Raw genomic sequence first — 72089 nt, forward strand, 5'->3', positions numbered from 1 at the left:
TGGTGGTAGTCTGTTCTCAGTCTTTGATACATTATGATATAAATAGCCCACTAACTCTGTGTTTTCTTACAATATAGGTTCCTGTTATGGATAATACTTTTGATTAATCCTACAGGCGGAGTTCACCTAGGTGGGAGTGGGACCTCCCTTGTGATGTCTTGCCTTTCCTGTTAGCACACTAGCCTGCTGCTACTACCACCACCATTAAGAAAACACCATGGGAAACCCTGCAATAAGGTTATGGAACATTAATACAGGTAGCAGCTATCATTTCATCCATTCAGGGTAGAGAACTAAGAAGTTAAGTGTCCTAGTTTAGTTAGTAACTTTTATTGAAATTTGAGATTTTTTTTAATTTATGTAACTTTTCACAAGGCAATATAAGAATACTCCCTAGTAGTCAATATAGTCACATAGTGTAATAGGTCAAAGGGTATAGCTAACTGGTATATACACTTTGATAAGTAGCTTGGTATTGCAAAAGTGGCAAATGTTAACCCCTTCGCTGCCAGGCCTTTTCCCCCTCCTGTGCCAAGCCTTTTTTTGGTTATTTGGGGTAATGCGCGATGAGGCCCCTGTAACTTTTTGACCACATAAGGTATTGACGCCAAATTTGCGTCCTTTTCTTCCAACATCATGGGGATTCTAAAGGTACTCAGGGTTTGTGGATTCCCCTGGAGGGCTCACAGAAATGAGCCAAAATACAGCAACATTTTGTTTTTTTGGGGGAAAAATGTGCTGCAAATGAAAGCATCTGGGTTTTTCCTGCAAATGTTATCAAAAAAGGGTTTGTGGGGCTGAAATCACAATTTCCCCAGCTTTTAGAGGATACCAGACTTTTGTCAGAAACCCAACATTTTTTACACAGTTTTGGCATTTTTCTGGGACATAGCCTATTTTTGCTATTTGTTGTGCTTTTGACCTCTTTCCAGTTAATGGTAGAAATGGGTACAAAAGCAATAATGGATCCTGGAAAGCTATACATTTTAGAGAAGTAGACAACATTCTGAATTCAGCAAGTGGTCATTTGTGTAGATCCATCAAGGTTTCTTTATAGAAACTAACAGTTAAATATAGGATAAATTGAAAATTAGTTAAAAAAACAGCCTTTTGTGTCAACGTTTTCACCTGTAACTTCTTCTAATTATGACAGCTCTTTGACAGCAATATACCGTTACATCTGCTGTACATTACTGGTTGTGGGGATATATAGGACTTGTAGGTTCACCAAGAACCCGACGAACCCAGAGCCAAAAACTGAGCAGCAACTTGCAATGGTTTTTTATTATGTACCGGGTATATAGTAATTGTTCTGTAAACATTTGTACATGGAAAAATCGGTATGAAAGACACCTATGTATTTCTGAAATGGGAACAAAATATAGAGTTTAGAAACAGTAGATATTTGCACATTTCTGAAATTGGGAATACTCATACTAGCATGAGAATTATCAGTCATTTTTTAAAATGACTTCTTTTTTACACAATGTCTTTCATTCGGAAGGCAGAAATGCATCGAAAGTCAATAGGTAATAACAGTTCCTTTACAAATCTGAATTACCCTAAGTCTCCCGATAAAAATGGTACCTCACTTGTGTGAGTAGGCATAGTGCCCACGACAGGAAATGGCTCAAAACCCAACGTGAACACACCACATTTTCACAATGAAAATGTACCCTTTTTTTGCGAAGTGTCCAGCTGTAGTTTTTGAACACTAGCGCTGCCGGCACATAGTGAAATGTTGCAAACCTATACATTTTTGAAAACTAGACACCCAGGGGAATCCAGGATGGCGTGACTTGACTGCCTCCCACCAGGGTCTGTTACCCAGAATCCCTTGCAAACCTAAAAAAATGTCCAAAAAACCATATTTTCTCCCCATTTCTTTGGTGGAAAGATCCGGAATCTGCGTGGATCTACAAATTTCCACACACCCCGCGTCCCCCAAAGTCTTACGAGAAAAACGGTGTCTCACTTGTGCGGGTCGGCCTAGTGCTTGCGACAGGAAACGGCACAAAACAAAAGTGGTCACACCTCAATTTCGCAGTGAAGAATGGCCCTTTTTTGGCAAAGTGCCTAGCTCTAGTTTCTGAACCCTAGCTCTGCGGGCACCTTGGGAAACCTAGCAAACCTATACATTTTTGAAAAGTAGACACCCAGGGGAATCCAGGATGGGGTGACTTGACTGCCTTCCACCAGGGTCTGTTACCCAGAATCCCTTGAAAACCTAAAAAATTGTCCAAAAAAACACAGTTTCCCCACATTTCTGTGGTGGAAAGTCCTGGAATCTCCGTGGATCCACAAATTTCCACCCACCACGCGTTCCCCAAAGTCTTACGAGAAAAACCATACCTCACTTGTGTGGAACGGCCTAGGGCCCGCGACAGGAAACGGTGCAAAACGCAACATGGTCACACCTCAATTTTGCAGTGAAAAATCACCCTTTTTTGGCAAAGTGCCTAGCTCTAGTTTTTGAACCCTAGCTCTGCAGGCACCTTGGGAAACCTAGCAAACCTATACATTTTTGAAAACTAGACACCCGGTGAGATCCAGGATGGGGTGATTTGACTGCCTCCCACCAGGATCTGTTACCCAGAATCCCTTGCAAACCTAAAAAATTGTAAAACAAAAAACATTTCCCCACATTTCTGTGGTGCAAAGTTCCGGAATCTGAGTGGATCCACAAATTTCCACCCACCGAGCGTTCCCCAAAGTCTTACGAAAAAAACGGTACCTCACTTGTGCGTGTCGGCCTAGTGCCCGCGACAGGAAACGGCGCAAAACGCAACGTGGTCACTCCTCAATTTCGCAGTGAAAAATGACCCTTTTTTGGCAAAATGTCTAGCTGTAGTTATTGAACCCTAGCTCTGCGGGCACCTTGGGAAACCTAGAAAACCTATACATTTTTGAAAACTAGACACCCAGGGGAATCCAGGATGGGGTGACTTGACTGCCTCCTACCAGGGTCTGTTACCCAGAATCTCTTGCAAACCTAAACAATTGTCAAAAAATAACACATTTTCCCCACATTTCTGTGGTGGAAAGTTCCGGAATCTGCGTGGATCCACAAATTTCTACCCACCGCGCCTTCCTCAAAGTCTTAGGAGAAAAACGGTACCTCACTTGTGCGGGTCGGCCTAGTGCCCGCGACAGGAAACGCCGCAAAACGCAACGTGGTCACACCTCAATTTCGCAGTGAAAAATGACCTTTTTTGGCAAAGTGCCTAGCTCCAGTTTTTGAACCCTAGCTCTGCGGGCACCTTGGGAAACCAAGCAAATCTATACATTTTTAAAAAGTAGACACCCAGGTAAATCCAGGATGGGGTGACTTGACTGCCTCCCACCCGGGTCTGTCACCCAGAATACCTTGCAAACCTAAATAATTGTCAAAAAACACATTTTCCCCACATTTCTGTGGTGGAAAGTTCCGGAATCTGCGTGGATCCACCAATTTCCACCAACCCCGCATTCCCCAAAGTCTTACGAGAAAAATGGTACCTCACTTGTGGGGGTCGGACTAGTGCCCGCGACAGGAAACTGCGCAAAACGCAACGTGGTCACACCACAATTTCGCAGTGAAAAATGACCCTTTTTTGGCAAAGTGCCTAGCTCTAGTTTTTTAACCTTAGCTCTGCGGGCACCTTGGGAAACCTAGCTAACCTATACATTTTTGAAAAGTAGACACCCAGGGGAATCCAGGATGGGGTGACTTGACTGCCTCCCACCAGGGTCTGTTACCCAGAATCCCTTGCAAACCTAAAAATTGTCCAAAAAAACACATTTTCCCCACATTTCTGTGGAGGAAAGTCCTGGAATCTGCGTGGACCCACAAATTTCCACCCACCCCGTGTTCCCCAAAGTCTTACAAGAAAAACGGTACCTCACTTGTGCGGGTCGGCCTAGTGCCCGCGACAGGAAATGGCGCAAAACGCAACGTTGTCACACCACAATTTCGCTGTGAAAAATGACCCTTTTTTGGCATAGTGCCTAGCTCTAGTTTCTTAACCTTAGCTCTGCGGGCACCTTGGGAAACCTAGCAAACCTATACATTTTTGAAAAGTAGACACGCAGGGGAATCCAGGATGGGGTGACTTGACTGCCTCCCACCAGGGTCTGTTACCCAGAATCCCTTGCAAACCTAAAGAATTCTAAAAAAACCCCACATTTTCCCCATATTTCTGTGGTGGAATGTTCCGGAATCTGCGTGGATCCACAAATTTCCACCCTCCCCACGTTCCCCAAAGTTGTAAGAGAAAAACGGTACCTCACTTGTGTGGTTCGGCCTAGTGCCCGCGGCAGGAAACGGCGTAAAACGCAACGTGGTCACACCTCAATTTCCCAGTGAAAAATGACCCTTTTTCGGCAAAGTGCCTAGCTCTAGTTTTTTAACCTTAGCTCTGCAGGCACCTTGGGAAACCTAGCTAACCTATACATTTTTGAAAAGTAGACACTCAGGGGAATCCAGGATGGGGTGACTTGACTGCCTCCCACCAGGGTCTGTTACCCAGAATCCCTTGCAAACCTAAAAATTGTCTAAAAAAACACATTTTCCCCTCATTTCTGTGGAGAAAAGTCCTGGAATCTGCGTGGACCCACAAATTTCCAACCACCCGTGTTCCCCAAAGTCTTACGAGAAAAACGGTACCACACTTGTGCGGGTTGGCCTAGTGCCCTCGACAGGAAATGGCGCAAAACGCAACGTGGTCACACCTCAATTTCGCTGTGAAAAATGACCCTTTTTTGGCAAAGTGCCTAGCTCTAGTTTTTTAACCCTAGCTCTGCGGGCACCTTGGGAAACCTAGCAAACTAATACATTTTTGAAAAGTAGAAATGCAGGGGAATCCAGGATGGGGTGACTTGACTGCCTCCCACCAGGGTCTGTTACCCAGAATCCCTTGCAAACCTAAAAATTGTCTAAAAAAACACATTTTCCCCACATTTCTGTGGTGGAATGTACCGGAATCTGCGTGGATCCACAAATTTCCACCCACCCCGCATTCCCCAAAGTCGTAAGAGAAAAACGGTACCTCACTTATGTGGGTCGGCCTAGTGCCGGCGACAGGAAACGGCGCAAAACGCAATGTGGTCACACCTCAATTTCGCAGTGAAAAATGACCCGTTTTTGGCAAAGTGCCTAGCTCTAGTTTTTGAACCCTAGCTCTGCGGGCACCTTGGGAAACCTAGAAAAACCTAAACATTTTTGAAAACTAGACACCCAGGGGAATCCAGGATGGGGTGACTTGACTGCCTCCCACCAGGATCTGTTACCCAGAATCCCTTGCAAACCTAAAAATTTGTCAAAAAAACACATTTTCCCCACATTTCTGTGGTGGAAAGTCCTGGAATCTGCGTGGATCCACAAATTTCCACCCACCCCGCGTTCCCCAAAGTCTTACGAAAAAACTGTACCTCACTTGCGCGGGTCGGCCTAGCGCCCGTGACAGGAAACGGCGCAAAACGCAACATGGTCACATCTCAATTTCGCAGTGAAAAATGACCCTTTTTTGGCAACGTGCCTAGCTCTAGTTTTTGAACCCTAGCTCTGCAGGCACATTGGGAAACCTAGCAAACCTATACACTTTTGAAAACTAGACACCCGGTGAAATCCAGGATGGGGTGACTTGACTGCCTCCCACCAGGATCTGTTACCCAGAATCCCTTGCAAACCTAAAAAATTGTAAAAAAACCCAATTTTCCCCACATTTCTGTGGTGCAAAGTTCCAAAATCTGCGTGGATCCACAAATTTCCACCCACCGCACGTTCCCCAAAGTCTTACTAAAAATACGGTACCTCACTTGTGCGGGTCGGCCTAGTGCCCGCGACAGGAAACGGCACAAAACGCAACGTGGTCACACCTCAATTTCGCAGTGAAAAATGACCCTTTTTCGGCAAAGTGCCTAGCTCTAGTTTTTGAACCCTAGCTCTGCGGGCACCTTGGGAAACCTAGCAAACCTATACATTTTTGAACACGCAGGGGAATCCAGGATGGGGTGACTTGACTGCCTCCCACCAGGGTCTGTTACCCAGAATCCCTTGCAAACCTAAAGAATTGTAAAAAAAAACACATTTTCCCCACATTTCTGTGGTGGAATGTTTCAGAATCTGCGTGGATCAACAAATTTCCACCCACCCGCCGTTCCCCAAAGTCATAAGAGAAAAACAGTACCTCACTTGCTGGGTGCGCGCGCAAACGCTTTACACATTGCCTCCGGGATAAGCCTGTCTGCTCGTGCCAAGCTACCAAGGGGGTGAGCAGGGGTTATCTTTGGCGTGTAACTCCCCAGCCCTGACTAGAGTGGTGGTTTCTGCCTGGCTTTGGCGCAAGCCCTAGCCAACCAGAAATCCCATTTCTAACAGCCTGCGACAGGAAACGGTGCAAAACGCAACGTGGTCACACCTCAATTTCGCAGTGAAAAATGACCCTTTTTTGGCAAAGTGCCTAGCTCTAGTTTTTGAACCCTAGCTCTGCGGGCACCTTGGGAAACCTAGCAAACCTATACATTTTTGAAAACTAGACACCCAGGGGAATCCAGGATGGGGTACCTTGACTGCCTCCCACCAGGGTCTGTTACCCAGAATCCCTTGCAAACCTAAAAAATTCTCAAAAAAAACATATTTTCTCCACATTTCTGTGGTAGAAAGTTCCGGAATCTGCATGGATCCACAAATTTCCACCCACCGCGCATTTCCCAAAGTCTTACGAGAAAAACAGGTACCTCGCTTGTGCGGGTCGGCCTAATGCCCGCGATAGGAAACGGCGCAAAACGCAACGTGGTCGCACCTCAATTTCGCAGTGATAAATGACCCTTTTTCGGCAAAGTGCCTCGCTCTAGTTTTTGAACCCTAGCTCTGCGGGCACCTTGGGAAACCTAGAAAAACCTAAACATTTTTGAAAACTAGACACCCAGGGGGATCCAGGATGGGGTGACTTGACTGCCTCCCACCAGGATCTGTTACCCAGAATCCCTTGCAAACCTAAAAAATTGTCAAAAAAATACATTTTCCCCACATTTCTGTCGTAGAAAGTTCTGGAATCTGCGTGGATCCACAAATTTCCACCCACCCCGCGTTCCCCAAAGTCTTACGAAAAAACTGTACCTCACTTGTACGGGTCGGCCTAGTGCCCGCAACAGGAAACGGCGCAAAACGCAACATGGTCACACCACAATTTCGCAGCGAAAAATGATCCTTTTTCGGCAAAGTGCCTAGCTCTAGTTTTTGAACCCTAGCTCTGCAGGCACCTTGGGAAACCTAGCAAACCTATACATTTTTAAAAACTAGACACCCGGTGAAATCCAGGATGGGGTGACTTGACTGCCTCCCACCAGGATCTGTTACCCAGAATCCCTTGCAAACCTAAAAAATTGTAAAAAAAAAAACCATTTTCTCCACATTTCTGTGGTGCAAAGTTCCGGAATCTGCATGGATCCACAAATTTCCACCCACCCCACATTCCCCAAAGTCTTACAAGAAAAATGGTACCCCACTTCTGGGGGTCGGCCTGGTGCCCGCGGCATGAAACGGCGCAAAACGCAACGTGGTCACTCCTCAATTTCGCAGTGAAAAATGACCCTTTGTTGGCAAAATGTCTAGCTGTAGTTTTTGAACCCTAGCTCTGCGGGCACCTTGGGAAACCTAGCAAACCTATACATTTTTGAAAACTAGACACCCAGGGGAATCCAGGATGGGGTACCTTGACTGCCTCCCACCAGGGTCTGTTACCCAGAATCCCTTGCAAACCTAAAAAATTGTCAAAAAAAACATATTTTCTCCACATTTCTGTGGTAGAAAGTTCCGGAATCTGCATGGATCCACAAATTTCCACCCACCGCGCATTTCCCAAAGTCTTATGAGAAAAACAGGTACCTCGCTTGTGCGGGTCGGCCTAATGCCCGCGATAGGAAACGGCGCAAAACGCAACGTGGTCACACCACAGTTTCGCTGTGAAAAATGACCCTTTTTTGGCAAAGTGCCTAGCTCTAGTTTTTTAACCCTAGCTCTGCGGGCACCTTGGGAAACCTAGGAAACCTATACATTTTTTAAAAGAAGACATGCAGGGGAATCTAGGATGGGGTGACTTGACTGCCTCCCACCAGGGTCTGTTACCCAGAATCCCTTGCAAACCTAAAGAATTGTAAAAAAACCCAAATTTTCCTCACATTTCTGTGGTGGAATGTTCCGGAATCTGCGTGGATCCACAAATTTCCACCCACCCCGCGTTCCCCAAAGTCGTAAGAGAAAAACGGTACCTCACTTGTGTGGTTCGGCCTAGTGCCCGCGAGAGGAAACGGCGCAAAACTCAACGTGGTCACACCTCAATATCGCATTGAAAAATGACCCTTTATTGGCAAAGTGCCTAGCCCTAGTTTTTGAACCCTAGCTCTCCGGGCACCTTGGGAAACCTAGCAAACCTGTACATTTTTGAAAACTAGACATGCAGGGGAATCCAGGATGGGGTGACGTGACTGCCTCCCACCAGGATCTGTTACCCAGAATCCCTTGCAAACCTAAAAAAGTGTCCAAAAAACACATTTTCCCCACATTTCTGTGGTGGAAAGTTCATAAATTTGCGTGGATCCACAAATTTCCACCCACCGCGCGTTTCCCAAAGTCTTGCGAGAAAAACGGTACCTCACTTGTGCGCGTCGGCCTAGTGCCCGAGACAGGAAACGGCGCAAAACACAACGTGGTCACAACACAGTTTTGCTGTGAAAAAGGACCCTTTTTTGGTAAAGTGCCTAGCTCTAGTTTTTGAACCCTAGCTCTGCGGGCACCTTGGGAAACCTAGCAAACCTATACATTTTTGAAAAGTAGACACCCAGGGGAATCCAGGATGGGGTGACTTGACTGCCTCCCACCAGGGTCTGTTACCCAGAATCCCTTGCAAACCTAAAGAATTGTAAAACAAACCAAATTTTCCCCACATTTCTGTGGTGGAATGTGCTGGAATCTGCGTGGATCCACAAATTTCCACCCACCCCGCGTTCCCCAAAGTCGTAAGAGAAAAACGGTACCTCACTTGTGTGGTTCGGCCTAGTGCCCGCGACAGGAAACGGCGCAAAATGCAACGTGGTCACACCACAATTTCGCAGGGAAAATTACCCTTTTTTGGCAAAGTGCCTAGCTCTAGTTTTTTAACCTTAGCTCTGCGGGCACCTTGGGAAACCTAGCAAACCTATACATTTTTTAAAAGTAGACACCCAGGGGAATCCAGGATGGTGAGACTTGACTGCCTCCCACCAGGGTCTGTTACCCAGAATCCCTTGCAAACCTAAAAATTGTCAAAAAAAACACATTTTAACCCATATTTCTGTGGTGGAAAGATCCGGAATCTGCGTGGATCCACAAATTTCCACCCACCGTGCGTTCCCCAATGTCTTACGAGAAAAAAGGTACCTCACTTGTGCGGGTCTGCCTAGTGCCCGCGACAGGAAACGGTGCAAAACTCAACGTGGTCGCACCTCAATTTCGCAGTGATAAATGACCCTTTTTCGGCAAAGTGCCTCGCTCTAGTTTTTGAACCCTAGCTCTGCGGGCACCTTGGGAAACCTAGAAAAACCTAAACATTTTTGAAAACTAGACACCCAGGGGGATCCAGGATGGGGTGACTTGACTGCCTCCCACCAGGATCTGTTACCCAGAATCCCTTGCAAACCTAAAAAATTGTCAAATAAATACATTTTTCCCACATTTCTGTCGTAGAAAGTTCTGGAATCTGCGTGGATCCACAAATTTCCACCCACCCCGCGTTCCCCAAAGTCTTACCAAAAAACTGTACCTCACTTGTACGGGTCGGCCTAGTGCCCGCTACAGGAAACGGCGCAAAACGCAACATGGTCACACCACAATTTTGCAGTGAAAAATGATCCTTTTTTGGCAAAGTGCCTAGCTCTAGTTTTTGAACCCTAGCTCTGCAGGCACCTTGGGAAACCTAGCAAACCTATACATTTTTAAAAACTAGACACCCGGTGAAATCCAGGATGGGGTGACTTGACTGCCTCCCACCAGGATCTGTTACCCAGAATCCCTTGCAAACCTAAAAAATTGTAAAAAAAAAAAACATTTTCTCCACATTTCTGTGGTGCAAAGTTCCGGAATCTGCATGGATCCACAAATTTCCACCCACCCCACATTCCCCAAAGTCTTACAAGAAAAATGGTACCTCACTTCTGGGGGTCGGCCTGGTGCCCGCGGCATGAAACGGCGCAAAACGCAACGTGGTCACTCCTCACTTTCGCAGTGAAAAATGACCCTTTGTTGGCAAAATGTCTAGCTGTAGTTTTTGAACCCTAGCTCTGCGGGCACCTTGGGAAACCTAGCAAACCTATACATTTTTGAAAACTAGACACCCAGGGGAATCCAGGATGGGGTACCTTGACTGTCTCCCACCAGGGTCTGTTACCCAGAATCCCTTGCAAACCTAAAAAATTGTCAAAAAAACATATTTTCTCCACATTTCTGTGGTAGAAAGTTCCGGAATCTGCATGGATCCACAAATTTCCACCCACCGCGCATTTCCCAAAGTCTTACGAGAAAAACAGGTACCTCGCTTGTGCGGGTCGGCCTAATGCCCGCGATAGGAAACGGCGCAAAACGCAACGTGGTCACACCACAGTTTCGCTGTGAAAAATGACCCTTTTTTGGCAAAGTGCCTAGCTCTAGTTTTTTAACCCTAGCTCTGCGGGCACCTTGGGAAACCTAGGAAACCTATACATTTTTTAAAAGAAGACACGCAGGGGAATCTAGGATGGGGTGACTTGACTGCCTCCTACCAGGGTCTGTTACCCAGAATCCCTTGCAAACCTAAAGAATTGTAAAAAAACCCAAATTTTCCTCACATTTCTGTGGTGGAATGTTCCGGAATCTGCGTGGATCCACAAATTTCCACCCACCCCGCGTTCCCCAAAGTCGTAAGAGAAAAACGGTACCTCACTTGTGTGGTTCGGCCTAGTGCCCGCGAGAGGAAACGGCGCAAAACTCAACGTGGTCACACCTCAATATCGCATTGAAAAATGACCCTTTATTGGCAAAGTGCCTAGCCCTAGTTTTTGAACCCTAGCTCTCCGGGCACCTTGGGAAACCTAGCAAACCTGTACATTTTTGAAAACTAGACATGCAGGGGAATCCAGGATGGGGTGACGTGACTGCCTCCCACCAGGATCTGTTACCCAGAATCCCTTGCAAACCTAAAAAAGTGTCCAAAAAACACATTTTCCCCACATTTCTGTGGTGGAAAGTTCATAAATCTGCGTGGATCCACAAATTTCCACCCACCGCGCGTTTCCCAAAGTCTTGCGAGAAAAACGGTACCTCACTTGTGCGCGTCGGCCTAGTGCTCGTGACAGGAAACGGCGCAAAACACAACGTGGTCACAACACAGTTTTGCTGTGAAAAAGGACCCTTTTTTGGTAAAGTGCCTAGCTCTAGTTTTTGAACCCTAGCTCTGCGGGCACCTTGGGAAACCTAGCAAACCTATACATTTTTGAAAAGTAGACACCCAGGGGAATCCAGGATGGGGTGACTTGACTGCCTCCCACCAGGGTCTGTTACCCAGAATCCCTTGCAAACCTAAAGAATTGTAAAACAAACCAAATTTTCCCCACATTTCTGTGGTGGAATGTTCTGCAATCTGCGTGGATCCACAAATTTCCACCCACCCCGCGTTCCCCAAAGTCGTAAGAGAAAAACGGTACCTCACTTGTGTGGTTCGGCCTAGTGCCCGCGACAGGAAACGGCGCAAAATGCAACGTGGTCACACCACAATTTCGCAGGGAAAATTACCCTTTTTTGGCAAAGTGCCTAGCTCTAGTTTTTTAACCTTAGCTCTGCGGGCACCTTGGGAAACCTAGCAAACCTATACATTTTTTAAAAGTAGACACCCAGGGGAATCCAGGATGGTGAGACTTGACTGCCTCCCACCAGGGTCTGTTACCCAGAATCCCTTGCAAACCTAAAAATTGTCAAAAAAAACACATTTTAACCCATATTTCTGTGGTGGAAAGATCCGGAATCTGCGTGGATCCACAAATTTCCACCCACCGTGCGTTCCCCAATGTCTTACGAGAAAAAAGGTACCTCACTTGTGCGGGTCTGCCTAGTGCCCGCGACAGGAAACGGTGCAAAACTCAACGTGGTCGCACCTCAATTTCGCAGTGATAAATGACCCTTTTTCGGCAAAGTGCCTCGCTCTAGTTTTTGAACCCTAGCTCTGCGGGCACCTTGGGAAACCTAGAAAAACCTAAACATTTTTGAAAACTAGACACCCAGGGGGATCCAGGATGGGGTGACTTGACTGCCTCCCACCAGGATCTGTTACCCAGAATCCCTTCCAGACCTAAAAAATTGTCAAAAAAATAAATTTTCCCCACATTTCTGTCGTAGAAAGTTCTGGAATCTGCGTGGATCCACAAATTTCCACCCACCCCGCGTTCCCCAAAGTCTTACGAAAAAACTGTACCTCACTTGTACGGGTCGGCCTAGTGCCCGCTACAGGAAACGGCGCAAAACGCAACATGGTCACACCACAATTTCGCAGTGAAAAATGATCCTTTTTTGGCAAAGTGCCTAGCTCTAGTTTTTGAACCCTAGCTCTGCAGGCACCTTGGGAAATCTAGCAAACCTATACATTTTTAAAAACTAGACACCCGGTGAAATCCAGGATGGGGTGACTTGACTGCCTCCCACCAGGATCTGTTACCCAGAATCCCTTGCAAACCTAAAAAATTGTAAAAAAAAAACCATTTTCTCCACATTTCTGTGGTGCAAAGTTCCGGAATCTGCATGGATCCACAAATTTCCACCCACCCCACATTCCCCAAAGTCTTACAAGAAAAATGGTACCTCACTTCTGGGGGTCGGCCTGGTGCCCGCGGCATGAAACGGCGCAAAACGCAACGTAGTCACTCCTCAATTTCGCAGTGAAAAATGACCCTTTGTTGGCAAAATGTCTAGCTGTAGTTTTTGAACCCTAGCTCTGCGGGCACCTTGGGAAACCTAGCAAACCTATACATTTGTGAAAACTAGACACCCAGGGGAATCCAGGATGGGGTGACTTGACTGCCTCCCACCAGGGTCTGTTACCCAGAATCCCTTGCAAACCTAACAAATTGTCAAAAAAACACATTTTCCCCACATTCCTGTGGTGGAAAGTTCCGGAATCTGCATGGATCCACAAATTTCCACCCACCGCTCGTTTCCCAAAGTCTTACGAGAAAAACGGTACCTCACTTGTGCGGGTCGGCCTAGTGCCCACGACAGAAAATGGCGCAAAACGCAACGTGGTCACACCACAGTTTCGCTGTGAAAAATGACCATTTTTGGCAAAGTGCCTCGCTCTAGTTTTTTAACCCTAGCTCTGCAGGCACCTTGGGAAACCTAGCAAACCTATACATTTTTAAAAACTAGACACCCGGTGAAATCCAGGATGGGGTGACTTGACTGCCTCCCACCAGGATCTGTTACCCAGAATCCCTTGCAAACCTAAAAAATTGTTAAAAAAAACCATTTTCCCCACATTTCTGTGGTGCAAAGTTCCGAAATCTGCATGGATCCACAAATTTCCACCCACCGCACGTTCCGCAACGTCTTACCAAAAATACGGTACCTCACTTGTGCGGGTCGGCCTAGTGCCCGCGACAGGAAACGGCGCAAAACGCAACGTGGTCACACCTCAATTTCGCAGTGAAAAATGACCCTTTTTCGGCAAAGTGCCTCCCTCTAGTTTTTGAACCCTAGCTCTGCGGGCACCTTGGGAAACCTAGAGAAACCTATACATTTTTTAAAACTAGACACCCAGGGGAATCCAGGATGGGGTGACTTGACTGCCTCCCACCAGGATCTGTTACCCAGAATCCCTTGAAAACCTAAAAAATTGTCAAAAAAACATATTTTCTCCACATTTCTGTGGTGGAAAGTTCCGGAATCTGCGTGGATCCACAAATTTCCACCCACCACACATTCCCCAAAGTCTTATAAGAAAAATGGTACCTCACTTGTGGGGGTCGGCCTGATGCCCGCGGCAGGAAACGGCACAAAACACAACTTGGTCACTCCTCAATTTCGCAGTGAATAATGACCCTTTTTCGGCAAAGTGCCTAGCTCTAGTTTTTGAACCCTAGCTCTGCGGGCCCCTTGGGAAACCGAGAAAAACCAATTCCTTTTTTAAAACTAGACACCCAGGGGAATCCAGGATGGGGTGCCTTGACTGCCTCCCACCAGGATCTGTTACGCAGAATCCCTTGAAAACCTTAAAAATTGTAAAAGAAAACACATTTTTCCAACATTTCTGTGGTGGAAAGTTCCGGGGTCTGCATGGATCCACAAATTTCCACCCACCGCGCATTTCCCAAAGTCTTACGAGAAAAACAGGTACCTCGCTTGTGCGGGTCGGCCTAATGCCCGCGATAGGAAACGGCGCAAAACGCAACGTGGTCACACCACAGTTTCGCTGTGAAAAATGACCCCTTTTTTGGCAAAGTGCCTAGCTCTAGTTTTTTAACCCTAGCTCTGCGGGCACCTTGGGAAACCTATACATTTTTTTAAAGAAGACACGCAGGGGAATCTAGGATGGGGTGACTTGACTGCCTCCCACCAGGGTCTGTTACCCAGAATCCCTTGAAAACCTTAAAAATTGTAAAAGAAAACACATTTTCCCCACATTTCTGTGGTGGAATGTTCCGGAATCTGCGTGGATCCACAAATTTCCACCCACCCCGCGTTCCCCAAAGTCGTAAGAGAAAAACGGTACCTCACTTGTGTGGTTCGGCCTAGTGCCCGCGAGAGGAAACGGCGCAAAACGCAACGTGGTCACACCTCAATATCGCATTGAAAAATGACCCTTTATTGGCAAAGTGCCTAGCCCTAGTTTTTGAACCCTAGCTCTCCGGGCACCTTGGGAAACCTAGCAAACCTGTACATTTTTGAAAACTAGACACGCAGGGGAATCCAGGATGGGGTGACGTGACTGCCTCCCACCAGGATCTGTTACCCAGAAACCCTTGCAAACCTAAAAAATTGTAAAAAAAAAAATTTTCCCCACATTTCTGTGGTGGAAAGTTCCGGAATCTGCGTAGATCCACCAATTTCCACCAACCCCGCATTCCCCAAAGTCTTACGAGAAAAATGGTACCTCACTTGTGGGGGTCGGCCTAGTGCCCATGGCAGAAAACGGCGCAAAACGCAACGTGGTCACCCCTCAATTTCGCAGTGAAAAATGACCCTTTTTTGGCAAAGTGCCTAGCTCTAGTTTTTGAACCCTAGCTCTGCAGGCACCTTGGGAAACCTAGCAAACCTATATATTTTTAAAAAGTAGACACGCAGGGGTATCTAGGATGGGGTGACTTGACTGCCTCCCACCAGGGTCTGTTACCCAGAATCCCTTGCAAACCTAAACAATTGTCTATATAAACATATTTTCTCCACATTTCTGTGGTGGAAAGTTCCGGAATCTGCGTGGATCCACAAATTTCCACACACCCCACATTCCCCAAAGTCTTACAAGAAAAACGGCACCTCACTTGTGTGGGTCGGCCTAGTGCCCGCGACAGGAAACGGCGCCAAACGCAACATGGTCACACCTCAATTTCGCAGTGAAAAAGGACCCTTTTTTGGCAAAGTGCCTAGCTCTAATTTTTGAACCCTAGCTCTGCAGGCAGCTTGGGAAACCTAGCAAACCTATACATTTTGAAAACTAGACACCCGGTGAAATCCAGGATGGGGTGACGTGACTGCCTCCCACCAGGATCTGTTACCCAGAATCCCTTGCAAACCTAAAAAATTGTAAAAAAAACCAATTTTCCCCACATTTCTGTGGTGGAAAGTTCCGGAATCTGCATGGATCCACAAATTTCCACCCACCGCACGTTCCCCAAAGTCTTACGAAAAAAACAGTACCTCACTTGTGTGGGTCGGCCTAGTGCCCGCGACAGGAAACGGCGCAAAATGCAACGTGGTCACACCTCAATTTCGCAGTGAAAAATGACCCTTTTTTGGCAAAGTGCTTAGCTCTAGTTTTTGAAACCTAGCTCTGCGGGCACCTTGGGAAACCTAGAAAAACCTATACATTTTTTAAACTAGACACCCAGGGGAATCCAGGATGGGGTGACTTGACTGCCTCCCACCAGGATCTGTTACCCAGACTCCCTTGAAAACCTAAAAAATTGTCCAAAAACACATTTTCCCCACATTTCTGTGGTGGAAAGTTCCGGAATCAGCATGGATCCACAAATTTCCACCCACCACACGTTCCCCAAAGTCTTACGAAAAAAACGGTACCTCACTTGTGTGGGTCGGCCTAGTGCCCGCGACAGGAAACGGCGCAAAACGCAACGTGGTCACACCTCAATTTCGCAGTGAAAAATGACCCTTTTTTGGCAAAGTGCTTAGCTCTAGTTTTTGAAACCTAGCTCTGCGGGCACCTTGGGAAACCAAGCAAATCTATACATTTTTAAAAAGTATACACCCAGGGGAATCCAGGATGGGGTGACTTGACTGCCTCCCACCAGGGTCTGTTACCCAGAATCCCTTGCAAACCTAAAAAATTGTAAAAAAACAAATTTTCCCCACATTTCTGTGGTGGAAAGTTCAGGAATCTGCGTGGATCCACAAATTTCCACCAACCCCGCATTCCCCAAAGTCTTACGAGAAAAATGATACCTCACTTGTGGGGGTCGGCCTAGTGCCCGCGGCAGAAAACGGCGCAAAACGCAACGTGGTCACACCTCAATTTCGCAGTGAAAAATGACCCTTTTTTGGCAAAGTGCCTAGCTCTAGTTTTTGAACCCTAGCTCTGCGGGCACCTTGGGAAATCTAGCAAACCTATACATTTTTAAAAAGTAGACACGCAGGGGAATCCAGGATGGGGTGACTTGACTGCCTCCCACCAGGGTCTGTTACCCAGAATCCCTTGCAAACCTAAAGAATTGTTTAAAAAAAACAAATTTTCCCCATATTTCTGTGGTGGAATGTTCCGGAATCTGCGTAGATCCACCAATTTCCACCAACCCCGCATTCCCCAAAGTCTTACGAGAAAAATGGTACCTCACTTGTGGGGGTCGGCCTAGTGCCCATGGCAGAAAACGGCGCAAAACGCAACGTGGTCACCCCTCAATTTCGCAGTGAAAAATGACCCTTTTTTGGCAAAGTGCCTAGCTCTAGTTTTTGAACCCTAGCTCTGCAGGCACCTTGGGAAACCTAGCAAACCTATATATTTTTAAAAAGTAGACACGCAGGGGTATCTAGGATGGGGTGACTTGACTGCCTCCCACCAGGGTCTGTTACCCAGAATCCCTTGCAAACCTAAACAATTGTCTATATAAACATATTTTCTCCACATTTCTGTGGTGGAAAGTTCCGGAATCTGCGTGGATCCACAAATTTCCACCCACCCCACATTCCCCAAAGTCTTACAAGAAAAACGGCACCTCACTTGTGTGGGTCGGCCTAGTGCCCGCGACAGGAAACGGCGCCAAACGCAACATGGTCACACCTCAATTTGCAGTGAAAAAGGACCCTTTTTTGGCAAAGTGCCTAGCATTAATTTTTTAACCCTAGCTCTGCAGGCAGCTTGGGAAACCTAGCAAACCTATACATTTTGAAAACTAGACACCCGGTGAAATCCAGGATGGGGTGACGTGACTGCCTCCCACCAGGATCTGTTACCCAGAATCCCTTGCAAACCTAAAAAATTGTAAAAAAAACCAATTTTCCCCACATTTCTGTGGTGGAAAGTTCCGGAATCTGCATGGATCCACAAATTTCCACCCACCGCACGTTCCCCAAAGTCTTACGAAAAAAACAGTACCTCACTTGTGTGGGTCGGCCTAGTGCCCGCGACAGGAAACGGCGCAAAATGCAACGTGGTCACACCTCAATTTCGCAGTGAAAAATGACCCTTTTTTGGCAAAGTGCTTAGCTCTAGTTTTTGAAACCTAGCTCTGCGGGCACCTTGGGAAACCTAGAAAAACCTATACATTTTTTAAACTAGACACCCAGGGGAATCCAGGATGGGGTGACTTGACTGCCTCCCACCAGGATCTGTTACCCAGACTCCCTTGAAAACCTAAAAAATTGTCCAAAAACACATTTTCCCCACATTTCTGTGGTGGAAAGTTCCGGAATCAGCATGGATCCACAAATTTCCACCCACCACACGTTCCCCAAAGTCTTACGAAAAAAACGGTACCTCACTTGTGTGGGTCGGCCTAGTGCCCGCGACAGGAAACGGCGCAAAACGCAACGTGGTCACACCTCAATTTCGCAGTGAAAAATGACCCTTTTTTGGCAAAGTGCTTAGCTCTAGTTTTTGAAACCTAGCTCTGCGGGCACCTTGGGAAACCAAGCAAATCTATACATTTTTAAAAAGTATACACCCAGGGGAATCCAGGATGGGGTGACTTGACTGCCTCCCACCAGGGTCTGTTACCCAGAATCCCTTGCAAACCTAAAAAATTGTAAAAAAACAAATTTTCCCCACATTTCTGTGGTGGAAAGTTCCGGAATCTGCGTGGATCCACAAATTTCCACCAACCCCGCATTCCCCAAAGTCTTACGAGAAAAATGATACCTCACTTGTGGGGGTCGGCCTAGTGCCCGCGGCAGAAAACGCTGCAAAACGCAACGTGGTCACACCTCAATTTCGCAGTGAAAAATGACCCTTTTTTGGCAAAGTGCCTAGCTCTAGTTTTTGAACCCTAGCTCTGCGGGCACCTTGGGAAATCTAGCAAACCTATACATTTTTAAAAAGTAGACACGCAGGGGAATCCAGGATGGGGTGACTTGACTGCCTCCCACCAGGGTCTGTTACCCAGAATCCCTTGCAAACCTAAAGAATTGTTTAAAAAAAACAAATTTTCCCCATATTTCTGTGGTGGAATGTTCCGGAATCTGCGTTTATCAACAAATTTCCACCCACCCCGCGTTCCCCAATGTCGGAAGAGAAAAACAGTACCTCACTTGTGTGGGTCGGCCTAGTGCCCGCGACAGGAAATGGTGCAAAACGCAACGTGGTCACACCTCAATATCGCATTGAAAAATGACCCTTTTTTGGCAAAGTACCTAGCTCTAGTTTTTAACCCTAGCTCTGCGGGCACCTGGGGAAACCTAGCAAACCTATACATTTTTGAAAACTTGACACGCAGGGGAATCCAGGATGGGGTGACGTGACTGCCTCCCACCAGGATCTGTTACCCAGAATCCCTTGCAAACCTAAAAAATTGTAAAAAAACCACATTTTCCCCCCATTTCTGAGGTGCAAAGTTCCGGAATCTGCGTGGATCCACACATTTCCACCCACCGCGCGTTTCCCGAAGTCTTATGAGAAAAACAGTACCTCACTTGTGCGGGTCGGCCTAGTGCCCGCTACAGGAAACGGCGCAAAACGCAACATGGTCACACCACAATTTCGCAGTGAAAAATGACCCCTTTTTTTTGCAAAGTGCCTAGCTCTAGTTTTTGAACCCTAGCTCTGCGGGCACCTTGGGAGACCTAGAAAACTTATACATTTCTGAAAACTAGACACTAGACTACGTTTTGGGCCACGCCTGTCGCAGGTACTTGGGCCTCCCACACAAGTGAGGCACCATTTTTACCGGTAGACCCGGCGGAACGCTGGGTGGTGGGAAATTTGAGTGAGCCCGGTGATGCCACAACTTTCCCACACAAAAAAGTGTGAAAAAAGTGATTTTGTCAGCTAAAATTGAGGTTTGCAGGGGATCCTGGGTACGGAAACGTTGGGGGATCCACGCAAACCTAACCACCCTGGAAGCCCTCGGGTGTCCAGTTTTCAGAAATGTGTGGGTTTGGTAGGTTTCCCTAGATGGCCGCCAAGCACGGGCCAAAAAGACAGTTGACCCCCCTTGCAAAACCAGATCATTTTGACATAATTAGTTGTTTGTTTCTACAGCGTGAGAATTTCGGCACAATATTGCAAGGAAAATGTGACAGACATTTTGAGGTTTGCAGGACATTGTGAATAAAATACCTTTTTGAAATTCACAAGCGAGACAGCACTATGAACTCCCATGGGTTTATGACAATATCTACAGTTGGTGGGTTATTCTTACATGGAACATACACCTTGGCAGGGAAACTAAAAAGAAAAAGATTCCTGCACAGCCATCTATTCCTCAAACACACACACATACTGGTTTGATTTGGCACGAGGGCGAGTGATGGTTCAGTATATTAAATTTTATTAACAAGAGATTTCATAAAAATGATTAAATGGACAAAAAACTGAACCAATGACTCGCAGCTCGTGAGCTGTAAAGCCACGGCAAGGCACCAACCACTTTACAGGCCATTCACACCCTTTCATACGTGATACACACAAGACCATTCACACCACCAGGCACAAAACCAACACATCACAACATTCACAAAAAGGGACAAGGTACACCCTGCTTCAGAAAGACAAAAAAGACAAATATTGCTGCCCAGCCATCTAATCCTAAAGCACACACACATACTGGTTGGATTTGGCACGAGGGTGAGTGATGGTTCAGTATATTAAATTGTATTAGCAAGTGATTTCACAAAAATGAAATGCACTATTAATAATTGAAAGGACGAGAAACTGAACCATTGACTCACAGCTCGTGAGCTGTAAAGCCACGACAAGGCACCAACCTCTTTACAGGCCATTCATACACCTTTCATACGTGTGACACATACAAAACATTCACACCGCCAGCCGCGGGCCCATCACATTAAAACACTCACACCAGCAGACAGCGACATTCAAGGGCCCATCACTTCCACACACCCACATTCCGGACACAGCAAATACACAAACTGATGGATTGCGTGGAGTGGCGCTCAGCTAGCAGTGTGTGTAGTGACCAGCAGCAAGTCACTACTCACACACCGCCAGCCGAGCGCCAGTCCACACACACTGCCAGCCAAGTGCCAGTGCACACACACTGCCAACCAAGCGCCAGTCCACGCACACCACCAGTCAAGCGCCAGTCCACGCACACCTCCAGCCAAGCGCCAGTCCACGCACACCTCCAGCCAAGCACCACTCCACGCACACTGCCAGCCAAGCACCAGTCCACGCACACCTCCAGCCAAGTGCCAGTCCACGCACACCGCCAGCCAAGCGCCAGTCCACGCACACCTCCAGCCAAGCGCCAGTCCCCGCACACCGCCAGCCAAGCGCCACTCCACGCACACTGCCAGCCAAGCGCCACTCCATGCACACTGCCAGTCCACGCACACCGCCAACCAAGCGCCAGAACACACACACCGCCAGCCAAGCGCCAGTCCACGCACACCTCCAGCCAAGCGCCAACCTACACACACCGCCATCACATTTAGGATTTTATATACAAAAAAACACAAACAAATTGCAAATAGATACAAATCTTCTAACACAAAATCTGAAACTAAATACATTGCACTAATGCCAGCCTTGAAACAAAATAATTTTTTTAAACAATACAGACCAGGCAGTTCACTTTACCACTCATGGAAGCTCCCAAAATTTATTTTGCGTGTGGTACGCTCTAAAACAAGCAGGCATACACAGCCCAGGGTTAGAAGGACACCCGGGACAGAAATAACGAGACTCCTTCCACGTACCTCTTCGCCAACAGACTCTACATCTCCTAGTGGGAAAATCTTTTGAAGATGTGGGAGGAATGTAATCAGGAAAGTGGCGATCTTTCAAGCGAGCCACATCCTCCACCACTCCAAATCTAGGAACACTTGCCTGTTCCACAACAACAACGCTAGCTATCACAGAGTGCTGAAACTGAAAAAATGTCAACTTTGACACAGGAGAACACTCCTTGAAGACAATAAAAGCATTGAAACTTGCTAATTCGAAGAAATGGATGGCCAACTTCTTATACCAAACTTAAGCCTTTCGAATAGCAGAGTAAGGTTCCAACCTCTGATCTACTCTGTCAACACCACCCATGTGCTTATTGTAGTCTAGAATGCACACAGGTTTGCACACTTCAGCAACCTGACCCCAAACAGCCACAGGTGAAGTACTCTCATCATGGATGGTAGTCAGCATGTACACATCCCTCCTGTCCACAAATGTTACAGCTAGTAGTTCATTACCACGCAAGGAACTGAACTGCCCCCTCTGAAGTTTTTTGCAAACAAGCTCTTTTGGATAACCTTTACGGTTAGAGCGGATTGTGACACATGCAAAAGTGTCCACTTTATACAATTCCTTAAATAATTGCACAGCAGTATAGAAGTTATCAAGGTACAAATGGTGGCCTCTGTTAAACAGTCTTCTAGCAAGATCCCACACAATTTTCTCTGAAACTCCAAAAGTGGACGGACAACCTGGGGGGTCAATAGTAGAATCTCTACCAGTGTACACACGAAAATTAAAAACATATCCTGTCCTACTCTCAGACAACCTATACAGCTTAATTTCATAGCGTGCCCTCTTGCTAGGGATGTACTGCCTAAAAACCAAACGGCCCTTGAACAAGACCAAAGACTCATCAATAGATATTTCTTTCCCTGGAGTATAGATCTCTGAAAATCGATCTACAAAGTGATCAAGAACGGGCCGAATCTTAAAAAGACAGTCACAGTCAGGGTGATCTCGTGGCAACGCCATAGAATTATCAACAAAATGCAGCATACGTAGCAAAAGTAAATACCGATTACGAGTCATAACTGCAGGAAATATGGCAGCTGCCAACAAGGGGCTAGTAGACCAATATGAAGCCAAGTTTGGCTTCCTTGCCACACCCATCAATAAAGTAAAACCCAAAAACTTCTTAATCTCTTCCAGATTTGTGGGAGTCCACCGGGTAACTCTAGACTGGGGCCTAAGTTTGTCACTGTTGTCCCTCAAAAACTGCTCAGCATACAAATTCGTCTGCTCAACAATCTCACCCAAAAATACATCATCCATAAACAACTGAAAAAACTGTATAGGCAAAAAATGTTCACAATCCACTCTACACCCTGCATCACCGCTAACGGCAGGCAACACCAGCTGCACCATGTTTGGATCAACCCAAAGTCCAGCACTTCCAGTAGGAAGCCTAGCAGCCTCAGACTGCAATCCAGATGCCTCTTGCACCATCGGCACAGCAGTTTCCTCCTCTAAAACAGGCACTTCATCTGCACTGAGAGTTGCTTCATCCACACCAAGAGTACCTTCATCTGCACTGAGAGTACCTTCATCATCCGATGATTCCATGTGGAGAGAAAACTCACTGCCAGAATCTTCCCCTCCCTCCTCTCCCTCAGACGCACTGTCAGTCTCATAATCATGCTCAGAGGAAGATTCAAGAAGCATACCAACCACCTGTTGAGCAGTCATTCTACGGCTAGCCATAATGCTTACTAATAAAGGTAACTTGTCAAACAAGTCAACAACAACAAACACTTTGTAAAATAAGTAATAAACAAAAAGCACCTTTATCAAAAACACATATATACTCCAAAACAATACCACTCACTTGCCAGAGGCAGCTAAACTACTCACCACCACCTACTCTGCACAGACACAGTATGGATCAACAATATCCCACTAAAAATAGAAAGAGAAACAAAATTACACAAAAGACCATGCAAAACACATTGCAAAGAATTTCATGCTCAAACCACAAACTAAATATGCTGCCATTATGACATCACTTACACAAAAACTTCATTCAAACATTACAATATTACTCATTTGGAGTAAATACAACAACAAAAAAATTCTTACCAAACAAATGCAACTACACAAAACTGCAGAACAACCACTGTTGAAAACGGAAACAGGAATCAAAACTTTTAGACTAGAATAAAAAGGAGAAAAAGACATTAATGGCACATATGCATATAATGCTCTAGACCATCACGTACTGCGCAAAATTTATTGCTTGAACCTCTCACTTTCAAGAAGGAAAGATCGATGGCCCAATCCTTTACAGGCAACGCGGCGAGAATCTGGAACTCAGCTTCCGCTCCGGACCACCCCCTCTTCCCAGTCCTTCAAAACTGACCTCAAAGTTCTCCTACTGCAAAGACACTTCCAAACTTAATTCACGCCCTCTCTATTATCTGAAGGAAGTATTTACATTATAGGAAATTCTATTCTCCGTGCCTATAGAAGTGCCTTCCCAGTGTGTTCCTGTGTTTTGAGTGTCTGCCATTTATTGCACTTTTATACCTCTACTTGTACTTTGTACTCATTTGTAACTTGCACACGTCACTTTTCCTCTTGTAACGTATTGTTTGCTACCTCTTGTATTTTGTTTGCTTTTGATACATGCACAATTACCACCATTGCCTCATGTAACGTAACGTTTGCTCTTGTTTTCTGAGTGTCTGTCATTTATTGCAGTATTTTACCTCTACTTGCATTTTGTACTCTTTTGTAACATGCACACATCACTTTTTCCTCTTGTAACATATCGTCTGCTACCTCTTTGATTTTGATTGCACTTTAAAATATTTAAAAAATAATGTGGCCATAAGGGGAGCGTCCCTTGCCTAATGGGCCGCTCCCACAAACAACCCCAAACCTAAAAAAAGAAAAAAAACCCTGGCGCTAGTGGCCATTCCTGCTGCACGATCGTGCAGCAGGAATGCATAAAAGAGACATCGGGGGCAGAGGAGTAGCTAGAGCTTGTGGCGCCCGGGGCTATCTCTCAGATTGCCGCCCCTGGGGATGGGGGGTTGCTGGGGAAAAAGGACGGCGACCACTTGAAAGAGGTCCGAGAGACACCTAGTATCATCGCTAATAGTTACCTCAATCATGCAAGTTACATGCACATACATGACACGGTCCAAGGCTACACAGTTGAATAAACCGGTGACTGGCAGTACAAAAGAGAACACACAGACTGCAAGATCTATCTGGGGACTCAGAAAAACCGTATGTAACATCCATCAGAGAGCTGCGTGAATAATTACCTGGTAATCCCCTCAGCGCAATGCAAACATGCACATACATGACACTGTTCAGGGATCCATCATCTACAGCTGACATTAAATGACCATTCATCATGGTCCCCCCATTAAAGCAGTGCACTTTGTGATCTGCATGGTACATGTTCTTTGCAGCAGGCACATTAACCCTCTGTGCTACCTTTCCAGGAGTCAACCCTTCCACTAGACAAAACTCCATCTCTCTCTAGGAAGAACATTAATCACCAGTTATCATGACATTTTTATTGTTTCTGAAAATTGCTGGAGGCCAGGAAGGAGGCAGCAAGTTTTTTTCAAACCATAATATACTTGCAAACACTACGCACCCCCCGAAATAGGTACCCAGTGAGGTGACACCGTTCGCATCGCCCTAACCTACTCAAGGTTCATGTGACCTCAGTGACAGAGTCACAGCGACTGGATCACTGTTGCTCTAGGGTGTGCAGCTTCGTAGGCCTGCCCGCAAGACTGGAGATGAACTTCAGTATGGATTGCGGTGGACAGGCCTTCAAGGTTAACCCACATTTGACACCACTAGGGTACACCTGCTTGTGTTAAGACAGCAAGCCTTCTAAGGTCTAGTGGGGCCTTCTAAGGTCTAGCATGGGAATGTGCTCCCTCAGTAGAGTGGTCTGGTGGACTGGTCATGAAGGCTGATCCCGGTTCCCCAGTTCCAAATTCGACAGCTCTGGCCATAGTGCCACATCCTCTCCCCCACTGAACACCATACTTCCCGACTGAGAGAAACTCGCACTGCCTTCAGCTATAACCTAATTGGGCCTGCTATAAACACTTGGATGTGGCTCAATTCAAAGTATGCACTTGATAAGAGTAATATGCTGCCTAAAAAAAAAGTAAAAGCAACCACTCATAGGGAATGCAAGATTAAGTAAAGCATTTGAAATGTAAGCAGAAACAACATGGTTACCTTAACGATCTCTCACTCACTATTCAGAAATCAGCGAGTGGTTTTACCTGAAAAGTTAAGGACATGACTAGAGGGCCCTGAAGGGAACCGTTTCAATGTCCATTGCTTATATCCTTACAAAACGTAAGCAGTATGGAATAAAAAGACCACATCCATAAACACAGAGCCATGGTACACATTGTGTTTTCCAATCCACCCATCAACCAGGTATTGCAGTACCTCCAGGAATGGTACACTTTCCCACCTGGGAACAACAATGCTGTTCAAAGAAAGACGAGAAAACGAAAGTAGCGCTTAACTGGCAAATTCTGTAAAGTGATGCTGATGTATTTGGATGTAAATAAAACCAATCTGGCCACTTTGCAACCCCTCTGTCTTGCTTTATTTAGTTATGTATTTATTTTTCATATTTAAAACCTTCTATTTCTCTCCATCCTGCTGCACTTTGGAACAGAAAAATGTCAGAAAAAGGGCATTTCTCGGAAGAGTGTTTTTCTTTTTTGGATCCATTTCACAGAAAAGCAACTAAGTGAAAGAAGGAAATAGAGCTTGTGAACCGTTTCTTCAACTCACGGTTTTCATGAAGTGAGGAGCAAGACAGAAAGAGAGGGAATAATAGGAAGAGAGGGGGGACAGCTGCCAGCACAAAAAGAAGAGGACATTACCCAAGTCCTATTTCTTCTCTGCCAGTCCCCAAACGTCCACGAAAGCAAGCCGGCCTTATCTGAATGCTTTTATAAACCCCCAAAATAGTGCCCCCACTGCCCCACCCTAGCTACGCCACTGATCGGGCCCCTTACACTCAAATTCCCCCTCCCGAGCCCCAAAACTCACCTCTTTCTTCTCCGTTGCGCAGGAAGCAAATGGCTTCCTGCGCGACGGAGAAAAAAGGGGAAACCTCCAATGACATCAGCGCGGCTCGCGCGCTGATGTTATTGATGACGCGGGGTGGTGGGCGGGGGAGGCAGGGGAAGGTCCCCTGCCTTCCCAATAAAAAAAAAAGATCGACCACTCACGGGGGGAGCGCCAGCGCTTCCCCCATGGGTGGGTGTCATGACGAGTAGGCCTGGGCGGTAAATTCCGTTCCGTTCGCGGAATTTGCGGAATTTGGGTAATTTTGCGTTCCGCGGAGAACGCGAAATTGCCCAAAAATCTGCGTTCCGCGACTTCGCGAAATTTTTTGCTTGTTCGCGTTCTCAATATGCGTGTTCGCGAGATATTTCACCCCGAGCACGCAAACAGCGATCGCGAACAGGAAAAATGTATCGCGAACAAGCAATTCCGCGTGTTCGCGGAATTTCTGCGTGTTCGCGGAGATTTTTTACCGTTTCGCGGAGATTTGCGTAACGCGATTACGCAAATTCCGCCCACCCCTAATGACGAGCTGGACTCGTCATGGGCACATGGCGACTGTGCTCCATGACGAGTCCAGCTCGTCATAGGCACAGAAAGGGTTAATACCCTCAAACAATAACAAAGTCATAGTCTGTGTTGTTCCCACTCTGTTAGCGGAGTATTGTTTGGGTATTAGTAAATTGATAACCTAGCAAATAAATAATAATATGGCAAGAGACTTCAGAATCAACTTGGGAAAGTCTAGGGGTAAAAGTCAATGCACAGTTATGTAACTGTTTGGAGGGCAGCTTTTTCTCAATAAAAAAAGCAGACTGTGCTAAAAGCAGTGCAAAGACATGAATAACCTCTTCCATGCTCATGACGGCTCCTGGCCGTCATGAGTCACAATGGGCGTGTACGGACGATGGCCGGGAGCCATCATGACCACGCCCGCGATTGGAATGTCCAGCACTGCGGCAGAATTTGCGCCGCAGTGAAGAGGATAAACAGTTCCCAATTATTTTTTAAACAAATAAAACCCGCCATCTCCACCAAAAGCATGCCTGCCCCCTCTCTAAACAAATAAATATATTGCGTCAATCAAAGTCCAAGCAGTCTAAAATACCAACATTTCCCAAACTGACCTTCCTGATTCTCAACCCACAGCAACATTACCTCCCACCAAAGAAAATGTATTTAAAAAAGCGGTCCAGAGGACATCAAGGCAGGTGTGGATGTATGTCACCTAAGGCGAAGCAGCACCAGCTCCTCTAGGATGCGGTGGAAGAGACGGTCACTGGATGGTGGCGAGAAGGGAGTCAGCAGTGGTAGATTCCAACTGCTGATGGCACTGGTGGTGCTGTGGCTGGGATGGAGTCACTGGCGGCTAGCTGGAGGTACTGGGCACAATGGCACACGCCTCCACCTCCTCCGCCTCCTCCTCCAAAGCCACCACCTGGCGATAATTAGCCAGGATGGCCTCCATCTAGTAGTGCCGCAGCTGGGCTTCTATCTCCTGCCACGATGGTGGACCAAGGCAAAACCAAAGGGGATGATGGAGGGAGTGTTGAACAATGCAAGCATTCACCCCCAGTCAACTGATCTGGGTTTAATCCATCATCGTTCTTTAGCTCACTCCACCACCCCAGTTCAGACATGGCCATATGCAAATCATTCTGACCCTGTGCCTCATGGGATCAGTCCAGCCCGAACTGCCAAGCCATGTCTTCCCTTGACCGGAAACAAGCATCCTGGGACCAGTTTCTGGCTAATCAGTTGTCATCAGCCAGGCTAGCTTGAATCCAGAGGCATAGTGAGCAAGGGTCCCATGTCTGGGGCATACCTTGCCAACCTAGGGCGAACAAAGCAAAACCAAAGGGGATGATGGACGGAGTGTTGAACAATGCAAGCACTCACCCCCAGTCAACTGATCTGGGTTTAATCCATCATCATTCTTCAGCTCACTCCACCACCCCAGTTTAGACATGGCCTGATGGCCGATAACGGCTGATTAGTCAGACACCGGTCCCAGGATGCATGTTTACAGACCAGGGAAGACATGGCTTGGCAGTTCGGGCTGGACTGTTCCCATGAGGCACAGGGTCAGACTGATTTGCATATGGCAATTTCTGAACTGGGGTGGCGGAGTGAGCTAAAGAATGATGATGGATTAAACCCAGATCAGTTTAATGGGGGTTAGTGCTTGCATTGTTCAACACTCCGTCCATCATCCCCTTTGGTTTTGCTATGATGGTGGACCAGCAGGAGTAGTGATATTAAGAAAGAAAAAAAGACAAATTGTAAATAATGTTCAGTGCAAACACTTCTTTATATAGGGGCACAGTAGCAGAACATTGCTGCTCGCCTAGGGCCATTCGAATTTTTGATGTGATCAGTCACAGGACCAAGTATTCCCAATACATGCATCACATAAAGCATTGACTGCAAGGAATTAAGCCAGAATACCACCAGAATAAACATGACTTCATAGTAAAATACTAAACAGACACTTTGTGTGCAAAAAGAAGAATTGCCTCAGATTAAAGAGTTAGACATTGCCTCCCATTAATGAGTTAGGCATATATTTTATTCTTGTTGTGCAACATTAATGGGGGCATGCTAGCGTTGGGTCTGAAACTCTCTGCAGACAGTACTTTAATTCCAATGGTCCTGCTCTTCTCCATCTGCCTTTCAATATTACGTTGACTCCAAAGAGGCACACGAATAATAATCTTACTAGGTCACACATGTCCCGTATAAACCCAGATATCCTGTTTTCCATAAGTAGACAGTGGAATAAACAGATTTCCTAGTAAAAAAACTAAACAGACTCTTTGTGTGGAAAATAAAAATAAATTACCTCTCATTAATGGGTAAGGCATTATGGACTATGGAGTACAAGTGTTGCTGTGCTAAATGAATGGAGGCATGCTAGCTAGCTTTCAATTCTACCCTGACTCCAAAGATGCAGCTGATACTATGTCACACATGTTTTAAAAGCGGAGATCCTGTCTGCTGTTAGTAGACAGTGGGAAAAATGATGCACTACAGTACAGGGAAGGGAACTGTTAGGGAACGGGATACATATTTTATTTGACACATTCCTCACAGAGTATCCCTCCTGCACTTGGCTGTAAGTGAAGTTACTCTACTGTGAGATAAGTTATAGGGATTAAGATAGGCAGAGGTTTTGCTATAGAATAGTGGGCTGTCACTGATCATCAGGTGCTAAGCTTTTGAATTGTCAGTCACTGTAGTTGACAAATAATAAAGGGAAAATATTTGAACGGGCAGTAATCCATCTTGGAAGCCATGAAATATATATACATCTATCACTTGGCCAGAAAAATGTCGCACCTGCCAAGAATCAATGTTTCAATTTTTAGGTAGGCTGGGACAGAATTTAATTAAGATTAATGGAGTGAAGTACTAGTAGGAGGTCACTAAGTGGACACTGGGAAACATACCTTGTGTTCAGTTTGTAATGCATTGAAAATGTTGTAATGCAACATTAACTATCAAAGAAGCACATTGAACAACCAAAACTGCAGTGATGAATTACTGTAGTTAGGTAACGGGTGGCGAAATGCCAGAAGCAAGAAGTTGATGAATGATTGATGATGGGTGAGATATCTGCCTCTCTTAACAAATATAGTATACTTAATGTGTCATAGCCCCGTCACTGGTAGTGTATGTAGCTAGAATTTGTTTCACACATTTTAGATACCAGATTTGCCTCCTAAGTCAGTACAATTATTCTTTAACAAAGTAAAACAGCAATACCTCGCTGCAGATCAGTTAGCAGTATCTTCTATCAAAACTATCACTTTGGGAGGTTTCTTGGTTGACATTTGTTAGAAAAGCTAGGTAGTTAAGCAAACAAGAAACATTTGTAATGGAGGAACAGAGGTATGATCACTCTGAGTCAATGAAGCACAATGTAGGGGTGAATTGATCAATGAAAAACATATGGCGTTGGTTGGCAAATTAAATGGTTATCTCATACTTTCCTGTCATGCTACGCTGCCCTGGAAACTGCTGGTATACAGTATAAATGAATGAAAATACAACGAGAAGGAGGTCAATGACAATGGCCACTCACTCATTTTGACTGTTTGAGCATGAGCAAGTAAGCCTTCTAAACAAACATGTGTGGTGATTAATAGCTCACTTGGGCCTGCAATCTTCACAATACCAAAAATCTGTTCTGTTAGTCTTACAGTGCCACGAGACATATAAGAGGAAAGTGGAATCTTACTAAAAAAGAAGAAAAAAGCTACTGACAGGAGCAAATCAGCTACAGAAACATAAACTATAGAAAAAAAGAATAATGCAGGGATAACCCAAATTTAACAAACATTAGATACAGCAGTTGAATAAAGGAGATAATATAAAAACATAACAAGGCAAAATTATTCTACTAGTGGGGAGAGGTAAAGGTTAGGGAAATAATACCACTAGGACATCCTCGGCCAGCAGAAGCATCTGCTGCCGCCGTGGATTCAACGCAGTTCTGTGACTGGGGTGAGTATCTGAAAGGTTTCAGCGCTCCGTCCATCATCTCCTTGTGTTTGCTTTGTTCATTCTAAGGTGGCAGGGTATGCAAAGATGTGGGTTCTTTGCTCGCTTTGCTACTAGATTCAAGCTAGCCTGACTGATGACGGTGTTACCCTGAAAACCGGTCCTAGGATGCTTGTTTCAAGTACAGTGAAGACATGGCTTGGCAGTTCAGGCTGGACTGTTCCCATGAGGCACAGGGACAGGACTGATTTGCATGTTGCTGTCTCTGAACTGGGGTGGTGAAGGGAGCTAAAGAATGATGATGGATTTAACCCAGATCTGTGACGGGGGTAAGTGTTTGAAACGTTTCAGCACTCCGTACATCGTCTCCTTGTGTTTGCTTTGTTCACCTTAAGTTGGCAGGGTATTCCCAGACTTTGGCCCCTTGCTCACTTTGCGACTGGATTTAATCTAGCTTGGCTGATGAGGGGTTTTACCCCAAAACCGGTCCCAACATACTTGTTTCAGATCCAGGGAAGACATAGCTTGGCAGTTAAGGCTGGACTGTTCCCATGAAGCACAGGGTCAAGACTGATTTGCATGTAGCTGTGTCTGAACTGGGGTGGAAAAGTGAGCTAAAGAATGATGATGTATTCAACCCAGATCTCTGACTGGAGGTGACTGTGTGAAAAGTTTCAGCGCTCCATCCATTGTCTCCTTGTGTTTGCTTTGTTAGTCCCTTCTGCCTGCACTGATGACCTCTTGACCTTGGGTGCTGATGTAAGAAATAAGAAGATACAATAGATTAGTGGTACAGTTAATCTCCGTAAAGATATTTTGACAGGCAGACACAGTAGCATTGTACCTTTCTAAATTAGATAGACCATTGCCCTATTTCTAATTTCTTACATCCAAGCTCTTTTCTGAATTCCCTAAACCTATACTACATTTTAAACTACTTATGCATTGCAACAAATTATATTTTCTTCTCCAACCCCATTGATAGGCCAACTCTGCTTCCCTTTTCAATGCATACTACTCCTCACTGGGAGATTGGGACTGTATGAGCTGCCTAAAGAAAGGCACAGCAAACTCTAAGTCTCTTATATATTACTATATTAGTGACAGGACAGAAGAGTCTGCATCAGCTCCTAAATATTTATTATTATTTTTTTATATTTTATTTGAGCATCCAAAAAGTGATACAATACAATGCAACAATCATGACATTCCAGTGGTGTGTAACAGCCAAACACAGAGCGGAGATGCGAAACATATACACTTCTCCAAAACATCTATACAGTGATGTCCGTGATGTCCGATGACTGCACAGAGACCTCAACCGCCTTTACAGTGTTACATAAGACGGCTCTACTCAACTTAGCAAGCAACCATGAAGGACGCCACTTCCAGTGTGTGCTATAACATGCAATCGCTAACTACCATGAACCACAGTAGGCTCCTCAGTTTTATGACTTATACGGGAGGTCCCCCCTATACTGCAGCAGCTTCTGCGCCCCCGACTGTATCGGAATCCGTAGAGTGTGCCCGGGCCCACTCGAGAAACGGCTCCCAGATCTCCCTTGGCCTGGAGGTTGGTGGCATAAGCTCCCAGTACGCTGCCAACTGAGTTTGGCCATACGTGACTTCCCTCAACCAGTCTTTAATTGTGGGTATCCTTCGCCTTCCTTAGACAATAGCTAACTGCCGTCTAGCAAATAACAAAAGCAGTGCATGCAACCTACGCTTTTTAATGTGCGTGTGTTTAACATATCCCAATAGGCCCAACACCAGGGAGGTAGGCACCTGGATGCCCAGGATCTGATTGATGGTTTCGAAAAATTTTGCCCAGAATAGAATAATGCTCGGACATTCCCAGGCCATATGAAAGAACGAGAACAACAGTCATCGTCTCGTAATCCCATTTTATGTAAGCCAATGGGCGTCCTATAGTAGCGGTGTAAAAATTTAAAGTGAATCAGTCAAAGTTTGTAGTTAGGTGTGAGATCAATCATTTGGGCGCAACAGTAGGCCCATTCGGCGTCCGTCAGGGGCACGGGAAGCTCGGCGTCCCATTTAGCGTGAGTACCGGACACAGCCGCAGGGGCATCCGCCTGCATATGAGTGTTAAGTCTGGTAATTAATTTGCGTGATGACGGTGTAGTCAGCACATTTTCCAGGGCATTTAATGTAGGTGGCTGAGATGGGAAAGTGGCGTGCAGCTTACAGCAAGCCGCTCGAAGTTTGTGGTGCAAGAAGATCTCTCCAAAGGGTACCCCCTCACCTTCCACTGCTTTCGGATAGTCCCTGAACAACCCGCCTGGGTACAAGTCTGCAAAGGTATTAAGCTTCATCCCCTGTGCAGTTTTCCTAGTTATCTCATCCCGCACGTTAGGCAGGAGTGGGTTCTGTGCAATTGGGATCGAAGGAGCGTACAGTATTGGCATTTTTGCTCTTCTCCGCAGTCCCTCCCACGCCCATCGCAGCGTTTCAGTAGTATCCAACCAATCCGTGGGGCGTTTATAGCCCTGATATCCAGCCACACGCAAAGGTACCGGCGCCACCCCATCTTCCTCAACAGCGACATGCGGTTGGAATGGCGTCTGATGAACCCAATAATGTAGGAACTGTGCCTGCGCACAAAGTGCATATAACTTCATATCCGGGGCACCAAGCCCGCCCTGTCTGGTCAGTAACATCAACAGTTCCCATGACACCCTAGCCTGACCTCCCGCCCACACTAGCGAGATCAACAACGACCTCAGAGTATTGAAAAAGGACTGAGTGAGTATGAGTGGCAAGTTCACGAAAAGATATAGAAATTTAGGCAGAATAACCATCTTGGCCAGAGCAACTCTGCCAGCCAATGATAGTGGGAGCCTGCCCCACAAGGCTACCTTATCTTCCAGCCAATTAACCGCCCTGCCAAAATTTAGGTTCCAAAGTTCTTGCACATCTCGGCTAACCCATATACCTAAATATTTCACTGCGTCATTTTCCCATTGTAGCGGGAATTCCGAGGTGACCGCCTTGGTGTTATCTGTGAGGGGAAAGATCACCGACTTATTCCAGTTAATTGATATGCCGGACAGACCACCAAATCTGATAAATTCTCTCAACACCACATCCAGGTTGCGATCCGGGTTCAAAATGTATAGCGTGATGTCATCTGCAGATAGCGATATTAGCAGGCTACGAGCGCTAAATCCGATCCCCTTATCAGTATGATGTTGCCTAATCCGCGCAGCCAGAGGTTCCATTGCTATTGCGAATAGTAATGGGGACAGCGGGCATCCCAGTCGTGTGCCAAGTGTAATCGGAATAGAGTCTGAAATGAGATTGTTGACTCGTATCCGGGCCGTTGGTTTAGTATATAACAGCTGTATCCACCGGAGGAACAACGGGCCGAATCCCATCCTTTCAAGAGTTCTGAATAAGTAGGGCCATTCGAGCGTATCGAATGCCTTTGTGGCATCCAGAAACACCATCGCCGCCTGCATGTCAGGATGTAGGTAGTGTAGCACCGAAAACACCGTACGGAGGTTATGGGAGGTGGATCTGCCGGGAATGAAGCCCGACTGGTCTGGCAAGGCAATCATGGGGAGCATAGGCTGCAGCCTATTTGCTATCAATTTGGCCAGAATCTTTACGTCTACATTTATGAGTGATAGTGGTCTGTATGAGTCCAGCACATTGTCAGGTTTTCCCGGCTTTAATAATGTGATGATAATGGCTTCTCGCAAAGAGGGGGGCAACACACCTGTATCATGTGCTTCCACATATACTGCCAAGAGTCGGGGAGCAAGCTCCTCCACATATGCTTTATAAAATGCTGTTGTCAGCCCATCCGACCCCGGGGCCTTATCTAGGGGTAAGCTCATAATGACACTAGTCACATCTTCTATTGTGAAAGGCAGATGCATGTATTCCCTATGTCTGTCATTAAACCATGCTAATGCCACGGAGTCTAGGAATACCTGCGTGCCCTCCTGGCATTCTGTTAGCATTGCTTCATATAACGGCGCATAAAACTAGGAGAACTCCTCTAAGATGGCTGGGGCTCCCCGTATCGTGTTGCCCCCTCTGTCGATAATGCGCGCTTCAGCATGTTTTCCTAAGAATTTAACTTCTCTGTGCGCTTCCTCTTCGTATTCTAACAGTTTGCTTTTCAGATCAGCAAGCAGGGCAGCATCTCCCTCACTTTGTATTCGGGTCTCCAAATCTTTTATCTGAGATTCAATGCTACCCAATGTGGTTCTAATGGCCTTTAAGACTCCAGCCTGCCGAGAGATGCACTTCCCCCTAATAACTACTTTAAGAGCTTCCCAAAGCGAAGCCTCTGTGGCTACCGACCCAGTATTCAACGCGAAGTATTCAGATATATCAGTGCGAATTTCTTCCTTAAATGATTCATCCAGAAGCGCCCTCGGGGGAAGCCTCCAGGTGAATACCATGCGCGTGGTGTTGGGCAGGGAGACCGTCAGCAAACATGGGGAGTGATCCGACAGTGTTCTCGATAGGTGTTTCACCTCAATCACCCAACTGGCCATATCTCTCGTCAGAAGCCAATAGTCTAGGCGAGACCAAGCGCGGCGATGTTCCGAAAAGCATGTGCCCTCTCTAGTCAATGGATTATGGACGCGCTAGATGTCCACCATATCTCCATCCTCCAGCAGAGCATTGAGGACCCTACCTGCGGGGTGATGCGTCCTCGCTGTACCCTAAATCATCATGCAGAATGGCATTAAAATCCCCTCCCCAAAGGATCGTGTCGCATCCAGTAGCCCTGACCCTGGCCCAAACTTCCTGGAAGAACTCTGGCGAATCTACATTTGGGCCGTATAATGCGACCAGTGTCAGCAACGTGCCTTCTAGGTAGCCCAATAATATAATGTATCTTCCGTCGGCATCCGTGTACACCTCCCGATCCCTCCAATCCAAATCACGTTTTATCATAACAGCCACTCCTCTAGAATAGTTGGAGTATACTGAGGCGTATAATGACCCCCATCTTGTGTGCCTTAGCTTTGCAGATGTTGGGGTGCTGAGATGAGTTTCTTGTAGCATGCATATGTCTATATTATGTCTAGCAAGATAAGTATGCACCATTCGGGACTTCCTACTATCGTTAAGGCAGCGTATGTTCCAAGTCAGACAATTTACTGTAGTCTCGTGTATGTTGTATCAGTCAAATATGTGACATCACGACTCACTTCGTCAAAATGGAATGTTTCTTTGTGTCGTTCCTCGCACCAACTATGACATGTCCACACACCACCAAACCAATATGAAACTGACCCCATTCCCCCCCCACCCACATCAACCCCCCAACTAGGTTGAAGCAAAACCCCCCCCTTGGAACACAACCAATAGAATACACCAGGGAAGCTTCCCATGGGGACAAGTGAGTGCCAAGCGATAACCCCTACCTACGTGGGGTGGCCAAGAAACTGCAAGGGATAAAATTTACAAAGTACCACAGCAGGAACATTCCAATGGCGCATGTAACATCTTCTCGCCCCACCTCCACTTGCGGTTACAATCAGATACCTCCCCACTGCATCCAATAGTGCGACCAGAGTGTATGTACGATACCATAACAGAATCACATATAAGCAGATCAACATATTATGCAATAAACTAATGTCAGTCTTATATTGCAAATTAGAATTATAAAGGCAACAAGATATATGGCAGTCCAGAGTCTTTGTGCCATCTCTCAACCCGTCAAACCAACAGTAAGATCCCTGAGCACGGGCCCATTCTAGAGAGGAGCATCGTAGGAGAACCACAACACACATATCAGTCATTATCACTTAGCTGATTTTCAGTAGCATCACCAGGATGAGGGCTGGATTTCTTCGATTTGCCTCCCACATGTTTGGCAAATTTCAGAGCAGACTTGGCGTCGGTGAAAAAATGAGCGGATCCATCATATGACACTTTCAGTTTGGCTGGGTAAAGCAGGGAGTAAGGGATCTGCGACTGCATAAGAATCCTTTTTGCTGGCAAGAATTCCCATCTGGCCGCCTGGACCACCGGAGTGAAATCTGGGAAGAAGGCGACTTGATTCCCTTGATGCTATATGGACCCCAACGTGCGAGCCTGGCGCAACACCAAATCACGTTCCTGGTAATTTAAGATCATTGCCAATATGGGACGTGGCGGAGCCCCCACCGGCGGCCTGGGTCCCAGAGTGCGATGCGCCCGATCTACTGCAAACTGAGGCGATAAATGTGTAGCAAACAAGTCTCGTAAAAGATCCGTTACGTACACTTCCATCTTCGTGATCGCTGTCGTTTCCGGAACACCAGTAATGCGTCCGTTATTCCGACGCGATCTGGCCTCCAAATCCTCATTCTTCGCCCGGATCACACCGAGTAGTCTGTCCATTTGCGACAACTGGTCCTTGGTCTCCACCTGGAAGTCGTGAAAGTCGGACTGCTTATTTTCAAGAGCATCCAGTCTGTGGTCGTGCACTCCCACCTGGGTCTTCATGGATTCCATCTGGGACGTCAGATTATCCAGTTTTGCGTCGATGTTACGCAAGCTAGATCGCATTTCCAGCATGAGGGAGCGCATGTCCTCACCATGTTCTATTTGCCGTCCCTCCGTTGCCCCCCCCGGCTGCCGAGTCTGCGTCCGGCTCCAGTTGTCTGGTCGATTTGCGTTGCTCAAAGCTAAGCTTGGGCTGTTTGGCGTCCTGCTTACCCATGCTGCACGACACGTCAGGAGCCCACAGATCGCAGTATATACCTGGCTCACCCTTTTAGTCCACAGCTTCCGCAGTACACGCTCGGAGTGCACCTCCTTCTTCCTGGTGTGGCGTGAGGTTAGTCCGCTCAGATCTAGCGTGTCCGTAGCATCCACTAGATCCCTTGCTATGAGTGCTCTCGGGACTGGGCAGCTGCATCCAGGCCGGTAAGTGCGGCGGACCACCTTTTCTGCCAAAAGATCTCAATAGTCCGCCGGTGTGTGGGCCCCCTCTCCCCTATCTCGCCCCTCAGTGGTCTTGAAGTAGCTCCTATGTAAGCCAGTGGGGAGCTGCGCAGTCACCCACGTGGAAGTCGCTTCCTCCAGTCTCCTAGGGTGAGCGCATATGACCGGTTATCCTTGGAGTCGTGCAGTGCTCAGGTTGCGGCCATAGGGCAGCGGCTCCGTGCCCCGATCTCCCCTTACAGTAGTGCTCCTCACCTCTGATGCAGCTCCGCTCCCCAGCTCAATTTAGACTGACCTCACCCGCAGTTAAAATGGCGTCCGCGGCGGCAGGGTTCGTCGCTGGATTCCTCTCCTCAGATCATTCGTGCCTCAGGACCTCTCGCAGCAGCCTCTCACCCTGTCATCCGTGTCTCCGGCACGCCTACGGGCTAGAGAAGCCGCCTCCTTGCACCGCTATTCCGCCTCCGCATTTAGGCCTGATGTCAAACCACGGCCTCGGGTGTCCGATGTAGCCACAGCCCAACTCCACAGTGCGTCGCGTGAGGAACGCCCGCAGCTTTCGGGGCCTGAAAGTCGTCTCCGGGTCAGCCGACTGGGCTGGAAGTAACACCGCTTATGGCCACGGGTGTTCCGATGAAAGGTTTACAGCAGGAACAGAAATTCGTCCCCGTATTAAGAACGGATTTATGAAGGATTTTTTCTCGGCCAGCGGAGCTCGCTCAAAGAGCAGCCATTCCTCAGCCCGCAAGCCACGCCCCCCCAGCTCCTAAATAATTAGCCTAAACAAGCACCAAAGAGTACGAGTAGGTAGCACCAAGCTCCTGGCTACCTCAAGCTGATTTTGATATTATTCGTAACTTAAAGTGAACATATCTCTTAGTGCAAGCAGCATGCTATTTAAAATAAAACAGCAATTTTAAAAATAAATGCTCATTGAGTTCTGTTACCTTGACACCCAGCAGGTTGAGCAGGTCCTGTTCCCAATCTATTTGTTCTGCCCACCGGTGCCTAAACTATGGCGCACGCAACGGCCTACGCTCCTGCAGGGTGTACCCTCTCCCAGCATGAAAAGGGGGGGCACTAAAAAACAAGTGTGGCTACCTTTGTAAAAATGGGGCAGGCTGCATACCTGAGAGGCACCGGCTATCATAGTGTATGCAACCTGCAGTACTGGCACCGTCACTTGTTGCTTGTTCTGCCATAAGGGTCGGGTGAGAAAAAGAAAGAAATAGGACTAAACCATGCAGAAAGAAACACAAAGAAGAAAGGGAAAAGAAAAAAATACATAAAGTCATGAAAAAGCAAAAAAAGACAAAAACATAAAATACACACAGAGAAAGACAGACACTGCTAAAAAAATAAGTAACTGAGGGGTGGATGAGTGAGGTAGGGGAGAATTGGCACAGATTGAAATTAGATTGAGAAAGGTCCAGCATCATGCATAGAACAGAAAAGAAAGCAGGTAAAACAAAAGGACCGCGCACCTTTGCACCACATCATGCTGTTTGCTCTGATTATGTCAGTGAAAAAACTGTTATAAACACTACTAGGTCTGACCTCGAAAAGCAGTCAGTCACAAACTTTAGAGTCTCATGGAAGTTATTATAACTGTTAAAGAAAACAGTACAGTTCCGATCAAAAATCCATTAACTGATTAGTCCTTGGTGCTCAAATTTATAAAGATTTGTCAAAACCACATCAAATACACATCCCATCAATGTGAAAGCCAAACTCAAAATATGAGAGAAAATGAAAAAAATTTGAGTGAAGGCTAGAAAGCACCTCACATATGCAAACCCACAGAGCTGCTGGATGGTACCTGCCAATATGCCCACATTATCATCATCTGTCACTTTCTTAGCCTCAACTGTGGTAAGGGTATACGGCAGTAAGGGTGTTTTTTAAGGCTGTAAGGGTGTTTTCAGGGTTTATGGGTGGGTTATTGTATTGGGTGGAAAGTTTGTTTATAGAGTTATGGGTGTGTGAGGATATGGAGTGGTAAGGTTTTTTTTAGGGTTTACGGGTGTTAAGGGTATAGAGTGCCATGGGTGTTTTCTTATGGCATAGGGGTTGGTAAGGGTATAGGGTGGTAAAGGGTTTTTAGGGCTTGAGTTGGGTAAGGACATTGGCTGGTAAGTTGTTTGAAGGGTTAAGGGGTGGGTAAGGGTATTGAGTAGTATGGGAGCTTTTAGTGGTTATGAGTGCGTAAGAGTATAGGGTGGTAAGGAAGTTTCTATGGTTTAAGTATGGGTAAGGGAATAGGATGGTAAGATAAATAAATAATGTATGTAGGGGTGTCACATATCTGAAATATACTTATCTTGGGTTGTAAAGGTAAGCGTTGTAAAGACATATGCGTGGTAAAGGTCTGCATGGTAAAGGCAATGTGTGGTGAAGGTATTGCGTGGTAAAATATGCATGTAAAGGCATGCATTGTATTCCTATGCATGGTTGTGTCATACAACCTACCTTCTACTGATGTGTACTGTGTAATGTAAAACACATGCAAAGAGGAATGTAGTAGGCATATGTCCACCTAATCTGACTAGGCTGCCTGAAGGGAGTAGGTTGTACACATAGTTTGGTCACTGAGGGCAGACTATGCATAGTAGGTTCTTCTCACCTAATAGAGCTTGGATCTATGGAGGAGGTGACGCTGTACATATAGTCTGAGCACCAAGCACAAACTGTGCCTAGTAGGAACTTGACCACTTAATGGGGCTTGGGTCTCTGAGGCAGGGGGCTCTATGCACAGTTTGCGTATTGAGGGCTGACTTGTGCAGTACGGGCTTGTGTACCTAATAGGGCTTCAGTGTCTAGAGGAAGTGGGCTGTATCCAAAGCCTGGGAGCTGAGCACAGATTGTGTGTAATAAGAGCTTGCCTGCCTAAAGAGACTTAGGTGTGTGAAGTTAGCGGTCTCTAGCCACAGTCGGCACATTTATTGCAGGCTGTGCGTAGTTGGAACTTGTCAATCTAATAGGGCTACTGGAGGGAGAAGGCCTAAGTAGTAATTGCCCATCTCATAGAGCTAATGGAGAGAGTGGGCCTAAGTACAGTCTGTACACTAAGATAACAGACTGTGCATAATAATGGCTTGCCCACCTAATGGGACTTAGGTCTCTGCAGGAAGTGGGCTCTACCCCTAGTGTGAGCACCTAGTCAGACTGTTCATCATAGAAATGTCCCACCCAATGGGGCTTGTGTCTTTGGATTGCGTGGGCTCTATACACAGTCTACACATTGAGTGTTGACTGCATAGTAGGGGTTTGCCTACCTAATAGAGCTTACATTTCTGGAGGGAGTAGGCTCTATGCCCAATCTGTACAGTGAGAGCAGACCATGCTTAGTAGGGACTTGACTACCAAACAGGGCTTTTGTCTCGGGAGAGAGTGGTCAATGCACGTATTCTGCATACTAAGTGCTGACTTTACATAGTAGTGCCTTGCTTCCCTAGTAGCGCATGCATGTCTAGCTGTAGTGGGCCTACGCATAGTCTGCTCACTGAGCACAGAATGTGCATAATAGTGGCTTGCACACCTGGTGGAGGTATAGTCTCTGGAGGAAGTGGACTCTATGCACAGTCAGCATTCTGAGCATAGGCTGTGTGTAGTACAAGCTTGCCTGCGAAATAGGGCTTGTGTGTATGGAGGAAATGGGCTCTACGCAAAGTCAGTGAACAGATCACCAATTGTGTGCAAAAGGGGCTTTCCAACATAATGAGGATTATTTCTCTGGAGGGAGTGGGCTCTACCAAAGTTTACACACTGAGATCAGTCTGTGCATAGTAGTGGCTTGCCCAACTAGTGGGGCGTGGCTCTCTGCAGGGTGTGGGCTCTACACACAGTCTGCAAACTGAGCACAGACTGTGCATAGTAGGGGCTTAATATTGTATTGGGAGTCCATTCTTGGGAGGATGTGCTTTATTTGTTTTTTTATGAGCTTCTCCCATTTCTGCAGGACCACAGAGGTGATGAGCTGAGTCACTGAGGAGTCCCACTGAACCATGACAATCACTAACCTTGGTTAAATCTGAACCTGTCGCAGGCACAAGTGGTGAAGCATTTTTATTGACACAAGTGGGGCAACATTAGGTGGTAGGAATGTTGTGTGAATTCAGGTAAAGATTTGCAGAGGATTGTGTGTAAGAAAGCCTCATGGGATTTACAAAAGACATATCAGCCTGGTGTCCCCGGTTTATCTCATTTTCAAAAATGTCTGAGGTTAGTAGGTTTGCAACAGTGAAACCACAGAATGGCCCCAAATCCAGCAGCTACCTCTATTGCTTATCTATCATCGTAGCACTGTAAGGCCTTTTGTGTTGCGGAATTGTGTACCACTGACACAAATGGGATACCGTTCTTATCAGGGGACATGAATACTCTATCTAATCCAACAAATCTTAGATTCTGAAGTAAGGTTTTATGGTTCTTGAGAAATTGACGTGCCATTGAGTATTAGCTGGAATTATTGTTTATGGCAAGTAAGTGCTCCAAGATGCGTTTGTTTTACAGAATGTATTGTGCTTTTCATGCAGTATTTTCCACATGAACATACAAATACAATCTGTGGCACATGGTTCTTAATGCTCCTCTTTTTCTTAGTGTATGATATCTCCACACTCATTTAAATTACAATTCATTTGAGTCCGAGCTTGGCATCCCTATATGTTACCATTCAAAGCTTAGCACTTATTAAATGTTATTAGGTAACCCAAGGTTATCCAATGGGGAAGATAGACCTTACAATAGTGGAAAATTAATTTCGGAGTTTTTCTCTACCAGGACATGTAAAACTTAAAAACATGTCCTACTTTTTAAATTCAATGTACCCTGCCCTCTGGGCTTTTATGGGTCTAACTAAGGGGTGAAAAATCAATAAAAAAGTGCTCTACAGGCTGCAGTGGAAGACCCGAGACCTGTTTTAAAGTGTTGCTTAAGTCAGTGACACAATGAATGCTGGAGGCCTACTAGAAGCACTTAATTTACATGCCCTATGCACACGTAGTACCATATACTAGGGACTTATAATTCAATTAATTATGCCAGTTAGGTGTAAGCCAAATGCACCATGTGTTAGGTAGAGAGCACAAGATCTTTAGCACAGGTGATCAGTGGTAAAGTGCACAGACTCCTAATGCCAACAAAAACGAAAATGTGTATAATGCTTTGACACTTAGGTGCCGATTCCGATCCGGTATTTTAAGACTCGTGTCCGTATTTTTTTACGTACGAGTCGTACAAGTGCACTACAACCGGTGAAGTACGATTCGTATGTTAAAAACACATACGAATAGCATCGGGAAAAGTGTACGAGTGGGAGCCGGACATTTTTACGTGCAAATCGTAAAACAGAAGTCCGAGTGCGCAAGTACGATCCGTACCGCTCGTCCGAATACACAACCGCATGTAAAAGGCCCCATACGGAGCGAACGCAGTAGCACACATGTACACGGGTAAACTTGTGCCCGGATACGAGTCGTACAGCTCCCCCTCCCCCCGCATATGTCAGCACCGTACCCCCATATGTCAGCACCGTACCCCCCCTGTCCGCACTGTACCCCAGCCCCATACCTGTAATCACCGTACCCCAGGCCCGTACCCCAGCCCCGTACCTGTACCCACCGTACCCCAGGCCCGTACCCCAGCCCCGCACCTGTACGCGCCGTACCCCAGGTGCGTACCCCAGCCCCGTACCTGTACGCACCGTGCCCCAGGCGCGTACCCCAGCCTCGCACCTGTCCGCACCGTACCCCAGGCCCATACCCCAGCCCCACACCTGTACGTTCCGTACCCCAGGCCCGTAGTGCCTGTACGCGCCGCACCCCAGGCCCGTACCCCAGCCCCACACCTGTACGCACCGCAACCCCAGGCACGTACCCCAGCACCATATCTGTACGTACCGTACCCCAGGCCCGTACCCCAGCCCCGCACCTGTACGCGCCGCACCCCAGGTGCGTTCCCCAGCCCCGTACCTGTACGCACCGTACCCCAGCCGCGTACCCCAGCCCCGTACCTGTACGCACCGTACCCCAGCCCCGTGCATGTACGCACAGTACCCCAACACCGTACCCCAGCACCCTTACCCAGCATCGCGTATGTACGGACCTTACCTACGCGAAAAAGACTCGTACAGAACCAGGACACTGTAAAACAGCACAAGGAGGGTCAATTCGACTCGCACAGCACCACAAAACACGTCTGCATGACAAAATACATCTCAATGACTGACCTGGCACATCCAAACAGGCAAACAGAGGCCCAAAATCACAACCACCTCTTATAACACACCCACCAAAATTTCAAATCCAGCCACACCCAAAAATGGACCAATAAAAAGGGCCCACACACACAACCCATGAGCCTTTGCAACAGACCCACTGCTGCCAGACCCCACAGACAAACAACTGCACCTTACTTACACCTTAAGTACACCTTAACTTACACACCTTCACACAACCTCCTTGACAAACACACCCTCTTCACATTCACACCCACACCGTCACATTCATACCCACACACCCACAACCATCCACACCCACACCCCACACCATGCCCACAGACAAGAATCCAAAGTTCACAAGGGTGGAGCTGGACCTCCTTGTCAACGAAGTCATCAGAGTCGAGCCACAGCTCTTTGGAACATTGGTCAGACAGACCAGCATATCTGAAAAATCACGCATGTGGCAAAGGATCGTCGATAAGGTGAATGCTGTTGCGCCCATCCGAAGGACCAGGCATGAATGCCAAGCCAGGTGGTACGATCTGCGCAGGGCAGACAAGCGGAAAATGAACGAGGAATACGCCCAGAGCAACATCACTGGAGGTGGGCTGCCCCGCAGACCCGTACATTACCATCCCTGGGAGGAGGGAGAAGGTGATGGCCCTGCTTCCGCGGGTGGGAGTACACGGAGTCGAAGGAGTCGCAGAGCCTGGTGAGTACACAAACTACTTACGTAACATGGGGGCAATGGCATCCACACCCCAAATACACCAAATGCACGCAACTACCCCCAAGCCCTCACCGGACACAACCACACTCAAAAACCACGCTCATGCCACTAACATGTCCATGCCCGATTCACAAAGCAAGGCCATGCCATGTCCCAGGCTACACAAACCACAAACCCAAGACTGGATGTCCGGGATGCTGGAAGGGTGGGCCTCACAAAACACATTGTGCAACTCAGAAGCAGACACCAATGCCCTCAGCCCATATGGCCTAGGTACATACCCATGCACCATGCCCAAGGCACAGGGACTGGCAAAGTACTGACAAGGTAGCTGACACATGGCCCTGCTGTATGCAGCACAAGGCCCTCCTGTGACCACTGTACACTCAAACAACAACTCCACTAGCTCACATACCCAGCACAGGAACTTACACACACTGTCATGCCAGCATGCACCATGAGGGGACAGACACATCACCTGGGAGACCCAATGACAAATCACACTACACACAACAGCAGGCCTGGTCACACACCCCCCCTCACACAAGCACACACCCCCGGGGCAGGCAACGTATTTACCCACTCTCACAATGGACATGTGACACAACAAGACCAATCCATAGCCAAATAAGCATCCCAGCCACAAATCTACTGGCAAACACTCAGGAGCACATACCAATCTGTCCCCCGCAACATACCCATCCCCAAGTGTACATTGAGAGGAATGCTAGGCACATCCAACCACCTGGAGGAACTGTGACTACTTGAATATGTATGAAACATGGATGTGGCATGAAACAGCATTAACATTGTCTCTCTCTCACACACAGGGCAACGTCATGGATCTCCCCCCAACAATGGGGGGGAACAATCACAGTCCCAGGCTCGGCGTGAAGATGATCCCACCGGCAGCGACGACTCTCACCACTCACAGTGGATGACCCCGACCAACCTGGACCCTCTGGTGCCCAAGCCCCTGCAGCACCTGCTTCAGGTACATCTGTGCCAACCACCACCCCCATTCCTGCCACATCCCAGGAGACACCCAGGAGCCCTGCTCGCACTGAACAACAGAGCCAGTCTGACCAGAAGGGACAAGGTTCTCCGGGCACCCAGGAGGAGGCAGGCAACCCCACAAATGCCATCCCTCAGGGGTCCCGTAGACCCGATGTGCCCACAACGGCAGGCCAGGCTCGTGTGGGCAGGGGTGGTGGGAGTGGAGGCAGGCGGAGGCGCGAACCTGACCAGCCAGCTGAGGGAACCGGTATGTCACACATACGCCACATCCTGGACACATACCGGCGTGACACCAGGGGAATCAGCCAGGTAGTGGGGAGCCTCACAGAGATGAAGGGGACCCTCGACGAGATGAAGAACCTGCAGGCCAAGCAACATGCCAGTCAACAACAACACCAAGGACGGATGGAGGCAAGACTGGCTGAGCTCCTGGCGGTGCAAAGGGACATAAGCCATTCACTCCGTCGGATCGCCGACAACATGGCCAACCCTCCCTGTGACACCAGGCGCAGACCAGCACCAGCCACAGGGAGGGAGGAGGAGGAGGAGGATTCCCAAACATCGTCAAGGCCTGCATCTGAGGGTCCCCGGAAGAAGGTGGGTCGTCCACGGAAAAGACCGTAAGAGTCAGCGGACCATCCACATCTCCCAGGTCACCTGGCCTGGCACCTGGCCCTCTGGCACAACAGCAGCACCACATCCAATGACATTCTCTGCCACATGGACTTGCTGGTTACAGTCTGACCAATGATGACCAACACTGTTGTCTGGACTCTGATGACTTCAAATGCCAAGGATACCAGCTCCCCCTGTGAACTTTGGATTCCATGCACCCGGTAGAGTACCTTATTTTATCTACCAAAACCCATACCCCACCGCAAATAAAAAGAATTGTTTTTTAATGAGATGTTGCAGTCATTTTGCATTAGTCCACAACATATGCGTGTGTAAATGTCAAACTATGCCTGAGTGTTGAACTAACTCCACCCATCCATACCCTGGGATCTGAGTCTGGTACAGGACACACATGGGTCACAATGTATCATTCAATGTAGGCATGGAGCACAATACTCACCTGTGATGGCCTCAAGCTGCTGAGGGGGGGCTTGCAACACTGTGCGGACAGACCAATTTGGAAGAGTATCATTAAGGCGTAGAGGTCATGGCTCATGTGGAGGTTCCCGGGGAGGGAGTCCCAGGTATGTTTGGCCAGGTGGGAGAACTATGTCCTGCATGCTGGAGTACGGTGGATGTGAAGAATGGTGGCCAGGGCAAGGTTGGATGCACGGAGATGGCCCAACGGGGTCTCGGATGACAGTGGTACAAGGTTGGTTTGGGGTCGGGGTTGTGGCCTGCCTCCTGAGTGTGGGTGGGGAGTCTGAAGGTCATCCTGCAGCAGACAGTGATCCATTGCAGCTATCTCTGCTGGACGGTGATGTGGCTGGGGCGCCGGATGTTGAAGCTGGGTGTGCAGTGCACCCTGGATGTGGACAAGTTTCCCGGGAGTTTGGATGTACTTGCTCCGCAGAGGGCAGGGCAGTATTTGACACAGATGTTGTCGTGGACCTGGGGGATGGTCTGTCTTTCCTTGGAGTGGATCTATCTGTGGATCATGTGCATAATGCAGAGGGTGTTGCAGCCTGAGGTACAGATGCTGGTGATTAGCATAACAAATGTGAGCGAGCAATACAAGATGCACACCATCTTGTGTGCGTGCCCACTGGGTGCTTGTGCAGGGCTCTTGCGGGTGGGACACAAGCATTTGACCCAGCTGTAAGGGGACAATCTGCAGATGATTACCTCAGTCCTGTACAAGTCCAGCCTCAGGTGGCTGATGTTCAGCCATTCATCAATGGATCTCATGCATTCTTGAATATTGGAACTGGCAATGTCTGCGTCTTTGGTGAGGGTGAGGAGCACCTGGCTGTCAATGGCATACGAGCTGATGATGAGGTGCTGTGCGCATGTGATGGTGGAAAGGGGGGACCTGGACACATTGTAGATTGACACGCTGACAGATGATAGCTGTGCCATGTGCCAGACGACGACACCATACTACATGCGGAAGCCTTGAGTCCCACTCCCATGGCCCTGCTGGGGTACAGAGCCGGTGGGGAGTAGGAGGGACATGACCTGGTTGATGTGACAGGGCCTGGAAGGCGTGGCAGCGCTGTGTAGGCAGTCAGAGTTGCACACTCATCATGCAAAAGTGTTGTGTGTGCGCTTAGTGTATGCCTGAGAGCAGGCGTTAGATTTGCGGATGGACATTGCTTGGAGGGTGGCAGCAACATCAGACTGTAGTGTGATGTGGGTCATGCAACGACATGAGGGTCGTGCAATGTGCACGTTGCATGTGCAGACGGTCCAGCCTTTGCCACCGCGTGGCCGTAACAGTGGCACAGACAAGCTGATGACAGCCAAATGAATGGGTGGAGGGAGGAAGGGAGGAGCATCTTTGAGGCGTGTGTTTTGCCGAATCCGGAAACTTTGTGTGCCCTTGCTGCAGGGGCTGCAGCAGCAGGCGGCATGTCCTGGAAAATATGCCACAAGTTGCACACAAAGACAAGGATGTCAGAAAGGACAACTGCAACAGGCGTATGTAAAGGAAGGAGTGTCCGGTTTTCCATGGCACACCCAGAGACAATGGATGCACAATAACCAAAGATGACTGATACCGGATCAGGAAACTGAAGGCCGAGCTGCGCACAGGAAGCACACCCTCAGCAGGTGTTGAGGGCCCGTTGTGGGGACCAACATGCCCAAATACATACACAACCATGGACTTCATGCACAATAGAGATTCTAATCCATGAAGAACAGCATGCATGTTCCTAATATACACATAGACTCATATGCACAATCTTTGACAACTATGCCAGATATGCCGCATGCACAGTGGCAAGAGAGCTGCATTGACAGAGATGAGGCACCTTGGAGGGTGAGGAACAACTTTATTACTCAGGCTCACACCTAGGGAAATGCATCAATATGAACAGACTCACAGGTCATTTGGCTGTACATGTGGGACCTACACTGGACACCCCCTTCACACCACAGATGCTGTAAATCCATTGAACTGGCACACAAATGAAGGGGGTGAGCCAAACACCCCCTGCTGCACACGGAGAGGCTGCAATTCCCCATTGAGCCTCTTATGGGGATGTCGCACACTATGTCCACCCGTAACCTCCCGTATGTTTCAGAGGGAAGTTTTACACACATTGATGCCTTCATCAGAATCCACAATCCCATTACAGATGACTGTCACATAGGGTGACTATCAATTCATGGGAGTCATGCTTACATGTCATGTGCCCCATGGTGAGTCGACATGTATGCATAGTAACACAACCTGCACAGGAGCAGTGCCCACACATTCCAAACAACTACCACACCCAAAATGCCTTGCTGCAATCCTAACCCAACGAGACTTTTCACCATGTGCCTGCATGTAACGCTGATTCAGCACACGTTGCAATACTCATGAGGAATAGCAGGAGCCCAACGATGCCACGAGCAGACAGCATGCGCAACTACCTGGGGATGACAAACACACAAGAAGTCAGCGAAAAGATAGTCAACCGCATGCATGGTCATTTACTCTACATGAATAAGGTTGTCACCATGCTAGTTTTAAATTTACTGTCTCAGCTAAAATGTGTGGAATTACATCATCAGTCGAGTGACACATCAGAACACACCTCTAAGTCACTTAGCATACAGTCAGCTGGACACACACATTGCAACACATGCCACACAAGGCTCAAAGCGTGCACAATCAGACCCAGAGACTCACCGTTATGAGAAGAAGTTGCGTATGAGCTGACTTCAGATGTCCTCCTCCTCCTCCTCCTCCTCCTCACTTGCCTCGTGACCAAGCCCTTCATCCTCCATGGGTGGATGTTCCTGCTCATCCGGATCCAGGATGAGTGGCACAGCTTTCTCCACTGCCATGTTGTGCAGCATGCAGCACACGATTAAGATTTTGCAGACCTTCACTGGTGCATATGGGAGGGAGCCGCCTGTCTTGTGAAGGTACTGGAATCGGCTCTTCAGGAGGCCAAACGTCCTTTCGATCAGTCGCCTGGTCTGCCCATGGGTGTTGTTGTAACGGTGATCTGCAGCTGTTCTGGGGTTGCGGAGAGGCGTCATCAGCCATGGCATGTTGGGATAGCCAGAGTCCCCTACATGGAAACATCATGTAAAGAAGTGGGTCAGGAGATGCTGTAAGATACAAAGATACCGCTAAGTACAGGACAAACAGAGTATACCCACCAACAAGACATGCTCGTTCGTTGTGCAGCCGCAGCATCATTTGTGGCACCCTGCTACGCCTCATGATGTAGGCATCGTGTGCTGACCCTGGAAAACGTGCACAGACATGGGAAATCAGCATGTTAGGTAGACACACCACAAGGGCATTAATGGAGTGGTAATGTTTTCGGTTTCGATAGGCTACCTCCTGTGCCTGTGGTGGTACCAAAGCCACATGTGTCCCATCAATGGACCCAATTACATGGGGCATCCCTCCCAGGGCATAGAACTCACCCTTGACACCTGTCAACTTCTCACGAGTCGGAAAATGGATGAATTCATCCAGGTGCTCCAACATGGCTTCTAAAACATCATGCAGGACACGGCTGAACATGGTCTGGGACATGCCACCAACATCAGCTATAGTGAATTGAAAGGTACCGGTGGCAAAAAAATTTAGGCCTGCCATCACCTTCATCTTGGGGGTCAGCGCAGTAGGATACCTGTGTAGCGGTTGAAGGTGTGGTTCCAGCCGAGCGGTCAAGTGCTCAATCAACTCTTGCGAGAAGCGGTAGCGTCTTATGCAGTCACGTTCCCTCATGGCACCCAAGTCTGGGATTGGTCGGGGGAGAGGCGGTGCCCTGCAGAAATTTGGAAGGAATAACGAAGAGTGAGTACATTACAACACCAATGTCAATAAACTGAGCACATGTTCAACAGCTAATACACATCTGCTAAATACAGAGTCTGGTCTGTGCAATACATCCAGGACACGTATGCCAGCCAGGTGAGACTCCTACGAAGAGCCAGCTACAACCGTTGATTGTCAAGTTCTACATTACATGCCCTGAAACAAGCTGTGGGCTAGTGTAAGTGAACAGCCAGAGACATCACAGGAGTGACATACATCCACATATCTGCATTTGTAGGATGTCATCTCATACAGACAGCTGGCGGCAAGCTAGACGCACAGGGCACATGTCATTAAAAATTAGCAGCTCACACACATTGCGATGAAGGGGTGCACGTGAAAAAAGAAAACACAGACATGGATATGATGCAGATATGTCCTCATGTCAAAAGAACATGTTCGAAGCATCCAGACACACATAACGTGTGAATCCACATGTGGCATGGTGTGCGTATATGTGTGCCATGGCCATCTACACACAGACACATGTTGGATGCAGCAACAGCAGATGCAGTTGGCGGGACACCTACAGCCAGCTCATGGGAACACATGACACACACATGACATAGTCACATCGTGGCACACTGGTCGTTAAATGTCAGTTATCAGTGTCCCTGTCCCTGGCATCAGGGGACATTTGCGGGTGTTGGTGACTGTGCCATACCAGTGATGCAGTGCTTGACACGTTTGTACTACATGCACACATGTGCAAAATGTGAAGGGGACGTGTGCCACATAATGCCCCATCACACATGGCATGTGTACACAGGTCATCACACATCTATTGTGCTAAAACATGAGGAGACGTGCCATATCACTGCCTGACACACATAGTCCCTGCACAAGAAGGACTGCACTGACAATGACTTGATGTACAGCCTTGTGCGAGTCTGAGACCTCCATTCCTTTCCTGTGCACCTCTTATCACCAGTGTAAGATGTGAAATGCACCGTACACACGCTCTGAGGGCGTGTGTATGGTCCGTCTCACTATATTGGTGTTGGCGTAGGAGTACGTGTGTGTGTACGGACCGTACACACGTACGTGTACGACCAGTGTGTACACGTACGTGTACTACCGTAGTACACGTACGTGTACACACTGGTCGTACACGTACGTGTACACACTGGTGGTACACATATGTGTACCACCAGTGTGTACACGTATGTGTACTACCGTAGTACACGTACGTGTACCACTGGTGGTACACGTACGTGTACACACTGGTCGTACACGTACGTGTACACACTGGTGGTACACATACGTGTACACACTAGTGGTACACGTACGTGTACACACTGGTGGTACACGTACGTGTACGACCAGTGTGTACATGTACGTGTACGACCAGTGTGTACACGTACGTGTACTACGGTAGTACACGTACGTGTACACACTGGTCGTACACTGGTCGTACACGTACGTGTACCACCAGTGTGTACACGTATGTGTACACACTGGTCATACACGTACGTGTACACACTGGTGGTACACGTACGTGTACGACCAGTGTGTACACGTACGTGTATGACCAGTGTGTACACGTACGTGTCAAACGCACTGTGCAACTGGTGCCATAGGGGTGTGTGTGAAACGCACCGTACCTGTGTGTGGATTGTAAAATTATATAGGGGACTAATGAGGGACAAGTATTATGGCCTAAATGCATGCTGTTTGTCATGGAGACCGAGTTTCCAGTTCAAATTTTTCCATCAGGTGGCCAGCAAATGTCGGTTGGAGACAATATACAATGTTGCAAAGTGGTTGTTGACTTGACATGATGCTCAAATTTTGAACCATGCAAAGGCACTCACTGGTGTATGTTTAAAGGGTTTGGAGGAAACGTAGGATGGAAATGAGTCTGACCAATCACTCTCTACTCCTGTAAATGAAACAGCCCAGCAAGGCAGATATAAGTCAGCCAGAACCCATGAGAGGGAACTTGCCTGCACAACATGTCATTGGACACCATTGCTGCTGTCATTGCTTCCTCTGGCACCATGTCCAGGTCTGTGGAGAGGGCCCAGCCTTTCACCCAGGACGAGAATGAGGCGTTGCTGGACGTCATCCTCCCACAGTACCCCAGCCTGTATGGGAGACCAGGGGAGCAGGTGAGTGCTGACTCCACTAGCTTTGACTGTGCACCTTTTTTGTGACTGTCACTTCTGGCATTGTGTCCAGGTGTGACAGACATGCAATGTTGTTTAGAGTGGGTCCCGGGGGGGGGGGAATGGCTTATGTCTCTCATGCAGAGCATGATGTAGTTCATGTCTGCACTCCTCACTTGCATTGTGCTTACTGTGACAATCAATGCATGGTGCATGGCACATTCAGCCTGGCTAATCCTCTAGGGCATTTTTTTTCTATAGTCCTGAGGTGATTCAGTGGTCCCCCCGGTGTGACAGGTGACTGTACCCACAGATGTGTGTGAGTTGAGTGGAGCTGTGGTGAGAGTGTCCAAATGATGTTTGCGCTGTGAGAAGTTGGCCTGATGTATGATGTCACTAGTTCTAGTGTACACCTTATATCAGTCCAAATACCCTTATGGTGATTGGTTGTAAAGTCAACCTTATAGACCAGCTATCCTAGTGGTAGCATGGACAAGAGCAGTCTTAGGCTAAACTCTGAATGGCATGTGAAGCCAGCTGTGATACCATATATAATCCCTTGAATACCAAATGAAAGGACACCACAACAGATATATATATAAAATAAAGTGTATTTATTCTAGTCAAACCCTCAGCACTCTTTATGAGATTAGAGGTAAGTACAACACAGTCTTATTTATGCATACATTAAGTCACACAGGTAAGTAATACAGTTAGGCCCTAGGGGCCACGCAAACCATATACTAAGTAAGTGGTATAAGGACCACTGTCACGGAAATAGGATAGGCCTAGGCCTAGGGAATCGCTGGGGCTACACTATACTACCAAAGGTTAGGAAGTGGAAGGCCCACGGGATTCAGGTGCAGAGTGGAAACACTCACGCGTAATGCGTAAAAGTCACTAGCTATAGTACAGTTTAGAAATAGATAGATTTAGGACACTTCCGGAGTAGCTAGGAAGTCGAGACTGGAAAACTAGACACTAGGATAGTCACTATCCTGATGAGCACCGGAGTACCCAAGTTACCTAGCCCACAGGCTGCGGGTACATAGGGGTGAAGTTGCGTCGGGTTTCGTCGTCGACTCCAATGGATGCCTGAAGAAAGATGCTGACAGGCAGTCAGTGAAGAGTGTCCGGTGGATCCCAAGGCTGGGATCAAGAAGAGAGGAGACCTGCAAGCAGAAGGGACAGAGTCAAGGTCACTAGCCGGTGACCACGTGGAACCAGGAAGGAACCAGGCGATGTCGTGAAGATTGCAAGTGAAGGTGAAGCTTGTCGCTGCAGCCACGAGGACCAGGAAGCGTCGAGGACGACCAGGACCAGGAGGCGAGCTGTCCCACGAAGGCTCTTGCTGTCGGCGGCGTCGAAGTTGGACTAGGACTCACCAAGCCTTGGCAAGCGGAACCCACGCAGAACGAAGGACTTGCTTCTGGTGCAGACCAGGAAGGTCTGGGATGCTTCTCTTTTTCAATGGAGCAGGAGCCAGTCTGGAGGAGCCAAACCAGCGCTGAAGATTACGGGGTGCATCGTCACAAAGGCCACTAGCCAGCGGGCAAGCAACCGGACATACGCGGCAAGCAGGAAAATGCAGAAGGGCCCCACGCAGGACTCGGGCAAAGCAAAGGGTAGTCTCTTGATGGTGCCTGTTTGCACAGGGTAGCCACTCCTTGGCCACAAGGGAGATTCTTCAGTCTTCTTCTTTCGTCGAATGTCGAAGGTCCAGAGTTTCTGTTCAAGTTGCAGGTTCAGGATAATCTAATCTCCTGGGGCCCAGCTACCACTCTTATACTAATCTGGGGGGCTGGGTTACCTGCTAGGTCACGCCTTATGGGTGGGACCTGGGAGGGGGGTGGTTACACCCCCTTCCCTTTGTCCAGTTTCGCGCCAGGACTGGGGCTGGTGTGCCCCAGCACCGGTTTGAACTGGACTATGCATGGGACACCTTGTGTGCCCCAGGCATGTCTCATTCCTTTCAGCCCTCCCTGCCCCAATACACTAAAGTCTGTCTGGGGAGGTGCTAGCACCTCCCCAAGCAGGAAACCTATTGTCCAAGCCTCCCTTGCCGGGATCACTCCCAGCAGCAGGAGGTCAGACTTGTGTCTGTGGCAGCAGCATCCATTTTGTGATGCTGAGGCTTTGGTTAGAGTTAAACAGCAAAGTAGGATTTTAACATGTCTCTCCCTCTAGAAGGGGGGAATAATATCCTCATCACCAGAAATGGTATGGGGGTAGTATTCCAAAGTGTTAGACACCTTACACGACATGTTTTGATAAAGCCAAACCATAGTTACCATAACCGTTTAAGATTATAAGGCACTTTAAGAGTATATGGTAGGCTATATCATAGAACAGCTATAAGGACATGGTTCCGAAAGCTGCAGACAGGCTCAGCTCATGCTAGAGCACCATCTCACATGTTACCAAGCACTCTGCCTCCAGGATTGTTAAGGCCTGCCATAGGAGTGACTGATAGGTACACATGTGTCTATATATAAGGGTAGATAAAGGCATACTATATCTAAGCAAGGGGTGATTACACGACCTTGCCCCAGCTGAGTGATCAGCCAGTTGTGTCTGATTGGAAGGCCAGACCAGGGGTGGCATAATACATGCTGCAGCCCCTGGGAGGCCTAGGGTACACCTATGCCCTGGGTACCTAGGGTACACTGTACAGGGTCCAATAAGGTGATCCTTACCAATTGGGAATGTACCTAGGGTACATGGAGTCAATTTTAAAGAGAGAGCAGACAGCCTGAGACCCTGAATGGCAGGATCTCTGGCCAACTAAGTCGAAAAACCAGCTAGACACTAGGCAAAAAGTTGGGGGTAACCATAGTCAGATATCCACCTTCCTACATGCGCCCCCTGGACATTGATGTGTGTGAATGTTCCTTGTCATGTGGATGAGTGTCTATGTGGAGTGTTGCACCACAGCTGCATGGAGGATGCATATGCCCTACCCATCTGATGTGATAAGGAAGCTGTGCTGTGTGTCTGACTTGCTGAGCTAGCCCCACACCTGTGACACCCCCCAGGCAAGTGGCACATGTGGAGGTTTGTATCCGCTGTTGCCAATGGCAGGTGATTGATCTGTGCCTGTGTGTGTCTGTGTACTCTGCTGAGGTTGCGTCAGTGGCCTGGGGCATGTGACTGCTTTGAGGTGCTGTCCATCAGCCTTGTGTTGCTTGTAATGCACAGTGTGTGCCATGATCAGGAAGTGTGTCTCACCCCTCATGCCACCTGTGTACTTTCAATGCCATGTAGTGCATTGGGGCTTCCACAGAGGCTAATGTCCCTATGACAAAGGTGCTATTAGTTGGCAGCATACTATGCCCTGTTCAAAAAATCAAAGATGTTCAAATGTGTGTCTCTGTGACATGGAGCAGGTGTAGTGATGTTGTCTCACTTTGTCATCCTCACAGGTAACCGCCTACGAGAAGGGGAGAATTTGGAAGCGGGCCGTCAGGGCCGTGAAATCGGTGGAGGGTCGCAGTCGGCGCCTAGCCCAAGTGAGGAAACGCTGGCAGTGCATATCCTGTTGCCCCAAGTCAACCGGGGCTGTTCTTCCTCCCTTCCCCTCCTTGACATGCGTTCCCTGGTCTGTGTGTAATCACTCTTGCACATGGTCATCTAGGCTGCCAGTTAATCCAAGTGCACAATGCTTGCTGCATCATGTGTGGGGGTGGTCTGTGACATGTGTTGGTACCTTGCCTGTGCCCTGTCCTGTTCAGTAATTTAGGGTTCCATAATTGTTGGCACTGATGCTGAGTCTCAACATAGGCGTGTGAGGTTTAAAATGAACATGCATGACCGATGTTGTGGCCTCAGACATGATGTGCATGAGCGGGAGATATGCATAGTGCCGGGACGGTTGCTCCTGTTACAGTCAGATCATTCCAGGACCATGGAGCAGTGTGCCCACTGCAGTCCCCTGAGACATCTTTTCCTAGGAATCATGGGTGTCATCCAACACTGTGCCCATTCTCAGTGTGTTCAGCATAGGTTGGCCTCTGTGGCATTGTTCCCTGGCCTCATTTGTATTTACGTAAAGTGTGCTACATGTGTCCACTGCACAGGGTGATCCCATTTGGCTTGTGCATACTCACACTGGGCAGTGCCTGTGTGTCTATGTACAACTATCTGTTGATGGTTGTTTGTCACTAATATGTGTGGTCAGCCTCACGAGGTGATGTTGTGTATATTTAGGAGTTCTTGATGCACATTTTAGTAAACCCAGATTAAGAGGTGTAAGTACTTGCACTGTCTCAATCACATTGTCTCAGGTAGGGGGGGTTTGTGCGGGCAAGGCCTACATGTCCAAAACTTATGTTTCCTTGCCAGGTCTGACCTGTGTGTGATAATTGTCTGGACAGACACTCAACATGCAGTGACCCAGTCATGTTGTGCAGGGTTTAATGTTTGTGCTTTGCAGCATGTGTCAAAAGTTAAAGGACATGGTTCCTGCTCATCCATTTTTGGTACCGGTGTGTGGTCCAGATGCTACGTAGTTTGGTCTGTGTGTGCTGACATCTATGTGGACAATCTTGGTTCCCATGAGGGTGTCTCCTCAGTGCAGGTGCTCCTTATTCCGACACAATTGCAGGGCCATTAGCTAATGCATTGTCCTGTGTTTGGACATGTGTGCCACTCCACATGACAGGTAGTGGGTCAGATGTGTTGCCAAATGTGTCATCATGGTACGGATGGCCATGTGACAGGTGGCATGATTCAAGTTGTTAGTCAAGAAGTCTTGTACGTTGGCACTCACTACACATGTCTCAATAGTTTATATGCTTGACTTTGATGTTTTGTTGTGAATGACAATAATGTGCCTGCATGACAGATGTCTCCCAAGGAAGTGCACAAGACACCACCTTTACACTTTTCTGGGACACGCTGGCACATTTAAAACAAAGGCACAGTTCGGAAAAAAATTGTTTAGAGATTATACATATACATGTTCCCACAGTGTGGTTGCATTTGGGTAAGTCCTTGGTTGTTGCTGATACCAACTTACGAGTGTCAAGTCATCCAGACCACCGTGGTGCCATGTATATGTACTTACTGAGACCCATTTTCTTCTTAACAGTGGCTTATTTGATTTAGGCTGGCAGCTCATACAATGACTGTGTAAATGTAGTTTTGTGTGCACCTCCTTGTGTGACTTCTGTTATACAGGCACATGTGTGTTCTGATCAAAAAGTGGCACATTCACACATTCCAAACACGTCGATTGTGTAAAGTGTTGTGATTCCCAAGGGTTCACAATGTATTTCTTTTGGCTTTCCAAATTACTCACAGGTCTCTGAGTGTGGGGACACATTCAGCATTGGCGTCTGTTATTTGGCCTTGGGTGCACCAATACTGTTTCTTTCACAGTGAACAAGAGGTGGCATGCCTTCATAGTCTGGCTGTGCTCAACAGTTCCCAGACACCATATTCTCTGTATAATTGGATATCGAGTTATTTGCTGTTGTGTCCTAATTTTCATTGTTTCCAAGTGGCATGGTAGGTCAACCAACTGGGGAGTGCAGGGCTTACATATGTGCGGAGTATTCTAGATGTTACTCATGATGCATTTCCTGATATGCACTGTGACCTTTTTTGTTTGGACTCATGTGTCATATGTATACAGGTGTCTGATTATTTCCTGTCTCTTCACCTTGCCCACAGCATCATCGGAGGACACCGAGGGAGACACCTGCACGGACCTGGAGGAGGGATCCGGCACCGGTGCCACCAGTGCTGGCGAGTCTGCCTTAGCAAGTGGCACGGAGGGTGAGGGGAGTCAGGCGGAGGACCTGTCTAGTACCAACACCGACGGGTCCGAGGCTGAACTCCCAGAGGGGGCGGAGGCTGCTCCAACAGCTGGCAGCAGCACTACATCTGTCACCGCTCCCTCCATTCCCATCACCGCCCTCCCAGTTGCTCGGGTCCCTTCTGTCCGTGTAGGGCAACAACATGTCTCCTTCGTGCCAGGCACCGCACCCCCTGCCCCTGTCTCCCCTGCTGCCCTCACTGCCGAGTCTGTGGACATTCAGCGGCAGTTGCAGGTTGGACAGACAGCAATGCTGAGTGTCCTCCATGGCCACACCAGACTGCTGACACAGATGGTGTCGTACATGGAGGGCATGTCATCAGCGATGTCTGACCAACGGATGTTGCTGAGGTCCATGGACTCGTCACTGACGGCAGCAGTGAGTCTCCTGCAGCGCTTCGTCCCCCCCTACCCCTTCACCATCCACACTTCCCACTCCCATGCCTGTCCCAAGCACACCCAGACATTCCCAGGCACGCACCCCACCAGACACAGGCAGCACACCAACACGGAAGGGCAAGCGCACACCTCCTGTCACGCACACTCAGGGGGAAGAAGGCACACCCACTGGGTCTGGGGCACACAGGCAGACACGCAGCTACAGTCCGAGTCCGCATGCCTCACTCCCCAGTCCCTCCAATGTCACTCCCCTCGGCTCCCCTGCCCCACAATCTGAGAAGGAGACCTACTTGGCTGTGCTGGGCCTCTGCCCCACTGGTTCACCAGCCCGCAAACGGGCAAGGCACTCCACGGGTAGGGGAGTTGAGTCCCCCCCCGTCCACCACCTCCCCCAGTAGCGCTGCAACCCATCCCTCCGACCCCCCCTTCCATGGGGCCTGTGGTTTCTTCGGGTGCAGGGGAGACGCTGGACGAGCTTGCGGAAGTGTGCAGCGCCGTGCTAACAACCACCTTTGGTGCTGCCCCACCCCCTGTGGTGGAGTCCTCCGGTTCTGCACCCACAACACCTACCCTTCCCCCTCCTGTCCCTGTGGTGCCTGGTCCTTCCCCACGTGATGCCCCCCCCCCAGTCGATGAACATGAAGTGTTTAATGTGCAGGCAAGCTAGGGGAGACGTGTGGCCATGTGTCCCCCCCCAGGACTTCGCATCTGGACTGGCCTATGGCCTTTGTAAATAGTGTCCTTTTATACGTTTTAATTTAATGCTGAATAAAGCATTTTGTTTTTCCTTTGAACACTATTGCTTTTTTGGTATTGATGTTGGTGCTAATGTGTTAGGTGTCTGGGAAATGTTGTAGTCTGCTGCTCATGGGGTGGACCCTGGTATCTGCGTGCCATCACAATGTCTCTGCAAAGATTCTTTGGTCGTGTATGCTCTTTGTGTTTGGAGACATTGTCCCAAGGAGTGTTCCTTCCTCTTTGGCACCTGACATCTTCCCTGCAGGGAGTTGCACAATTGTTGTGCTGACCTGTGTCTACATTTCCTTGGTGGGTGACGGATCCCTTCAACTATGGCCATGCCTGCTCAGCAATGTCTCCGGCTGCATCGTCACTGTACTTGTGTATTGAGTATGTTGCCCTCATGTAGAAATTGTCCCTTTTGCGCACTATGCATGTGTGTACTCCCAGCCTAGCACACATATGGTACTTGTTCTGCAGGGTATTTGGGCACCTGACTCACAATTGTGGGCATTGTATCTGTGGGAACTCCACCCTATTCCTTCCATGGGAGACAACAACTTGGTGGCTGTCCCAGCACCTGTACATTCCTATCAGTCCTGGAATGTGCGTGACAGTGTGTGTTCACTTTGGCTCTCTTAGTTTAGTAGGCTTTAACATGACTATACAGTCTTGTGGCATGATCTCAGTGTATGTATTGCGCTGCATCCGCCAGGGGTGGGTAAGCATGTGTCATTTGTCATCACACCCACATGTGGTGTGTCATGCAGTACGGGAAGGACATCCAACCTCTAGGGAGTTGGACACTACTGTCAGTGATGTGTTGTTACGGCACTCTCAACATTGGGGATGCGTTCATACACCCATAGAGTTGTGGTCATCTGAGGATGATGCACACATCCCATGTCTCTGTCCACTGCTGGGAGTGATGGGCACCCACCCCCATGTCTCTGTCCACTGCTGGGAGTCCTCTGCACCCACCCCCATATCTCTGTCCACTGCTGGGAGTGATAGGCACCCACCCCCATGTCTCAGTCCACTGCTGGGAGTGATGGGCACCCACCCCCATGTCTCTGTCCACTGCTGGGAGTCCTCTGCACCCCCCCATGTCTCTGTCCACTGCTGGGAGCCCTCTGCAACCACCCCCATGCCTCTGTCCACTGCTGGGAGTCCTCTGCACCCACCCCCATGTCTCTGTCCACTGCTGGGAGTGATAGGCACCCACCCCTCACATGTCTCTGTCCACTGCTGGGAGTGATGGGCACCCACCCCCATGTCTCTGTCCACTGCTGGGAGTGATAGGCACCCACCCCTCACATGTCTCTGTCCACTGCTGGGAGTCCTCTGCACCCACCCCCATGTATCTGTCCACTGCTGGGAGTGATAGGCACCCACCCCCATGTCTCTGTCCACTGCTGGGAGTGATGGGCACCCACCCCCATGTCTCTGTCCACTGTTGGGAGTGATGGGCACCCACCCCCATGTCTCTCTCCTCTGCTGGAAGTCCTCTGCACCCACCCCCATGTCTCTGTCCACTGCTGGGAGTCCTCTGCACCCACCCCCATGTCTCTGTCCACTGCTGGGAGTCCTCTGCACCCAACCCCATGTCTCTGTCCACTGCTGGGAGTGATAGGCACCCACCCCTCACATGTCTCTGTCCACTCGTGGGAGTGATGGGCACCCACCCCCATGTTTCTGTCCACTGCTGGAAGTGATAGGCACCCACCCCTCACATGTCTCTGTCCACTGCTGGGAGTGATGGGCACCCACCCCCATGTCTCTGTCCACTGCTGGGAGTGATGGGCACCCACCCCCATGTCTCTGTCCACTGCTGGGAGTGATAGGCACCCATCCCCATGTTTCTGTCCACTGCTGGGAGTGATGGGCACCCACCCCCATGTCTCTGTCCACTGCAGGGAGTGATAGGCACCCACCCCTCACATGTCTCTGTCCACTCGTGGGAGTGATGGGCACCCACCCCCATGTTTCTGTCCACTGCTGGGAGTGATAGGCACCCACCCCTCACATGTCTCTGTCCACTGCTGGGAGTGATGGGCACCCACCCCCATGTCTCTGTCCACTGCTGGGAGTGATGGGCACCCACCCCCATGTCTCTGTCCACTGCTGGGAGTGATAGGCACCCATCCCCATGTTTCTGTCCACTGCTGGGAGTGATGGGCACCCACCCCCATGTCTCTGTCCACTGCTGGGAGTGATGGGCGGCACCCACCCCCATGTCTCTGTCCACTGCTGGGAGTGATAGGCACCCACCCTTCACATGTTTATGTCCACTGCTGGGAGTGATAGGCACCCACCCCTCACATGTCTCTGTCCACTGATGTGAATCCTAGGCAGACACCCACCCACCCGCCTGCACCCTTGGTGCAGTACACTGCTCTCCTGGGCATACACAAACCCCAATATACTGGTTAGATGCTGCACCAGGCCCTATGACAACATTCGTGGCGTGTGTACGCCTTGTATCACTAATGTACTGGTGCCCTAGGGGTACGCGTGATGCGGTCCGTACCCACGCTCTCAGAGCGTGGGTACGGTCCGTACCACGTGTACCCCTACGTCACCCCAACAATCGTGGTATGGCCCGTACCCACGCCCTCAGAGCGTGGGTACGGGCCGTACCACCATTGTTGTGGTGATGTAGGGGTACGCGTGGTATGGCCCGTACCCACGCTCTGAGGGCGTGGGTACGGGCCGTACCACCATTGTTGTGGTGACGGGACGCATCCACATCCACTTATGTTGTGGCGGGATGCAGGGATTGGTGGACACGCCCCCCGAAGTGACCAGACCCTGGAGGTAATGTATGTACATGATATATGTGGTATAATTTGGCTACGGGTTAAGTTTTCTGCCCCTCGCCCCCCCCCCCTTTGACCATGGGTGTTGTTAAGACCTTCTGCTGCGTCTGCGTCACTTTCTGTGCACCAGGTCGTAGGCTAGGAGGGCCGGGATTACACGTAGGATGGGGTCCATGGCTGTCTGTCGCGTACAGATGCTCCTTCTTCGCGTCGTCCTCAATTTCCCGGGAGTTTTTGGCTGCCGTAAAAAATGATCCGTGCGGAGTGACGTAGGCACGAATCGTACTTGCTGGTCTGTAAAACGCTGCACTTCGTTTTTTACGAATCGTACGGAAATTGTATTTCTGTACGAATCGTACTTGCGGGTTTGTAAGGTGGTTTTCCCGGGTACGAGTCGGACGGAGAATACGCTCCGTACGACCATTCGTACCCGGGTTTTACAGGATTGGAATTGGCACCTTAATGTCAAAAGGAGACACTCATTTACCCATGTTTTATAGCAAGAAAGTCCTTACTATGCTTACCATGTGATGCTTGGCCTGTGACATAGGGGCACGATAATGGTTACTATATTTGAGATCTGTCTATAGATGACATTATCAGTCTTTAAGGAGGTTTTTTGGCATTCTTGGAATGGGAACTATATTCTTTGATTTTTTTTAAGTCCCTGGTCTTTTCAGTTTTTATAACACCTCTAAGAAATTATTTATAGTTTGAATGTACATTGTTCTACTGATTTTACAGTTTTCTAATGACAGAGTAGTATTTTTCTTGCCAGTGGTTGATTGTTAATTAAAGTTCATAAAACACAACTCTAACTCAAGGTCCTCATATGAGGAGTAATTTATGTAAAGTAGTAAGGAAGTCACTAGGGGCCAGATGTATGAAGCATTTTAGCGGTCTACCAGAAAAATGCATTTTGCCATATACAGAAGGCAAAATGCGACTCGGATTTTGCTTTTGTGATTTGATATTTGAAAGGGGCGTGTTTACGGAGTCCTAATACGAAATATCGCTGGAATGTATGAATGTTTTGGGACCGGTAATGCGGTTGCAAAACATTCACATTTCCCACCATCTTCAAGTTGGTGGTAAACCATTTGTAAACTGGAAGGGGTCCACAAGAGATCCCTTTCCTGTGTGAATGTGGGCACCAACAATTTTTAAGAGTAGGAAGTGGTCCCACCTACCACTGCCTACTCTTAAAAATTAAACAATAGCTTTTCACTTTTTTTTTTTAAATGCATCCTGTTTTCCTTTAAGGAAAATGGGCTGCATTACAACAAAAAAGTATTGTTTATTTAAAAAGCATTTAAAAAGGCCACCATCCCTGTGATTGTAGCCAGTGACAATGGTTTGCAAATTGCAACGTGCCTCATGAATATAGATGAGGAAGTTCCATTTGTGACCCTCTGCGAATCGCTAATAGTGTCAATTTCCTAATATCGAATCGCTAACATTTGCTATAAGGAAATCGCAAACACACAATTTTGTACATCTGGCCCTAGAACCCAGAAGCATATAGTATTAAAGCACTGAATTTGGACTTAGACACCACTTTCTGTCCTAAAGGAGAGACAGAAAGAAAAAAGCAAGACAATAAAGAAGAGGCAAAGACTTAATCTGTGTCTCTGCTCTTGATTGAGAGACATTCAAGAAATCTGTTTCAAAGGACATCATAACAATAAGAAAAAATGTCACAGCAGTAAAAAAAAATAAAAAACAGAAGGTACATGGCACATGGTTTCCTATTATATAGCCCTTAGATGACAGTTTATGAATGCACATACCCTATATGGCAGATTTAGTAATTTGTCAAGCTAATGCAGTGAAGCAACCAAGATTGCTGCATTGTGTAAAAGGGAGTAAGCAGAAAAATGTGCCATCTCTGCTAGGAGATGTGCTGTCTTTCTCTCTCTCTCTCTGCACTGGTGCACTTTAGGTTGCCTTGCCCTAAACACATATTCCACCATATATTTGACAAGTGAAATTGTCCCAGGCTTTTGCCTCACCTGGCAAATCCAGAGTCATGAAGATTGTACCACTTGAATAGGATTCTCATACAGCTCATGGTGGTCTCTAATGAGGTCAATTATAATCTGCTTTAACATGTTTTTAAGCAACAATAGCCACAAAGGAATGCTTCCAGAATACTTTGATGAAGCAGCCAAAATGTCACTATGTGTATCAACAAATGTATGTGCCTGTGTTGCAGGAGAAGTGGATGATCAAAAATGTCATTAAACCTTGAGTATTTTCATTGATATCAAAATCAATTTGAACATTAAATACCCTTTATAAAAGACTGTCTGAAAAATTGAATTCAAGGATACATGTAGATCTCAAGACATTAATATAAGTGCTGCTAAGATGGTGAAGGGAGTTAAGGCCACATGTACAAAGCCTTTTTGCATTCGCAAATGGGCCATTTGTGAATGCAAAAAGGCTTTTTGAAATGTACAAATCCCTATTACAGAATCACAAATTGGGTATTAGCAAGAGGGATTTTTAGGGCGCTCCTCCGAATACCAAGTTGCAGTTGTTTGTGCCATTGTTTTGTGACCAGAAGGAGGTTCCAAAACGTTTGCATTTTACTGCCTACCTCAAGTAGGTGGTACCCCATTCCCAAATAGGAAGGGGTCCCCAAAAACCCCTTCAACTTTGTGAATGTTTGTAAAAACATTTTTTAAGACCTGCAGTGGTCCAACGGACCACTGCCTACTCTTAAAAATTCAAAGAAAACTTTACATTTTCTCTTTCAACACATTCCGTTTTCCTTTTAAGGAAAATAGGCTACATTTACCAAAAAAAAGATTGCTTTATTGAAAAGCAATCACTGACATGTGGTCTGCTAACCCCAGCAGGCTACCATCCCTGTGAGTTTTGTGATTTTTGTGAATTGGGTCGCAAATCAAGACCTACTTCATTAATATTTATGCGGCAGGCCAATTTGCGATCCACAAGGAATCACAAATTAAAAGAATGTCATACTTTTGAAATTGCAATTTCTTTATTGTGATTCACAGAAAGTCGCTATTAGGAAATCAATTTTTTCAAATCTTTGTACATGTAGCCCTTAATTCGCACAGCTCACATTAGTGGTGATCTGATGGTAACAAGTTTGAATCAGCAGACGATAGATCTGGCAATCCATCATTCTCACATCAGTAGATTGAATAATTGAATAACATTAGATTAGGTAATGCAACTAAACAGCAGTTGATAACTAGTTTTTCACATTACAGCTGGGATTAGACAGCCCAGGCCCACTAAAACAAAGGAGGAAGGCCACACCTCTGGAGCCAACACAGTAGGGGCTTGCCTTTAAGCTTTGATGGGAAGGGAACAGGCAAATGTGTCAGCACGGGACAGAGCTGAGGCCTGAGAGGATCTCTTTCCAGAGAAATCTTGAAGTTGCCATCTTGGTCTGTCTCAGAAACCAATGCAGAAAGGTTGGGACAGGGGTGAAGGGGTGATGCTGCATTATAGGATTCGTCAGGGGTGACTAAACCGAATGTACTAAATGAATATTTATAGAGCACATCTAAGACCTCAAAGTTATCCTGGTGCTACCTCCTGGAATAAAACTATCAGAGAGTGTTGGCTAGGCAGAAGTAATGCTGGAAAAGCCAGGTCTTTAGTGCTTTCCTAAACAGGGGCAGATCTTGATATTTTCTTAATGAAGGTAGGAGACTATTCAAAAGTTGTTCGACCCTAACTGAAAAGGCCTGGCTGCCAATCCTGATTTTGTGGAATTTAGCAAAATAAAGATTAGCCTTATCTTGAATTTTCTGCACCGAGTGTGATTGCAAAGTTGATACTCGTAAATGCCCTTTGTGAATACCAAAAGATCGTAAACTAAGACTTTTGGTCTAAGTTTAGACCAGAGTTTACCTTTGTGAATCAGGCCCTATATTCCTCTGGTCTGCACCAGTTCTAAGTCAGTTGCTAGGCACAGCCAAGGCAGAACGCCAGTCCAATGCCCCAGGAGACCATCAAAGCTGGGGCAATCAACATGAAGGACACGGCTCGCATCAATATATGCCTTGTCGAGGTGCAGCATGCCCCCAGCGATTCTACGAGCCTAGCGTGACCAACCCAGGACTTAGAACTAATCCTTATCCTGAATTTAGAGACTTGACTTGCCAACTTCCCTTACCTTCCTGTTCTAAGATTTCTAACATATCAGTGGCTGATGACCTTGGAGACCTGGTACAGATACGGGTACAGCTTGGCACAAGATTTACACTATCTCCCCTAGATTTTCAAGTATCAGCGAGAGATCACGGTACAGCTCATCAGACGGGGCTGAAGTCAGCTGTTGGCCCAGGATCTGTGGGGCAGACCCAGTCCCTCATAGCACCTGGGGAGTTCAACTGCCTTTCTTGCAACATGTGCACACCGAGTCACAGGGGAGACATCTGGGTGAAGGTATCCAACCCTTTGGAGCACTGGCTGGTATAGAAGAGTCAACTGAGCCCACAATGGGACTTCCAGAGAAGCACAGCTAGCCAACAAAGGATAGTGCTGGCCAGCCCTGACAATCCACGGGCCATACAATGGGATGCCAGTTGGGTCCCTAGTACCCTGTCCCTACTAATTTGGAGAAAGGCCACCTGCCTATTTTGCAACCCATGCACATCGAGTGACAGAGGGGGACATTTGAGTAAACGTGTCCATCCTCCTGGAGCCCTGGCTGAGATCCAAGGGTCAAATGAGCAGTCATTGAAACTACCAGGGCATCCTGAACATCTGGCTGTGTCGTGCATTTCTATCATGTGCACAACCATATGGCTGGGCCAAGAGCAATCTGCTGGATGAATCAGGTCCACTAATCCTTGGATGGGCCAGGGACTCCTGGGCTGGGGTCTTGGAGCCTGAGTTGGACCTCAGGTACGAAGCTGAGCAGAAGGTGCATTCTGACCTGGAGCCTAGGAACACCTTTAGACACCGATGAAGCAGGGGAACCCACCTGGGGCTTGCAGAGCCCTGTCACAAGACATTTGTCATGCAGGTTGGCAAGGAAAAAAAAGCCCTGGGCTTGGAACTTTCTCCCTAGGCCCAGCCAGAGCTTTGAATCAGGGACCGGCAAAGCTGTTCGCCCAGCTAAGCAGGGGAACCCTCCACAGGCCCACATCCTGGTCTCTATGTGGCAGAGAAGGGACCCTAGGTTGGCGGATTCAAACCAGGGGCCAGCTGCTGCTCCGACCTTGGGTCCTGTCCCAGCTTTTTCACCTTGACAAACAGTTGAACATGTCCTGGACCCTAAGTGACCTGCCTGGCAGATCAGGAAATAGAGCTCTATCCTGGGGGATTTCACCCTAGGGACAGCTGTAGCTCTGACCTGGGGCTCAGTCTTTGCTTATTCACTCCACCAAGCAAGGAATGCCTCTCCCTGGGCATATGGGAAATCCTTTCTGATCTCTATGTGACACATCAGGAATGTGAGGGGAGCTCTTGGCTAGATGCTTACACCCCCATGCCAGCCAGAGCTCTAATGCAGGGCACAGTCACAGTTTCTTAACCCACCCAGGAAGAAAAGCCTTTTCTGTGCCTGTGGGACTTTCTCCCAGACACTTTGCAACACAGCTGGCTGAGGAAGAGAGCCTAGGGCAGGGGGCTTCCACCCATCTGGAGCTGGAGTACCCCAGCAATCAACATCTTCTGGGAAAACCTTTTTTTTGGCTGTTCTCTTGCTTTGGTGTTACATAGAATGTCACTATATTGTTGTTTCCTTTATAACACCTATAGATGTGCCATGCCTGAACATGGCATCGTAAACCACCAGCAACTGAAATACTATTCCCGTATACTTAATTTTATCCAGCTAGTATCTAATTCTACATTGATATGTTTCAGGTATTTATTAGGCCTGGGTTAAAATTCCGTTCCGCTCGCGGAAATTGCGATAATTTGACATTTTCACGTTCCGCGGAGAGCGCGAAAATGTCAACATTTCCGCAATCCGCATTTTACTGGAAATTTTTTGCTTGCTCGCGCTGTAAAATAATACATTCTCGCGTGCGCGCGATCGCCTTACCTGAATCCCCGCATTCGCCGACAAGTTTTCCCGATCCGGTCGCGTTCTCCACGAGATGTTGGATTGTTGGTAGCCATTTGCGCTGTCTCGTGACAGTTCGCGCCCGCAGTAATGTCATTTGTCGCGCGATCACGTCTTTCTTCTCGCGATCATGCACCGCGAGACAAGTGAAAACAAGATGGCCGCGCCCGCGAGCAACCGCATGGGTAAGTTGGCGAGCAGCGACCATGCAGAAAAAACCGTGAACGGGCGGGAAAAAAACGTCCGCATCTTCGCGATATTTCCGCGTGTTTGCGGAGGTTTTTAACATTTGCGATAATTTGCGAAAGTGAATATCGCAAATTCCGCCCACCCCTAGTAATTATCAAGACTAAACTAGGCACGGGTGAAATTAGTATTACCCTGGCATAATTAGCGTTATTTCTGTAATTTTGCATCACTCTTGTTACAGGAATTTCCAGAAATTAAGCTATTGAGCTACATTGTGTAATTATGAGCCATTTGTGTTAAACAATTTACCGCATAAATTTGCTGTGAAGGCACTGAAACAATATTAATGACGCAGTGCTTTTGTTTCACATATATTTTTGTGTGAAATGCATCCCTTACTCCAAAGTGGATGCATTTTGCACTAAAATACAGTGCCAAATGACTGTTTTGCATATGCTCGTTTTACAAATTATGTTAATTTTACACACCCTCACATTAAACGCATACACATTTAAAAGATGTGACATTATTTAGCATTATTCAGCCAAAAAAGCACATCTTTTATATGCACAGCAGTTGACAGATAAGATTATAGAGGCATGGTATAGTACAACAAGCAAACACAAGCTGACATCCCCGATCCCTGATTGCCTTAATTCCGGGCAGGTTAGCCCCATTTTATAAAAAACGATGGCGGACCTCTCAGCCATAAACTACTTCTCCCCCATTCTCCATGATTTTGACTTTAGAAAATTCCTTGAGAAATGTGTACATGTTTATCTGTGCAACCACATTGACCAATTCAGTCTCATAGATCAATTCCAATCTGGCTCCCTCCATGGCCACAGCACTGAATCTGCGCACCCACATAGTTGATGATGCACTAAACATGTTGGATCAGAATGAATCCTACCTTCTTCTCCTCCTTGACCTCTCATCAGCATTCAATACTGGAAAACATGACAGTCTCCTGGACCTGCTTAAATGTAGGATGAGACTAACGTGGACATATCTTAAATGGTTTGCCTCTTTTCTCCAGGACAGAACTCCAAGAATCAAGGTCAATATGTCCCTATCCAACCCCACACAGGTCACTTCTGGGGTCCCTCATGGGTCTTCACTCTCACCCACTCTCCATAACTCATTAATGGAACCTCTAACCGATCTGTTGAATTTATCTAACATCCATTATGACATGTAAGCAATGACACCCAACTGTACTTAAAAATCTCTTCCCCCCCAAGATATTAGGTCTCTAAACTCAACCCTACAAAAACACAAAACTGGCTGACTGGTAACCACCTCAAACTAAACGCTCTCAAAGCAGAATTCCTCCTAATTGCTTCACCCAAACACTCACCGGACATCATAGATTGGATGAAACAACTAACAGCACTGAATTGCATACCACACACTATAAAGTCATTGAGATCTCTGGGAACAACACTGGACAATAATCTCAACATGCAGGAACACATCAGCTCTGCAACCAAAGGAGCGAAATTCCACATGAGCATCTTAAGAAAAACAAAACCCTTCCTTTCCCTGAATGACCTCATGTCCGCTGTTCAAGATCTAGTGAATCCCAGGTTGTGGGAGTGCAACCCTATGTGGCCTACCCAGAGCTAAACTGGTGCTACTAGGGGCCTCTCTTAACACTGCTTCTAGGCTCATTACAGGATCAAAAAGAAACAATCCCATCACTCCTGACGTCAAATCACTCAACTGGCTTCTATATAAGGTGAGACTTCATTTGGAAATTGCCTGTATGACCCACAAAGCCCTCCATTTTAACACTCCGAGTTACCTTGCACAAAAACTAAAGCTGTCTGGTGGCATCAGAGTATCTGGAGGCACTAATTCCCCACTGCTAAAAACACCAACATTTTACAAAAAGAAAACTTACAACCAAGACTTCTTGAGCATGGCCCAGAGAATCCGGAACGCCCTTCCCCTGAAATCAGAATAAACCCCTCAACTGCTTCATTCAAGAAATACGTCAAAAGGATACTGTGTTTGAAATCAGGGCCCGTTTACAGTGTACCCCACTTTTAGCCCTATTTGAGAACCCAGGATACTGGTCTTCTGACTCTGAGAGTGCCCTGGGTCCTCTGTGCAGGTCCAAGGCCAGTTCTATGAGGGTACACTATATATTAGGGTAAACTAACAGTGGATAATAGGGAAGTGGGATTAAAACAAACTATAAATCCCTATTGTTTAACAGGGAATGGCAGTTTAGAGGCCAGCAGCCCTTTCTGCACTTGCATGTGTGCCCTGCTGAGAGCCTGAGGTCATTTTAAAAGCATCCCTGTTTTGCAGCTCTGCTTTTAAACTAAAATTGTGCTCAAACGCACTTTTGTTGGTAGGGGCACTTAACAAATTATAAATTACAATATTTCAGCATTTCAGGTATCCCAATGTCTCCCCTATGTGTCCCAGGGGTGTGGGTCATGTCATTATAAGGAGGGCCCTTATAAAATATCTTTCATATACCCTGGGGATAAAGAAAGTGTACATTTCCCTTTCCCCATTACATTAAAGTGCCTCGCAAAATCAACTTTGGTGCTAGGAGCACCGTAGACTGAGTATCTACACTATTTACTCATATTTAGGATACCTAAAATCTCTCTCAGGTGCTCCTGGGGTGGGGGGTCATGTAACTTTAAGCAGGGCCTTTACAAAAGACGTTTTATATAGCCTATTGTTGGAGAAATTGCCTATTTCATTTTCCCCATTTTAGATACCTATCCCCATTGGAAAACATTGCAAGAGTTTATGAACGCATAACTATCACTAAGTTTTGAATTAAGATATCATTCAAGGACTTAGGAGAATTGTATTGATAAATCCAGCAATATGCCATGGCTGCATTTATCCTAAATTGTACCTAAAACAAGTTACACGACTTTCTTGCCTATAAGCCAAAATTCAGCCTTCCTGCCCTCT

The sequence above is a fragment of the Triturus cristatus genome, chromosome 2_2 (genome assembly GCF_964204655.1).
Source record: "Triturus cristatus chromosome 2_2, aTriCri1.1, whole genome shotgun sequence".
In the NCBI taxonomy this organism is placed as follows: Eukaryota; Metazoa; Chordata; class Amphibia; order Caudata; family Salamandridae; genus Triturus; species Triturus cristatus.